Below are 72,089 nucleotides of genomic sequence, written 5' to 3' on the forward strand. Positions count from 1 at the left end.
CCCACTATGTACCCAAAAACTCCCAGCAAGTATTTTAAGGACGTCCAGTAATTATAAAACTGTATGAAGATATTTTTTGCATCAATAATCCTTTATTTTTTTGAGAATTTAAACCAAAAGTCCCCGATTGCCATGAAATTTATTTGTCAGCTACTTCGAGAAAAGTTCAAGGGACGAAAAAACTATCTGAAATATGGTTTTAATCACTTCAATCACAACTCTTTTCATGTTTCCTACAACATATCTTTGCTGATTGCTAGATCTGTTAAGACTTACACGATTGGACAGTAAGAAAGTTTATACACACAGTTTTACATACTTAAGTCACCAAGCCAAGTTATGAAGTGTATACTTCTCAGTAATTACTCAGTTCAAGGAAGAATAGATTAAATGGCTAAAAAAAGAAGAATATAAATTGTGAAGCATTCTTGCTACAACATAATTTAGATGAGGTTATCTTACTAGGAAATGAATATGTGCTTCTAGCTTATGTTTGTTTTTGAAAAGTTGGTTCAAGAAATGATTTTGTAAAGAAATCTTATAAAAAATACTTTATGAAAGTCGGTATTTTACATCATTAATATTTTTTTTCAAAAGAAAAACATTCTACTTGGTGCCATTATTGTAGTGCTATAGATGGTGCACTATCCATGGTAGGTCTTCATCGTTGCTTCGTAAGTTTCTTGAAAAGCTGGACCTGCTGTACTTGTATTACTTTGTGCAATCCATAGGCAGCATCTGGTAGCATAATAATCTTAGTGGTATACTTCCCAAATCAATTAACACTGCTATTGCACCAGTAAATAAGATCGAAGCACATTCCTTCAATTCCAGAGTGTTTAGAGAGCTTGGCATTGATAATGATGTAGAGTTTTAATTTTCATTCCTACACACAGAAATTACATGGCTATCAAAGGGAAACTTCCTGAAACTTTCTTATTCTTTTTTCGTATCTAAAACTGGCCTTAGTGATTATATAAGAAAGATTAAAAAGGGTATTGCTTATTGTCATATATATTCACATAAGTAGATTAAATTAATTTGCAGTTGCAATCATTTCCATGTTAGATCTGTTATCTCCGCCTTCCTGTTTAAGTGTAATTTATTCAAACCAAATTTATCCCACCATGAACTATACTGCTAAGGCGCTATGAATAGCCTAAAGAAAATAATATCTTAGAATGTCACCTTCAAGTGTATTGTGCTCTTCTAGAAAAGTTTCAAGGATACATGTCTGAACGATATCAGGATATTTTATCTCTAAAAGTACCGGCCTGTGTAGTCAATCCCTTCTTAGAAGTCAGCAGTGAAGAAACAAGAGAGGTTGAGAAGGAATTGTTTTTAATCAAGACCAAAAGGTATATTTTATAAGTTTGTCCGCACGTCATACGTTCACTGTTTATCTTGAAATTGGAGACAACGATAATAAATAGTTGAAATACAATTATCATAACCTTTTAATAATTAGGAAATTACTTTGCAAAGCGGAGCATATATTATTGGGTTAGTATAAGAGGGATCTCAACTTTTGCGAGATATTTAGATATTAACACATGGGGCATCGTGAAAGTAAATTGAGAGTCACAGTATTTAGAGGAGATTATTAGTGGACTGAGGAATTAGGCCGCAGGAGATCACATCTAATTAAGTAAAACACTACAACTTTTTTTGTTTCTCCCATGAACTATTATAGGATGAATCTCATTGGAATCATAAAGAGGAACTTCCCTATCATCAAATCCAATAACTCATGTACAAGATAATTAATACTATCAAATAGAAATGTACAGTACAAACTATAATGATTCTTTCATCCTACGTGGAAACTTATTCGAGTAATTATGATTGACTAAGTTGATATCGCTCTCTTCCTGATCCAATAATATATTCATCGTTTCAAAGTTATTTAATTATTATTAGCAGGTTGAAATAATTCATTTTTAGACTATCCGCTGTAGCTGTTTCTAACTTTGTGAAAGAAAGAAAACGTATGAGGCACGGGCAAACTAATACAATGTACCCAAAAACTACATTGAGCTAAGCCCAAAGTTCAAAATATCGTACCAAGATTTTTGGCTACAAAAAAAGTATCTGAACTCTAATCAGTATTATGAAATAAGATAAAAATATTTTTTTTATTGCTTTTCCATCATCATATTTGCCTTAGTTTTTTACAATCAAATTAACAAGCTTGGACCGATTGCCAAACTTGGGGCCTACTTTTTGTTTTTAGTAAGTTTGAGTATGATATGGAGAAACTATGAAGGCAAGGGGGAAATCTTGATCTAGATAGGAATCAAAGGGGTTTGCGTATGGAAAGGAGGGCGGCCACGTGTTGAGGTTGCAAAGGGCCGTAAAGTAGTCTATCGGGAAGACCAGTGTCTTAGTGGTGGAATGACACTAAGCTCCGCCTTGAGTGAAAAAAAGTTGTCCCGGACTTTTCTCTTGCTCAAAGTAGCACTTTCGTATCCGTAGTTTTGTTGTAAGTATCTACATTAAGCCACACCATCATCTCCACAGAAATGGAAAAGCAGATTCTGCAACGGCCAAGACCATGGTTCCAGCTTTTTTTCTTTTGTTCTGAAGACATGTCTCAGTGTAGCTGAGCCATTGTTATGTTCGATTTAGATGTAGCAGATATATTCCCAGTGGCATCAACAGTGAAGAAAAAAATAATCAGAAAAGAGCAAAACTGTGTTCAAATTTTTATCGGTCTTGAAAAAATTAGAATCTTTTTTGCTCCTTCTAACCGGCTAAGCTTGCTTTGTTAAGGGATAAGATGTGTGGTTGTCCTCCATCTTGATTTTGCAATAGTATCATTCCAGATTGGAAATAATAAAATCTGTACCTAATATATATATTCCACAATAACAATGGGAACAGATCTCACGAATTCAGCTCTTGGTAGAAAATTTCTCTGGATTTGGCTGTTGTACAAAGAATCTTCTGGAAATGCAAGCCTTTACATCAAGGAGATTTATCAATAGATATAATATGGCAAATATTAGGGAAAAGTATTTTTTCATTAAACTCACAGACCCTGCATCTATGGAGAAATATGCAATCAATAATGAAATTCTTACCTTTTATAATATTGATAATTTTGTACCATTGAAGGACGGAAGATTCGAATTTCCACACACGAAAGCAGCCAATTCATATATTATATGATGCCCTTTGCATCTTAAAATGAAAATTCCTAATTCATCAAATGTATGGGAACAAATTTGTGATGATCAGATCAAGCTGTAAAGGTTGTCGGAATACTGGAGAAAGAGGATATTAAATTACCGTAGAGAAATAAAGGATGGTAGAAATTTTACTTCTCATTTCAAAATCTCGACTGGACTAATTAAGCTTTTTATGTCTTGCAAGGATTGTGGTAAACTTTTTAATCACACTCTACATGCTTTCTTGAATATGAAATAGAAGTGGTTTCGGTAACAAATGGATACGTAGTTCCTATTTGTATTTTTTCCTTTTCTATTATTTTATTTTTTGATGAGCAAATGAATAATGGTAATGATTTGATTAGTTATTTTTGATAATATATCAATGATAATTTGATAAATTTTAAGATAGGTAATGTTGAGTATCTATATATATTTATAAATATATATATAATATAAATGAATGTTTTGGATGTATACTAAAAAGTGGTGGGGGATATTATTTAGATTCAAAGGAATAAATATGGTGATGTATAATATGAACAATGTACTTATTCGTGATTAATGGGAAAATATATTAATTACTGATATCTTATTGTTCGGATAAGTCATTTCCTTATCTCCTTTTGAGCCATGTGACATCATGACATTGATATAATAATTATTATTGTTATGAATCGCTGTCATCTTAGTTTACTAAATAGTACTAACTATGACATCGATCAATCCTTGAGGTTCTATTTATCTGGGTAGCTCTCTTCCTAGAAAGTAACATGTAATCCACAAAGTATAAGTAATATCATTTCTTTAAGATATTAATAAATGAAAATATATAATAGTGTATCATATATATATATGCTGACCCATAAGTCTTAGGACAGCTTCAATAGTCAAGAAAGAACACAAATATTTACTTTTCAAAATATCTTTTTACATCATTGCATTTAATAAGTAATTTCCTTCCAAATGGGCGTCATTTCATTACAAATTGGTGTCATTTCATTACAAATGGCCTCAATTTGTAGTAACACCTCTCAGACTACTTTACAAGCTATACGGATGATCTCCTACACATCCTGACACTATGGCGGCCTTCCAAGCGTCGAACATACTTCAAAAAGTAACACAAACATCCTCTCCAGAATGGGTAATATAAATAAGTCCATTAATTTGAGATCTGAGGAAGAAAGAGCTGGAAACTGGTTTGGCACCACTTGTCCAGAGATTTTGCAATATGTGAAGGTGCTCCTTCCTACTGAAAGACCCTTCAAAGTGATGTTTCTGGATCCATCGAAGTACTTTATCGGGCAGGAGGTGATGCCCGATAAAAACATTACCAAATTCGGTTTTTGGGCCCCTGAACATGCTGCGCTCGTTGAGGGGAATGTGCTCGATGCTCCAACCCAGCACCTGTAAGCTAGCTCCACAGTCAAGATCTTCTGATCAGTCCAAGATTGAAAAGTGCGTACAAAAATTCAGAAATTTCGGATGCAGCTTTGACGGATCAGCCTCTTGGCCATTGTTTGAACTTTATAATGTGGTACAAAATATATTTAGTAATTTGTATTAATCTAGCCAGAAATTACTCCATTTATATGTACTGATCCTCCATGGGATATTCAATCATTACATTATCCTCATCCCAAGAAGTATTGCAAATCCTTAATTTAAAATTATTCATCTCATTATTTGGTTGCAACTAGTATATAAAATTGTGTAGAAGTACATTCTACACGGTCTACGGTAACTTCGTATAAAACATATTCGTATCAGGACAATTCATATAAAATATTTCCGTATAGGGATATTTCCTATAAAAACAATTTTGTATAAAATCATTTCATATAGATTTATGAGGAAACAGGCATAGATTTTATGAATTTTGATTTTGTACCCCCCCCCCGTGTTGGGTTGTTTTCTGGTACCGCCGGGACTTAAGTAACTACTAGGTGCCCCGTATAACCCCCAATTGTACCCCGAATGTTGGGGGTATTTTTGGGTACCAAAAACGGGATGCAACACACTATTGATTCTTGAAAAAACTATTAAGGTACCTTACAACCCTCCCTCTATAAATAATGGCTTATTTTTAAAGAATATTTGAACCCAACACTCAAATATTAAACAATGCTACTAATGAACAAAGTGTGCCCTGCGAATAAAAATTTGCTAGTTAGTAATTGGTGGTGTTTTCGGGTACCGTCAGGTCCCAAAAGGAGATGCAACTCACTGCCGATACTTGAAGAAACTACTAAGAACCCCTCACAACCCCCAATCGTACCCTAACATATAGTACATTTAATATAGATTTTAAGCCAATAAGAACCCGAAAACCCACCAAACATGCAGGGTACAATTGGGAGGTTGTGAGTGGCTCTTAATTATTTTTTTCAAGTATGTGCGATAAATTGCATCCTCTTTTGGAACCTGATGGTACCTGAAAACACCACCAAACATTCAGGGGTACAATTTGGGGGGTTTGAGGGGCTTTTAATTGTTTTTTAAGTATTAGCGGTAAGTTGCGTCCCGTTTTGGGACCCAGCGGTACCCAAAACCACAACCAACATTCAGGGTACAATTGGGGGGGGTTGTAAGGATCTCTTAATACTTACTTAAGTATCACCGGTTCCCGAAAACACCCCATATATTCGGGGTATGAAATGACGTCTCATAAAGTTTATCCCCCGTTTCCTCATTAATTTATACGAAATTGTTTTATAAGAAATTATTCTTATAAGAAATGTCCTTATACGAAAATATTTTTTAGGAAATTTCCATAAACAAATTTGTTTTATACAAAGTTACCTATTACCCTGCTACACAATCTATAGAGGCTGCATATTTGACGGAAAATTAGTCCCATTCATATTTGAACGGCTCAGTAGTGTTATGTCGGTCCTTATGTGTCCAGCCCAGTCTTAGGATTGGTCCGGGGGACTGTCAGTTCTTGAAAATAGTAGTTCACTCTCAGGCTTTGGAATTTTATTCCTGGTGGCGGAAGAAGAACTGGCATCCGCTACGGGTGTAGTCCACAACTTATGGAGTCCCAGTAATGGCTTCTAGTGGCTTTGATGGCCTCTGTATTTGTATGACTGACACTTCCAGCCTTCCCTTCGACATGCACTCAAATGTTGTATTCGAGCTGGTTGGCATTATGGTTAGAAGGGGGGGGGGCAAAGTGTCAAAATAGAGTTCAAAAAACTCATTAAAAATAGTATTTGGTAGACAAGACAGATAGAAAATATCTATAAAAACATGATCAATACAACTAAAATTGGAGAGATATGGACATTATATTTCTTATTGAAACAGCAAGAAGAAGAATTTGCTTGCACTTTCTTCTTCTCATGATAGCTTGCAGCTGATCTAATAAGACGTCATGATAACCCAGCTGCTCTTCTAAAAAAGATTTTTAAATAACAACATACATTATTTATAGTTGTGGATAATTAATTCATTAAGTAATTACTTAATGGTTATTCTAGAAAGGTTATAAAAATGTTGGGTTGTCCAGAGTAAAGCTGGTTCCAACTACCCTATTTGAATGAACTGTACTATTTTAAAATCCTTGCATAACACTAATGAAAGCACAAATATAAATTATATAGAATAATTATCCGTGGAGTAATTTACATTCAAATAATTTTGCAAATATAAAATTTAATTGAAAAAATGGTTTTTCTCTATTAGAAATCGAAGCAATTAACAGATTATTTATTTAGTTAATGAGGTTGTCATTTTATATGCACAAATTACGTAATAAATAAATGAAGAATCACGTTAAAAAATTACATAAATAAACATTTTAATTTATAATTTTTCCTATCCTAAAAACCTACCTCATCCTTTTACACACATTACAAATCAAAAACAACCGAATAAAATCCGTCAACATACAGAATTCAGAACACACATACGAGCATATAATGAAAACCGAAACAAGGTATATGAGATATATGTAGGAACTCACCGTTAAAAGTACTAACAGTCTCCATTGTTTCTTTTGAAACGCTTTGTTAGAGCATGCAATCTCTTTAAAGAGTCTAAATATTTTGCCCACATCAAAGGGTAATACTTAATAACATCAGCTGCATATTTCCATCTAAATATAGAGGTGTCTAGAACCATCGAAGAGAAGGCAGCATAGCATGTCTTGCAATAGCTAAAATTATAACAGCTTTTATTTTTTCATCAGCTAAGGGTTCATAATTCGTAATTTTGCTGGCAATAAGAGCTTTGGAATTAAATAACGCTAATTCCAGTGTCTTTGTCTTTCCCAGGGATCTTTCCCCCTTTAAAAACTCGAACAAAACCAAATTAACTAATTTTCTTAAAAACTAAAAATTCAAACTCATGAGCTAAATTGCCATTCTATCAAACAATTTTTCGGTAATATTTATTTTCGACGGCAAGCTCACGTTCCTCCCTACTTTAACGCATCATACCCACAAATATTTCCCCAAAAACCTTCCAATCTTGCTTTTAGAATGAAATAACGCCCACCTCGCAAATACGTCAACAGCTTCATTACCATGCATTATTACAAAAAAGTTTGGTCTCCCCATACTAAATACATTTACATATACAGGAGAGTCCGCAAGAAATATTTTTAAATGGATGGGTTAGGTTTTTTGTAACTTTTTTGAAAAAAAATTAAATGAAAATCTCCAGTTTTTCACGAAAAATTACAACATAATAAATTTCAAAAATCTATAGCTATTCTTAAAATTTAATTATTTGGAAAATATTCAAAAACCTACAGCTATTCCTAATAAAATTTCAAATATTAAATTTTTTGGAAAAAATTCAAAATCTGCTACTATTTATAAAAAGTTAATTTTTATGGAAAAAAATATCAAAAATTGAATTTTTTTGAAAAAAATTTCAAATGTTAAATTTATTAAAAAAATTAAAAATCTACAGCTGTTCACAAAAAAAATTGCTAAATAATTTCATATATTAAACTTTTTGAAAAAAAATTTTAATCATTCAACTTTTTGGGAAAAAAATTTCATATATAAAAGTTTAAAAAAAATCATATTTTAAAGTTTTGAAAAAAAACATATATTACATTTTCTGTTAGAAAGTAAAACTTTGTTTATTTGGGAGATGGGGCTATAGCCCTCCCAGCCCACCCCCTGCAGTCACCCCGATATTAAATATAAACAAACATATTTTGTGTTATTATAATTTTTCATGTTACAAATACGAATATTCTATAAATCTTTGTTATGAAGCCATTTTACAATTATTGATACAAGAAGCAAATGGATTTGTCTTCAATTAGAAGGTTTCAACAACGTTTTCTTGTTACACTTATCGTTTATTCAAACTTTAAGAGAAGAAACCATAGATAGACACTAAATAAATGCTGCAAATATCAGGTTTCTTATTCTAATTATCAAATACATCAGAGAATAATTTTAACTTTCGTATAAATTAATGTAATTCGTAATATTGGGACGCCACGACAGAGGATTGCACTCAATGTGGGTATCATGTCTTCCAACTATGTAGACGCTATCATTGCAGTAACTCAATTATTACGCAAAGAGAGATGAATCCTCTAAATGCTCCCTCGTGGACTGTGTGAGCAAACCTATTGTAAACTCGACAAACTATCTCCCTCTCTAGCCACAAAGATAAACCTATACCTACACTTATACAATTATGGCTCCTTCTAGTAAAATTATAAAAAAATAATCCTAAGAAATTCATTATTAAAATCCTCAAAAACTAACAATAAACAAATAAACTTTTTTATCAGAGTAGTTATCATGTGAAAGGAGTATCGCTAAATATAAAGTCAATAAATCAAAATAGTCTAAAGTGTTTAATTTCGGTAAGTTAGAAGGCCAAAAACTCCGCAAGACTCCGTGGACGCTTTTGTAATTGTAATATCTCTATTAAAGAAACAAAAAAAATCTGCGAGCCGGTTGGGAGCCGAAAGAGCCCCCTCTTTTAGTGAGTCTAGCCGAAAGAGCCGGAATTCCCATCACAAATACATATATAAATAAAGAATTTCGATAAAAGTAAAAAAGGGTAAAAGGATGATTTTTTAAGGATTTTCAAGAATGGAAAAAGAAAAAGAAAAGAAAACATTAGATAAATGAATTTACCATATTTTCTTTTACTTCCAATTACTTTTTTTTTAATTCTCCCTTTGTATTAAAAGTAGGAACTCTAAAGAGCCTAAATTATATTTTTTTTAAAAGGTATTTAATTTGATAAGGATCCTCTAATTTATTTTATACAAAATTAAATATAAAACAAAACCTTTTTACTCTGTTTCATTTTAGATTAAAGAGAAAAGGGTATGGTTTTAAGTCAAATAAAGGATTACCTTGTCATTTCACTTATTACATGCAGTGAAGAGTATTAAATAAGAAAGCCCTGGGCGAAAATAAAATGAGTTATTAGCCTTTCTTATATTTATATAAATTAAACATTGCATATGAATCTACGGAATCCCGTAGAAGAATGCTGTTAAGATGAACTCCAACAAAAATAAAATTCTTTGTCAAGAAAAAGCAAGATCAATATTTTTTCTAATACTCTTGAATTAATTTCAATCTCTTAAAGGTCTGAGTTAACAAATATATTGCTCTTGTTCTGCCTTTATCTCAGGTTAAGTTGTGCTATTCACAGGAATATCTTATGGGGGTAAGTTTGTTTCTTTATATAGCTTGTGCATAATGAGATCAGTATATAAAATTATTGCAATTCGTGGCTAATAACACTGGGGAAAACAAAATTTCTACAAATGAAATGAAGTCAATAATATAATTTTTAATTACAGATTCCAAAACTGATCTTATTTTTTAAGTACGTCATGAAGCATAAAAAATCTGAGATTATAGTAATTTATGATTATTAATTAGTTTCTATGCTGAAAAATGATGAAAAACGACACTCTTTATCAGACCCCTAAAACTTTTTCATCATTCATCGTGATAAGGAGTATCAAGCTGATATTATAGAAAAATATTCAATGTATGTAAAAAATATGCACCTTCAAGAATCTTGGTTAATTTTTTTTAGTTATCCTATATTTTATTGAGGTAGCAAATATACTAAATTTTCTTAATAATATTTACTTTTCAATGTAACAATAATGACGTCATACACCAGAATAAATTATTTTTTAAATATTTAAATTCCTTACTCATAGTGAATGGATCTTTTCATTCTTTAGATCTAGGAATATCCTTTAAATGGAAGGAATCCACTTCTCTCTCCTGTGAAACTTGTATGTTTTCCTCTGATGCATTTTCATCCTGTCGTTAGTGGAATACAAAATTCCGAATAAGAGTATCTCTTGAGATGAATTATAGAGTTAGAAGTACATAATATTTTTTTTTAGAAAAATGGCTGTTTGATGACATTTTAGAGTGGTAGTTCAGCAATGTGAATTTTCAGCTATAAGGTCATTTGGCAATGTGTCTGTTCAGCTATATGGTCATTTGGCAAAGTGTTTGTTCGGTTTGGCATTCACCAATTTTGTTTGGTTGTATTAATTTTATCGGACCATTGTATCTTCATCTAAAAAATACATATTTTTTTAAATATGACATTTATAGTTTTTTGTCACTTTATTAAAAATTTCATGAGCTTTTTAATAGGGATAGGATGATTAATTGGAATCTTAGAATTATGAGTTTTTTCTGAAATCAGCATCGGCGACGGGAAAATGATGTTTAATATCCGATTCCAGTTTTTATTTATTGTTAATTATTACTGGTATCTAACTATTTATTACTTTTCAAATGAAACAGAATATATAAAAATCCATCCGTTAAGATACAAAAAATGGGCAAGGAAAACTCATCCTTGGAGAATTTGGATTACTCGCTCCAGACATATTCGCCTTGGAAATATCTTGCCAGACTGAGGAATCGCCTTCCTTTATTGAATCAATATATTATTTATATGAAATAAAGTAAGGCGATTTATTTACTCTTTGTAAGCATAGAAATTTACTGCAAAATTGTATTTTTTAACTATTATTTAAAATATTAAAGAATCGGCATCAAAAACTTTTACAAAAAACTAAGGACGTCTGTAGAGGTGGGTTGGAGAAGCTTTAGTCCCCTTCAAAAAAGTTAGTGATTTTTTTCTTTTTTTAATAAAAAAATAAATACTAAATAAATAATAATTCGAAAAAAAATTTCAATTTTTTTTCGAAAAAATTTAATTTTTGTGCTTATCTATAGATTTTTACAATTTTTCTCCTGAAAATATCTCCATTCTCCATTACATATTTTGAATTTTTTTTTTTTGGAAAAAATTTTATATGAGTTTTTTTTTCCATGAAAATTTTATATTTGGAATTTAAGTTTTGAATTTTTTCCAAAAAAAATAATTTTTGAATGTATTTTTGTTTGTTATATAAATGCAAAATTTGACCAATATCTTTATTTTAGAAAAGACAAACAGTTTTTTCGAAAAAATGCAGATTTAAAGTTTATTTACAAAATTTGAACACGAATAATTTCTGTTCATAAATGACAAATTGAAATTAAGTTTTGAAAATTGCAACATTGAATCCCCCCCTCCCCTTTCTTTTGATAACTACAAAAATACACAAATGTTGGGGGTCAACGCCCCTTATGGTTCATGTGCAACTACATTTACATGGTGTCAGCTGTGTTTAAGCGTAAAATAACTTCAACAAGCTCCTTTTACAATTCGTTTGTACACACCAAATGTGCTCATTTTTCCTTTTCGAATAATAAGTTTTTAAAAAGCTACATTATTCATCAAGATTCTTAGCCAGCTTGGATTAAAAAAAAAGATATGGAAATGTGAAATTTTTTGAATCGGAATAAAAGAATTACAGAGTCGGATTAAAAATGTTGCCTCGTGGAAGTGGACCTACAGTAAAAATAAATATTGAAATATGTAGCTTAATTTTCGTGCAAGTTATTAATGCAAAAATATACAGATGGAATCTGACAAAACGTAGTATTATAATTGAAAAATTTCTCAAAATTTATAGTAGTCTAATAATATTAGACTAATATAAAATACAAAATATGTACGAGTATGCTGACACAGTTTATAATTTTAATAGTTTCTTCATACTTACATTTAAGTGAAAGCACACTACATTTGTCTGTTGTCCTAATAACCAACAATGATTCAAGCACTGGAATATACGATACTAGATAAATTTATAAATAAAGCATCGTTCAGTTTAATCTTGACCATATTTCATTATTGTCTGAACAATAAAGAGGACATTTAATTCGGTTATTTCAATTTTAAAGTGAGATTTTAAGTTAATTGTGCAACTTTTAATTCAAAGCAAGTATTTACGATGGCGGAGACGCGGAAGAATATCATCATGCAATGGGCTTGCGTGGGACACAGCCAGCGTACATAGATAAAAAAGTACTCAGGTATCCAAAGAGCACACGTCTACAACTGCTGGAAGGAGGAGGGATGAATAAAAGACAAGCTCACAAGTTCTGGATTGATACAAATCGCCCTCCCAGATTCATCATATGTCTAAAACGGTTCATGAATGCATCTCGTCAGACTCAGACTAACACTTTTGCCAAAAAGCGCCAAGTAAGCCGTGCAACAGTCTCCAGAGCCATAAACACTAACATGAGGGCATGCTGACATGCTTCAAAAAAAGACATACAGACAAAATGAAGGTCAACCTGTCTGTACACGGAAGAAAACGGGCAAAATCTTTGAAGTCCCATGGTACCTGAATGAATCTTTTATTCGAATGAGAAACAATAGACTATCCATAGATCTCACAACATCCAGAACGACATATGGTTGGCCACTGAGAGAGCCAATATCCCTCAAGTTTCTGGCCAGCATCATGAACTTTGGGGATATTGAGAGCAAAGCCAGTGTCACGTTCCTCATCTTCTTTGAAGCAAAAAAGAAGGTGATTGCCGACAAGAACTGTTAAATCCTGTCTGACCTAGTGCTACCTTGTACGAAAGCTTAGACCAATGGAGTCGAGTTCCTCTTTCAACAATACTTGGTCCCCTCTCACAAGGCCAGCAACCCATTACTTGTTGAAAGAAGATAAGGTTCCATTTTGGTATCCCCAGACTTGGTCCTCTCACTCCCCCCGATATAAATCCTATGGATTACTTCTTTTAGAGGGACTAAGATTATTGATCCGGATACAGTTAAACGTGGTCCAGATTTACCTGAACGATACATAGGCTTATTTTTTAGTGTTTTGAATGACAAATCTTCGCTTTTCGTTGAAATGTTTCAATTAATAAAATTGATTCATTCACTTGCTTTCGATTGTCAGTTTTTAAAAACTTTACGTTGTACAAATAGGTTAATTAATTTTTTTTTCTTTCGATATTTTAGTTTTTACCCTGAGGGATTAATTGTTTTATTGTCAACCATCCTCAATACTGAGCCTCAACGACCCTTAAGTTCTGAACTTGGATCTTTTCATCTTTGGAATAGCTAATTTTTAGAGAGTATGCAACGTAACTAATATCTAATACTCCATATTAAGAACTAGACTCACATCTCTATTTAAAAAAGAAATTCTAAAATAGATCATGAAAAAAAAGGGAAAATTTTTGACAAATTTGGATCATATCTTTTATTAGTTTTATATGCTATAGAAATACACATCTTTAGCTATTAATTTGTCAAAACTATATCTAAAATGAACAATAAACGAGTAATTAATTTTAGTTATATATTGTTGCACAAGCCAAAGGACGCAATAAATAGAAAATATGTTTTGAATATTTCTGCCTCATGGCAAACTCTTTTGAAACGTTTTTCCAATTTTTTATAGTAATTATTTCTCAGAATACGTCTTCTAAAGATTGTGATTAGTTTTTTCAACAAGTTTATATTCTGAGTAATAGTTCGTATGGGATAATATTTTCAAATATATTTTGTTTGGTAGTTGTACTTCTAGAACTTACTTAGTTTGTTTGTATGTTATTATTGGACAAAATCACAAAAAAGACCGTTAATTTGTCTATTTAGATTAATAAACTTTTTCAACTTCTTGTAACCACAATGACATTTAATTTTAACAACTATTCATTTGATTAGAATTTCAATAAGTTTCAAAATGGGTAAAAAAAAATTAATACGTGACGTCATAATTTTATAATTCGGACATCATATATACTCAAATAATCAGATTAAAATTTTCATTTTTAAACTAATTAAATGAAGGTTATTTCAATTTGCCAATTTTATTTAACAACTATATATCTACGAGATGCAATGTAGATATCTGGTCACTAGGTTATTGTCAAACTGAGAGGTTTAAATAAAGTTACATTATGTTAAAAGTTCAGTTGTTTATCTTTTTTTTTATCTATAAAAAAAATAGCAGCTGAACGTGACACTCAAGTGAAGATCCCCATGCTTCTTAAAATCCAATCTGGATGCTTACTTCCTTCCATGGTTTCGGGGTTACACCGTGGATGATACTAAGGTGACACAATCAGATGTTGATCCTGCTCACACCGTCAATGCTGCTCAAAGAAGGTTGAACAATATAATCAATTTATGCCCAAAAAAAATAAGGCCTCGTATTCAACCGACGCCAATCCTTTATACTACACCTTAAGGTCGCTTTTAGAGTCTAGGGCCTTTATCCTTAGACACTAAAACATCATGGAAATGAAGATCACCGTAAACGAATATATTTGTCCAAAGAATTCAAAAGTAAGACGGACCAAACGTTTAGAAGACGTCTTGATACCATCATGGACTAGAAATGAATCGGGCTAAGAAATATCAGGCCAGGGGCTAAGTTGGGCTATGAAGTGTCTGTTTTGATCCAGTCGACGGGCTTTTTATGGCCTAAATATGACAATCTATTCAATAAAGGTAATCAAACATATACTTATGAGAGCTAAATTTCATCAGCATGTAATATCAAATTCATGAAGTTAAATAGCACAAAATGAAATATTATAAAAATACATTATTTTTGATTAGATTAGAATTGGATTGAAAGCATTTTCTAATATTTAAAATGTATTTTAGTGTAGATTTACTCTATTTTCCCTTAGATCTCTCCAGCTCTTTTGTTTATTCTATTTTGACATATCTCCATAGCATGGAAGTATTTCCCTTTTTGATTGGATATTTCTTGGAGAATATTTTACTTTTACACTGTTTCATTGATTCTGGCAGTTCCAATTTCCACAAAAAAAATAATATACAGATAGAAAGAGAGGTTTTGATAATGATAAGGGTCACAAATATTTTGAGCTCCAACCATTTCCATATAATTCCAAAAAAATTTACAATTAGTTGAAAATTCTAAATAGTTGGTGTTGTTCAAGACAGAAAATGTGTCCTCGAGTTCCATTGTAATACAATTTAAATATGAAAATACTGAATCACCGTTTTATTTCTTCATAAATTTTAGTCGTATTTGAGGACAGTAATGAATGTATGTATGCTATGATTTATATTTGTAAGTGTAACACTAACAAATAATCCATTGATGGCATCGTAACCTTATTTTCATAAGTTATCGAATTGAGATTGACATTTTGATTAGTTGTAAGTGAAATATTTTACATCAGAAATGAATGTTGTGCAGGAAGGTTCAGGCCACGGGATTTTCGGGCTTGGCAAAATGAGGTTCGTACAGTCGTATTTCGGGCTCGGGTCAAGACCAAATCTGCCTCTATTATTGTGCCTGGAGAGGGACAACATAGATGATTAGAGGATACATTGTAGTGTAATAGCTGGTCTTCAAATATTTTTTGCACATGGCTAGTGGCTACAGAAATATGTTTCGGTAAAGTTATATGTATTGATTCAACATATTTCAACGTCGCACTCCATACAGCATGGCATTGTTTTGGTTTATTTTGCAATCTGTGGCGTCAGTGAAAGTGCTCTGTAGAGCATTAGAAAAATATAAACACGCCCAAAATAGCTATTCCCCTTGACAACATATACTGTGTTTTTATTAAACAAAATAATCCTAGAGACATCCTATCGTCTGATATTACGGCTCGTTTTTGGAATACACACATAAATAGTGCATTTTACTTTAGACTGTTTCAATTCATTTTTATAAATTGACTCTTGTATGATATAAAGCATATAATTATGTATATTAATTAGTATAAGTCAAGGACTTTCGTTAAGAATTTGTGTCATTCCATATTGTGTCATTGATAGGATTATCAATATACAATGTAACTAATAATTAAAAACAAATATCTAACTAATAATTAACAGTTGGCAATAACAATTTTCCTATCCCTTTTGACAATTGGGGTTAAGAATGGATACCAAAGCTGGACATACATATTAGTGTGTCTTAAATAATTATTGTCATTTCCATTATAATGGAAGGAATGAAAAAACTATTATTATTTTGCTGTTTGTATGATGAAGCAGATTTATCTAACTGTTTTGAAGGAAATAAAAATGCATTCCCTCACAAAATGTGAATTTGGTATTATTGTTCACTGCTAAGAAATGATTTTAACTTAAATATAATGTCAAATTATATTTATTTTATATTATTATATGTGTTTCCTCAACCATACTTAAGAAAAAAAGATGGTAGCTTTAAATGAATAAATACTTATATGATGAGATTTTAACTCCGGAGTATTTCACAATTTATTTCCCAAAATGTATTCTGCTATTCAAAAATCGTTTGCTCTTACATGATGAGGTCCATCATGAAGTCATTTACTCAAATCAACCACCTCCAGCTTCAGCCACTGACTCCAACCTAGTAACGTCCTAGATGAGGAACTTCTCACCCATTGCCTCGAGAATGGAAGCCCGCAAGAAGTCAGGAGTGTTATGTGCACGTTTATTGGGCATTATCTTTAAGGCATTCCACACATATTGGTCGAAGATATTCAGGTCCGATGAGCTAGAAGCCAATTTTACTGTGCCGAATCATGAAGGTCTGCAAAATGTTGTTTTTGCGGAATAAATCCAGGTCCAAATAATTGTTTTGGACAAACAACACCGATTTAAAATTATATCATGGCACCAGATCTCTTAACATCAATTGAAACTATCTAGCACAATTATCTATAGAGTTATTTCAACCCTTGCCGTGCGTCTGGTATGGAGGTACATAATAATGGCTGCACGACGTTTCTATTGAGAGTACATCTGATGGATTTTGTATTTTTCTTTATACAGTTTTGTCAATTGAATCTGAAGAGCACCCTTTCATAAGGATGTATTTCGGGGTTCCAAGATGTAGAAGTTTTAACTTGTTCATATTAAAAATACCCACCTTGTATATATTGCATACAGTTTGCAAACTAACACGGTTTGGAAAGTATATAAACTCACTGAGAAGAGCTCTTTTTTTCAAATCTCTAAGTAAGTAAATAGTTTGTCAAAAAAGAGCTTCCAAGGAGTTTAATTATTCAACTTATTTTTTTATTATGTAATGGAGTATGGTTGTATATAGGCATATTAAAAATCATATCCTCAGAAACGAAATAATGTATGCATGTTCTGCTACTTGGAAATGAAAAAAACATTAACTCTGTAATCGAACATTACTTTGATTTTATTCAAGAGGATATATTCTATTTTATATCTGCATGAATATATGTAGAGTACTTTATCCTCTGATACGATTTTCAACTTATAAAACAAAATAACAGTTTCTTACCCAAACTTTATAATTATTTAATAATAAGTTCAAGTAGAAGTAGCCATAAAATTAAAATGTATATTTTTTATAATTACTGATATGTAATATTCCTTGTTATTTAATAATTATAAAAATAATTTATTCATAAAAAAATATAGGAAACTATATTTTTTAATAAATTAGAATTGGTTTATTGAGTTTTAAGTGGTATTCAAAGTTATTTTGCTTATGAAGAGAAGATACGCATATTTTTCAGTCATTTAAGGGATATACTCTCGACTACTTAATTATTGGTATGTATTACTGATGATAATTATAATTATTAGTCTCAACACTTCACCATATTTATTTCTAGGAACATTACTCATTTCTCTCCTGCCATCTCTGGAACAATCCGTATACGCTTTAATACGTCAAATTATATATTTAGTTACATCAATTACTCAAATAAAGTTTTCAAAATATTCAAACCCGTATGGATAAAGGTACCACATATCTAACAAACTGCTCGCAAAATAAGACTAGATCAGTGATATGGTCTAACATTTTATTTTAATATGGTGAATTTCATTACAAGAAGGGTCTTGTAATAAAAATCCGTATTATACATGACACCCACAATAATCAAATCAGGATTGAATCACGTATTGTTATAAGAATTATTATCTATTTTAAGATCTCAAAAGTATTCTTTGATATCGTTTAGGACATGTTGGTGTCGACGGGAATCAATTTCTTTATCAAAGGACATGGGACTTGAATTCAATTTTTTTAAAGGATTTGAGAATCGACTTGGATTTTAACAAATTTCCTATGTAGACTTACAAGTGTAAATTGTGATTTGGGTTGATACTTGCTTATGATTTCTTGGACTAGAAATTTAATGAGGTGTGACTTGAATTGGAGTCAAGGATTTGAGAGTTGTCTTGGATATAGCAATAACTCTGTTGTCTACTAAAACTTGTGTCATACAAATACTATAAAGTGAAGTATATCCCTTTAATTTCTTAGATGGCCCATTTTTTCTGTTTTTGAATTGGTGATATGAAGAATAAATTTTATTTTTTCTTAGCAGGTATCATTACTATATAATTCCTGAGTGGTAAACAACCTTTCCTACATAGATTTAATTATACTCAAACCCTGATTGAACATTCCTGTGTGGTCATAAAAGATGGAGAGTAACCCTGAGGGTTTGTTGCAGAGTTTAAATTGTAAGTTCTTGTTGGGGTCGGGAGTATAATTGGGGATGGATATCGAATTAATTCTTGTAAATGTCCTTGTATATATTTTTTTCTCCTTCCTGTGGGGCACAGCTGATTTAATGAAACGTCATGAGCATTATTATTTCCCTCCTTCAAAGCATTTTTCAAATGGTTAGGATTTCCATGTTGATTTTCAGTGTCATTTTGTTAACATGTCCATTGTACAAAAACGCCGGATTGTATTCGAAAGTAGGGAAGGGTATAAATTAAAAATCATATAAGGGTACACTGTATAAGTTTGCCCGAAGTCAATACTTTCTCTTTCTATTTTGAAATTGGAAATGGCATAAGCTCAATTATAAAAACCTTTTAATAATAATAAATATTATTTGCCTTTCCCAATTGTCTGAATATCTCAAAAGAGTCACCTCACGAATACATCTCATTCTATTCTAATATTATATTCTGCGTGTCGCTTGTCTACGCTACTCTTCACCTGACGTATATGACCTGAGTTACTTTATTACTATTAAAAAGTTGCAATAATTTAATTTCAACTTTTCATTTATCCCTTCGCTAGTTAACTGGGATTTTCTATATCCCAGATTTTATAAGCCTATCCTTAATTCCTTTTAAATAATATTTTATCACCCTGAAACACTTTTAAGTACATTACTAATAGGTCTAGTACCTTACAAGAAAAAATAAATGGTGATTTTATAGTTATTTCGAATGACTGCAAATGTAAAATAATTGGTTATGTTATTAATCACACAAACCCCATTCAAATTCATAAGTCTTTATTTTGAACTAAAAATTAAAAAATAATGAGTGTGTAATGTGTATAAAAAAAACTTATTTATTTTCGGGGTTATATTTTATTTCAGTAAACAAATTGTGTTAAAAAAAGAATGTTCACTAAGTGGTCTCCAATTTCAAGATAGAAAGATAACGTATGACGTGCAGGCAAACTTATACAATGTAACTTTATATAAAGATGACGTCATCAAGGTGCCCATGTAGGAGGAGGGGGTGTCAATTCTAAGGGCTTAGTATTTTTATAAAAAACTTTTTGTGGAAATTTTTTATCATAATTCTATCGAATCACCTCTTTTTTATAAAACACATATGATACTTATTTTTTTTTAAATTTTGACATTGAGAAATCTATACTATCAAAATTATTACTATTAATTTAAAAATGGCTCAAAAATGGGTGACCGATAGCCCTATAGTTCCAGCGCAAATAAAATATATGGATTCGTTGTACTCTATTCGTATCTTCTTAATCGTGCTTGAACTAAGTTCTTGCACTTTTGGAAAGGATATGAAGTAAATGGGCAGGTATTAGTAAATTTCTTGCCTTATTTTTTCTTTTTTTTAGTAAAAAGGTTTCAAGAGACGGAGGAGAGTCTATAATTATAAGGATCTAGTATCATCCTTGAGGAATAGATGAATGGATACGATCAAACAGAGTTTCAAAATATCCACAAATAAAGGTTTTTTTACATTTTCAAACCAGGGTTCATCATCCTCTATAAATTATAAGTACCTTCATACATCCAAAATACTTGTTACAAACATGTTGCTCTTAACATTCATAAGTACATAAACACATTTATAAGTTATATAACTTTCCTTTCTATTTTCTTTTCTTTTTTCTTAATTCACATAAAATGAAATAAATTTAGTTAAATAATATTAGGGCATAACAAGGAGAGAAATGCCCATATTCATCATTTGTATTCTTCTATGTACAATGTGAATGCTTTTTTAAGAAAAAAAATCTTTTTTAGAATGGGGAGGAAAGCTCACTCACACAGGGGTACAAAATATAAAACAAGGACATGCCTCTCACTCTGCTTCTTCTTCTTCTCTTAGAGAATAGTGAAATAACAATAACAAGAACAACAAAGTCAAATTTTTCCTTCTTTTTACCCGAAAAAGGCGCTCAGAATACACCAACCACCACCACCACTGTCTACTTCCCCTCCTTTTACAGTAGCATATAGATTCTTACCTCCATTCAACTTACACTCAAAGTACCCCTTTGATCATTTTGGGTCTGAAAGGAGAGTGATTCCTTCCTTTCCATACTATTATACCTTTATATACATAGATATGAGACCCCCCCCATACTATGATGTATGTATCTACTAACTCACTAGCTTGAAATATTTATAACTAAGGGAAAAACTCAATTATGATAATGCAATTGTGGGTGCATTTGCCAAGGGGCCGTCTTTTTATTGCTCCTCTAGAAGATTTTTTTAGCCCTAGCCATATCCCCCCCCCCTTTGAAATTTTGTGCGGCATCTTCCCTCCTGTATGTATGTATGTATCTTAGTAGGAGTGAGAAGAAAAAAGAGTTTGGGGAGGTGGGGAGGGGGGAATCTCTTTCCTTCCTTCCTTCCTCCCTTCTCTTAGTTTCTCTTTTTTTTTTCTCTCACTTACTTCATTCTCTTTCAAATTTTGCGCGTTTCTTTTTCTTTTCATATTTTACCCTTGAAATGAGATAAAAAGGGCATTCGTGAGAAGAGAGTGGTCGGGGAAGGAAGTGTGTCTTGATTGTCTCACTTTTTTTTCATTCTATAGATTAGCATGGGAGAGAGAATACTCCTCTTCTTCTTCTCCTCATCATCATCGTTTTAAGTTGTCCCTTCTTTTGTCATTTGGCAGATTGACTTTTGAGATTACCTTTCGTCATATTTGAGGATTTAAAGTTCTTACAATCACATTTATTTTTTACTGTATGGATCTTCACAAAGGATGTAAGGACGGATTCGTCAAGTCTTCGAGACTCATTCGAAGGCTTAGTTGGTCCGTCGACCCCGGTATGGGATTCATAGATGAGAATTGCTAATTCTGCTAAAGAAGTCAAATCTCCATTTTTATACTACTACTCAACGACAGCTTCAGTACATCTACTTTCCCTTTACAAACTACTCCTATAATAAATAAATATTCCCTTCACACATCTTTTGACTCGTCCCTCCTCATCTTAATGTGAAATCTATTTTTATCAATATTTTAAACGGGTATTTTTAGAACAGAATTTAAATATGCGCAACATTGATCTCAGTTGCTGGTCCTGCTACTTGCTCTTTTTTCTCTCAACGACACTTCCAATAAGTAAGTCCAATCACAATCATACCTATAAGTTGTAAATATCCCTGTAAATTCTTCAAAATATATTAAAATTAAGTCACTTTGCAGGGACGTCCACTGGATTATATATATATATTTTTTTTTTTTGGAGGGGGCTAAATTTTTTTTTTTTTTTTTGAATAGCTGTGAATTTATCGAAAAATTTAAATTTTGTGAACAGCTGTGGATTTTTAAGTTTTTGTTTGAAAAAAAAAAGATTTTTTTGGGGAATAGAGTTGAATTTTCCAATTTTTTCCGCAAAATATATATATTTTCGTGTGAAAAGTAGTGGATTTTTCAAAAATTTCCTGAATATCTGTTTATTTAACTTTCTAGTAAAAAGTACTAAATCCTTAATTTGGGTGGGGCTACAGCACACCCCCTGCGGACGCCCCTGCATTGTTAGTGTTTCTGCATTCTCGAAATCAATGGAAAAGTCAGCTAGAAAGAGGTTGCTGTTAATTCTTATGTAAGGGAAAAGAGACAAAGGATGTGGGGATGTCTCTGTGAAAGCAGTTTCCCCCTCCAGTAAAATGTTAATAATAATAAATTAGTTAATAAACATGTTGAAATGTATGTTCATCAGCATTAAAGTCTTTTTACTCATACTTTGACTGTTACATACATACCTACATGCGAGCGCCTATTAAAACAATTATATTTATTGAGGTGATCATGCATTATGTATTTCTCCAAGGGGTTCTCCCTTTGAGTCAGTCATAAAAAAAGTTAATTTTAATTATATTATTTTTATTACATTTATTAAACAAAATATGGTATTTTGTACGAAAAAAAAATAAAAGAAACCTTTTACTAACCCAGTTGTCTCTGGGGAATATTTTCATAGATATTAACATTGAGTGATAGTCATTATGTCTTATTATGGAAATAGGTGTTTATGGAGGCCCTCATGAACGTAGATTGCTCAATGATCTTCTAGCCATATATAATAACCTTGAACGTCCTGTATTCAATGAGTCAGAACCTCTAAAACTTTCATTTGGGTTGACTCTTCAGCAAATCATTGATGTGGTAAGTCATTTTTATATGTTCTTTTAGTTTTTTATATTTATTCTATATAAATTAATCATGTTCCATTCTGTTGATACAATAAAGGCTCATTAGAGGGGCGGTGTTCTTACAACTTTATTTTTCTTTTCTCTTTGAAATTCCTAGTGAATCATCGTAAGAGATTGAAATAATAAATCAATTGATTTGATTTTCTTGAATTATAATTTATTTCATTAGTATGGCTCATTTATTGAATCACTCCAATATCATACATACTTATGTACCTGTCTATATATGTTGTTATATAAAAATAGAAAGAAGTAATGAAATCTTCCTTCTAGAGACACAATTAATATTTTCAATAGCATCAGTAGTATAGAGATATATGTATGTAAAGTTGATTATGAGTCTACATAAAAAGCTATTCGAGTTGATTAATGACTCTGGTATTGTTACTATTTGTATATTATAAATGGGTCGAAAGCAGCATTTGTAATTCCTGTTTTTTCTACCAGAATGCTCAAAAATCACCAAATATTATTATCCAAGTTATTTCCTATAGTGGGTTTTCTTTCAAATGTGTTTGTTTGAATATAAAAAAGTAAGCAATACATTGTTCAAACTTATAAATGTTACTAGATTGCTATTGGAGAATCAATTTGTTTTATATTTGCTTCTGTAAGTTGGGTTGTATTTTTGTACATACATACCGAGTTGTCCATTAAAATCTGCACTCTTTGAATTTTAAACTTCAATAAAATATAAGTTATAAGTTAACAATTTAATTTCAACAAAATTAATACTGTAAATGGATGTGTGTGCGTCTTAGCTCTCCTAATCATTTCCCTTAACATGCACTCAAAACGTGTAGTTGAGAGGGGTCGCATAAGGACTGTAGAGGGACCAAAAGTGTTAAAAAAAGAGTTCAAAAGAGTATTGCAAAGGAGTTTTCCACCAACTTTTTTAAAGCATTCTGGACAGTCTGGTGCAAAACCCTGAGATCTCTTGCAATGGCCTTCATGGACTTCAGAAGATTGGCCTGGCCTGTTTTCTTTAACTCTTCCAGTTTGGCCTTTTTGAGAGAGCCTTTCTTCATAACAAACGTTTGTGACTTACTGACGACATAGACGGGGGTCCTGGAAACGCAGAATTTCTTGTAGTGTACGAATGGAAATTCGTCGATCACATTGAAGTGTCATTTTCTCGACTTGTGCGTAATCCAGAGAGCTCAAGTTAGTTTTGTTTTGTAACAAAAATTTTATGCTTTAATATATGGAAATATGATTTAATTTCAATCATTTTACCTTCATTAATTATTTAATTAGTAAGTATTCAGATTTTAATGTACGACCCGGTATAAATACCTACATATGTGTGATATTGTAGGTATGTAAATACTAATACTTATTTACATTAACAGATGAAAATCAAAAGTGCAAAACATTTGAAATATTATCAGACCCCTGTTTTTGTTTTTTTTTCTTTACCAATTCTTAATAGGATGAGAAAAATCAAATCCTCACAACAAATATTTGGTTAAATTTGGTAAGTGCGCCAATTAGAGGAATATTTGAATTCTTAAAATAAGGAGCTTGTAATCTGGATTGACGTTTTCTTTATATATTTATCTTTTGTTTTTCATTCTTTTTTGTTTGTTTGTTATTTTGTAGTCAAAAGTGAAGAATTTAAAATACAAATTAATTAAAACAATTAAAATTGTTAAATCATCATAACAATAATAATTCAATAAACATAATAATAATAATCCTCTGCCTAAAAATTCAAACTTTGCATGACACTTCACAGGGGCGTCCCCAGGAATATATTTTTTTGTCAGGGGAGAGGGGATTTTTAGAAAAAAATCCAAAAACTAAAAAATTTTGTAAAACAATTTCAAAAGTTCACAGGTGTTCACATAAAAATTTAGTTTCATTTAAAAGTTCTAAAAATTTCAAAAAGGAAATGTGAAATAATATTTTTTTTTAGAAAAAAATCTCAAAAAATAATATTTTAGGGAAAATAGTTTCATAAATAAAAATTTAATTCAAAATTTTTTCCTCAAAATACTTTCAGAAATCAACAGCTATTCAAAAATAATTTCAAAAATTCACACTTGTTTACAAATATATATTTTTTTGAAAGCAAATTCAAATTATAAATGTTAAATTTTTTGGGGAAAAATTCCAATATCTATAGCTATTCATAAAAAATTAAGTTCTTTTTAAGGTATTAATTTTTTAGATATTCTGAGGGGCTACAGCCCCTCCAGCCATATCTTGCAGACGCCCCTGCTTTATTATTTTCCTTTTTTTACTCCAAAAATTGTTTTCTACAATTCAATTTGTAGAATTTTAAATGAATTTTTAAAAAGTCTTAAACATTTCCTTTAAAATCAGATTTAATCGTATGTTTCAATGGATATATTTTGAGGCATGTTCTTTTTATTTTTGTTTTAGTTTAATTGATATGTATGTATAATATACATCGTACACATATCTCTGTAAATGTATAGGAACCTGGCAAAATAAAGTTTCAAAAAATATGTCGAGATATAGAAAAAAACAAGCATAAACACATACAAAAGGTCAATTGGATTTCCATTCTTTATAATTTAGAAAGTGTTAAATAATATGTCATTTGTAATTCTGTACACAGACTATTTTAAAAGTAAAAATAAATAAATTGCAGAGTCCATTGCGTGTAGTATCAACATTTGATCAAAAACACCTTTTGTACTCCATAAACGACTTTTTAACAGCAAATTATAAATGACCAAGTATATCTAAATGAAAATTCAGCAAATTAACACCTTTAAATACTTTAATAAAGGGTTTTTCATTCAAAGCGCTTCAACATTTTATTATAAATCAAACAGAAACAGTTAAAGATTTTGCCAAATTTATTTTTTCAGTATAAATTATAAACATATGCACTTATGTATAAAAATTGTTTTTTTATATGACGACCACGAGAACGTATATAGAAGTCCAATTGCTGAACCCAATGTTCCACTACTTTTCCCAAGAATTTGACCGATATTGCATCAATTTTGTGTTCGATATTTTATCTGAGCTCTTTTAACGTTGCCAGCTTTTTGGTTTAGACAAATGTCTTAACTTGACCCCACAGTTAAACTGCACAATCGAGGTAGCCTATCAACTGGTCCATTTCTCGAAATAACCCACTCACAAAATTTTGTTTGCGCTAAATCGATTGTAACGTTTGCTGTGTGGCAAGTGGCACCATTTTGTTGAAACTGCAAGTTTGCCAAGTCTATACCTTGCAATTAGTGCCAAAAAAATCAGTTATCATGCTGTGCTAGCGATTTCCAATTACAATAACTTGGCAATTATAAATAATCAATGAAAACATATGGCCCAATGATCCCTCCAACATGAAAACCACACCAAACAGTATTTTTTTCCGGATAGAATAATGCTTTGTGAACCACGTGTGGATTGTTGCCTGAACAATAACTCATATTTGACTTATTTACCATTGAGCAAAAATAAGCTTCATAACGGAAGATGGTTTCGTAATGAAAATCAGCATCAGCATTGAATGGTTATTTTGATAATAAATTTGGATAATTTATAATCGCTGTATATCCCTTGATGATGAAATGAATAATAATAAAGTTTCTGAATGTCAAAGGAAGACACGGAATATGGCGTCGTTTTTTCCTGAACAGAAAAAAAAAATTGAAGCGTCCACAATATAAAACCCTCTACATATACATATCTATGCTCTATAAGAGCTGATAGAGTATTTTTCTTTCATGGCATTTTTATCATATATGGTTATTAAAGGTAATATGTACATCACTTTAATGTTCAGAGAAATGTATTGAATATTGAATATGCCTGAAATACAATTTCATTCTATCTAAGTAAGTATGAAGTAATTTATGAAAAAGTGTTGCTTGTATCCGAATTTGACTGTTTATTTATGAACTTTATTTCATAGGTTTTTTATCAGTCTTTAACTACGTTGCATTAGCATTTATTAAACACCATCTAGTCCATTGTAACATGCGAAGAACCAAAACTACAATCAAATTTCCAAATTTTTCAGATACAGACCTACATACAAAATAGATATTTATTAAATACTTGTTTAAATCTGTGGATTATATACTATTATATTTTACTAACTTAGAATGCGTCTTCAAACAATTTAACGAACATGCATCATAAATATATATATATATATATTTGTATCCTGTTACGGGTTTCAACTCTCTCGGTTCATACATAATGCTAGATAGTTGAAAAGAATAAGTAATTATAATGCAAGCACGATTTTTTTTTTTTTGAAGAAGTGCTCATACATATAGAACATACAACATACATACATGCTCAAGTATGAGGTAAATCTCTCAAACAAGAGTGATACCTACATCATAATAACGCATATACATGCATACATTTTACTTGTTAAATAGATTTATGTTACGTACGTACATACTAGTGATCCATTAATATCTGAACGCTTTAAATTTGAAACTTTAACGAGGTATAATATATTAGTTAACAATATAATTTCAGCAAAATTGATACTATAAAGATATGTGTGTCTGAGCTCCCTTAATCATTAATGCAGTATCCTTTAGCAAAAGAGATATCTTCCAGGCGGCGGCAGAAGATCCGGCACCTGTTATAGGTGTAGTTCTCTATCATACCGTCAAGGGATGGCTGACAGTGGATTTGAGGGCCTCGGTGTTTGGATAACGGACACTGCAGGCCTTCCACTAAATATGTACTCAGTTGCCATCAGGGCTGTAGGGGGCCAAAAGTGTCAAAAAAGAGTTTATAAGCCTCATTTAAAAGAGTCTTGCAACGGAAGAGATGGGATTCTTTCATTACTGGTGTTAAAAATGGCCTCTACACCCACATAAGGCTATTTCCACGCACTTTTTTGATACCTCTTTGGACAGTCTGGTGTAAACCCCGATATCTCTTGCATAGGCCCTCAGGGATTTGAGGGATTGGCCTGGGCTGTTTTCTTTAACTCCTCCGGGTCCCGCTGGGTCTTTTTGACAGAGCCCTTTTTCCACTCCCAACATTTCAGATTAGCTGACGGTATAGACGGTGGTCCTAAAGACGCCCAACTTATCGGAAAGTGCGAATGAAAGTTCGTCGTTCACATCCAAGTGTCATTTTCTCGACTTGATCGTAATCTAGAGAGCTCAAGTTTGTTTTGTAACTAATTGTTTATGCTTTAATATATTGAAATATGAATTAAGTATAACCATTCAGCCTTAATTAATTATTGAATTAATCAGTGTTCAGATTTCAATGGACCACACAGTACATGCAAGGGTAGGTAGTCAAGCTAATTTGCATCGATTTTTGTAGAGTTAGGGTTGATAATTATGTCCTCTTGAATTTGCATTGTTTATGCTTTCCATCAATATACATACATCATCTATTATAAAAAAATCACTACTCTTAATACGGAATTTCTCTAAATGCTTGTTTCTATTTGTAGCAATGTTACATGTGTTTTCAGTCAGTCATACATATATTTATTTTATTCATACAAAGATATACATATTCACATATTTGAATATGTGAATATGTATATTTGTACCATACTAATACACTTCTTAACAATTTGTTAATATACCTTTTTTCAAAAATAAATAAGAAATGGGCTTATGATGCACTCACTAAGTAATTTGAAACGTAATCTCTCCAAAAATACCTAATACTACTTGCTTCATTGCATTATACGATGATGAGGCTATGAATCAACTCATTTCCTTAATTCTACAAATTCATCATTTGGAGAGGTCATTTTTAGTCGTTTTACTTATTGGGTTGTAATTCAGAAAAGGAAATGAGAAATAAATGATTGTACAAATTAATAAATTAAAAAAACCAAACACAATATATTTTAAATTGCTTGGCTTGTTTATTATTTTTGGGTTTCTTCGGTTTTTTCTTTTATCAATTAACACGTAACATAGGATGAAAAAAATCAGCTCTTAACTACTAATGTGTGGTTAAATTTGGTAAGTACATAGATTTGGAGTTGATGTTTTCCTTTTTATATAAATAATGTTGTTGTCTTGCCTTTGCATGCTTTTAAATCACTTTTTTATTTTTTTATTATACTATTTCATTAAACCTTTTTATGTTTTATGTTTTTGGTGAAGTATATATTTATTTATCTAGGTTATTACATATAAGTAAATTATTTCATTCTAATCAAGGATATATTATTGAAGTAACCAGAGTAACTCCAAATGAAATCCTCCTTCTAAATAACTGTATTTATACCATCAGGTAGTTAACTTTAATTTGATAAAAAAAGTAAGTACATTGAGTAGGTTCATTTATAGCTGATTTAAAAAAGTCAAAAATAGGTTATTTAAAAAACCTTACAATTAATAAATTTTAATACTTAGCTTGTAAGGTTCTATTAAATTTTTCCTTCTATAATCCATTAGAAGACAATAATTCATTAAAAAAAAAACATTTAAATTAATGCTGGAGAATATTATTGTCAATAAATTTATTCGTCATTATTTTTTTCTTTCTAAAATTATATCTATTGCACACTGTTATTTTAGCTCGTTGGACAAAACCTAATTTATATATATATTTTTTTACTAACAATTAATTAAGAGCCAGGACTCTTAATCTTGACTTTGAAATTAGTATATTCATTCATACAAGACATGTGATTTAACTGAAATACTTTTTTTTCTTTTCTTTGTATAACCGTCTTGGCTTACAGACATTTTGAAAAATATAGTTACTCTTAAGACAATTTCTATCTTTAATAAATGGTATATAAATACATATTTTACAAATAAAGACTGTTGAATTATTGTTCTCTAATACACATAAATTAAACTCATTGGTAATATTTGAGTCAATAAGTAGGGCTATTTATTGTCCCGACTAATATTTACCAAACCTTTTTTTTCTCCCCTCATCAGATAGATGTGCATATTTACCACATATATCCATATTCACCTCTTATTTTTATCACTTATACATACACAAGCATATGATATAAATTGTCCATGATCAACAATTAATTTTTTGTCTTTATTCCATCTGTTGATGTGTAGCAATGGGAGGATGTGAATATGAGATGGAACAAGTCCGAATATGGTGGAGTTGAAGACATTCGAATACCTCCTGCAAAGCTTTGGAAACCTGATGTACTCATGTACAACAGTGCTGATGAAGCATTTGATGGTACCTACCCAACAAATGTTGTCGTATCCCATACAGGGAGTTGTACCTACATTCCTCCTGGGATCTTTAAGTCAACCTGTAAAATCGATATTACTTGGTTTCCATTTGATGACCAGGATTGCGAAATGAAGTTTGGTAGTTGGACTTATAACGGGTTTAAGGTATGTGTTGTACATAGACCTCCCAGCCCCCGGCCCCCCTTCCCTCTTTTGTTTTGGAACCTATCATGCAACTAGCCATTTCCCTTATTTCCAGTTGGATCTGCAAACTCAAAATGATGAAGGGGTTACCTCCACCTATGTTCTTAATGGTGAATGGGCTCTTTTAGGTATGTTTATGAGAGTGATCTCATTCTCAAAATTTTTTCTCGTTTGACCCTGATGAATGCGTCCTTAATTCATTCGCTTTTAATGATTTTTACTCTTTATTTTCAAAAACAATAAACTACTCATACATATTCATGAATAAATACGAAACTTTGTTTTTCTTTTGTTAGATATATGTATGTACATATATGACCGGCATGCTAGCATATATATATATTTATGTTAATAATATTATGTTGTCACTCACAATGTCCTACATAAGTTTGCATTCTAAGTCCAAAGAAGGATGAATGAAAATATGTATATTCAACAACTTATACCTATATTTTAATTTTTCTCAAGTTCAAAACAATGAAAACTTTTGGCTGGTTGCATCTCTCAGTAGCCTTCAAAGATCCTTTCTTAAAATCATTTTATTTTATTCATCAGCTAAACTTAGGCCTCAATAAGCCTGAAGGAGAAACAAACACATTTATACCCAATGGCGAATGGCTGCTTCTAGGTAAAATCTTGATGAATAAAGCACTAAAGTTATTCAATTCAAACAGTAGAATATAGCATTTACCCCTGTAAGACAATTATTTTATACTTAGTTCTATTCCATTTTTTTCACCCCTTGATATGGAGAGTTTGTATGGTGTGAGAGTTTAAAATTATTATTATTACTTTTTTTTCCTTTCATTTCTTTTTATTTAGTTTCTATTATGTATGTAGAATTATAATTGTTTAATTCACGATTATCTTTATTTTTATTATTTTATTTATTAGTACTATTTTCTATCTCCAATAATTTCAAAACTCAAGCTACATTTTGCTTCTTTTTTTCAAAATATAATTTCCTTTCTCTTATAATTTTCAATACTGACTTTTCCTATTACATACATATATTCACATGTCCCTTTTTTGTATTTTTGATTAAATTACTACCTACATAATAAGTTGCTAGCTGACCCAAAGTTGCCACTAATTGTATAATATGACCTGGTCTTTTGATGATCGATGCATTCCAAAACAATCATGCATTTCCTTTCCATTTTCATTCCTGTTGAAATAGTTTTATTCAAACTTCTTTGGATTATTCTTTACATATATACTGAGGGAACCGTTATTACTTACTCATCTCTATTATGCGAATTTCAAGAGATTAAGTGTCATTTTTTTACAATTTTCCTATAAACAATATTGTGGAACACATAATTGGCTGTCGATTCCTTAAAAAACAAAGCAATGTCCTTGTCTCCACCATGAGCACACTGTACGATAATATGATTGAGATAGCAGCGCTCTTCCACAAGGAATTGTCCCAATCTTCCATGCATGGATGCATAATTTATGGCTTAGGGACTAGGACCATGTTTTTTCTTAGCAATCGATATTCTACAATATTGCTTATAGACAAAATGTAAAAAAAAAAACAAAAAAAAAAAAAAACTCTTAAAATTTGCCATGTATAACTTGTAAAAAATGATTCTCTCTATGTGAATGTACATATGTCGTTAAATATTATTCCTTATTCTCTTACTCTATTTCATTTAGCCTATCTATAATCGTCATAATAATTTATTCCTGCAATTTGCCAACTAGTTACACAAAAGCTCTTCAATTACATATATTCTGTAAGAAATACTTATACAAATTATTTGGCCAAATTATATTACTAATAATAGGTGAAGAAAAATGTTCTAAGATTTTTTTGTTATATTTTGACAATAAAGTTAAAATAGTTAGGATTTATGTGGTTTGAAAACAATGTTTTAGCTAATTTTCAGTTCCCAGATAATATAATTAGTGCTCACATGTCCTTCCAACTACATGAATTAAATTATTTCATTCACATTTTCGACGTCCGTATTACCAGAACAGGGTCGTTGTAACTAGCGTTTTGCTGTTGCATTTGAGTCCATTACTACCCAATTTTTTTCGACCGCCTGTTTCACCTTTTTTACTTGGTTGTTGTGTTACTCAATAATGTATCGAATTTTTTACTTCCATTTCGAAACTCTGACACACACAACTGGCTTCAGCAAAAGCAAAACTGTAAATGAACTTTGTTGACTTTACGTTTAAGCTTTAAGAATACTGTTATTTTTTTTTGATGCTATGTATTAATCGTGAGATGAAGCTAGCAAAAGACATCTAGTGAAAAAGGTTTATAACTTTTTATTTAACCTATTATAGACATGTATAAGTATACCATCCATCGCGTATGACAATTAATGATTTACATTATATACTTACCAACTTTTTAATCATTGATTAAAATAGTCGATACATTTTTGACCTTAGTTTAAGATGTTGTCTTTTTCAATAATTTTTTCCTTTTATTTAGATATTTCCACGGGAATTATATAAATGTTACAAAATTTTTTTTTTCAGAATACAGTACTCTTATTGGTCACAAAACTTATAAATTCGGAAGGGCATTTTTATATTTATTGAGGTAAAAGCAATAAGAAAATTATCATTTCCATCCATTAGCATAAATATATTTTTTGACTAGTGATATTTGATCATGTAAACGGGTCTAACAATTGTCTTATATCTACATCTTTGTTATGTCATAAAGTAGATATATTTTGTGAAAATATCCCAAATTCAGTTTTAACCCTCCTCCATAAGTCAATATCCTTTTTATAAAGCTAACTAAGTAAAAAAAATAACAACTTAAGAAATGTAGTATGTAATTACATGATTAACAGTTGAACTAGTATAATAATTATGTCATTTCTCCAAGTATTCAGTCCATTTATCGCTCATAAATATCAATTAAGATGCTAAGAAAAACAAATTCTTATTTTATAATAATCTTAACAAAATGATTTTAGGGGTTTCCACAAGACATAATTTGTATTGCTTCTACTTTAACAGCTAAATTTTTATATTTGAAATAAATATCTATAAAATATAATGGTGAACTAATTAGTGTTGTTTCAGGCCTTATTTATTTGGTCTAGTCCATTCCAGCCTTAAGAACGGTTCTTAGGACTGGGAATAATGATATTGAGGGTATATATAACCAAATAAGATATATGAAATATGCGTTACAGTTAATGCACATATCTTGCAAATAATAATATTTTTTTCATTATAATACAATATAATACGAACATATTATATTGTTACTTAGTTATATAAAAAGGAAAATCACTCATTGTTACCTTTTTTAAGGACCAACACAACACTAACAATAATACATTAACTCACATTGTAAAAAAGAAGAATCCAAGTTATCAAAAATAATAACAAAGGAATGAATTTTAAGCAATACAGTACATATAATTAACTGAATCTCGATTTCAAATTGATAAGTATACGAATAAGTCCTTAGCAAGCTATTATTAAGAACAATAAAGAATATGCATGAATTAATTTTTAAGATTTAAAAAAAGTAAGTTTGTCATAAAAGAATACTATACGGTTTTTCATTTCCCAGGAAATTGTCTTTGAGCGATATTTTGGCTTTAGATAATAAATACTGTGAAATTTGAGTTTTTCATTTTATATTATAAGAAAACTAAATGATTATAGATTTGTTAAAAATCCTAAATGGATTTATGTTTTCTACGTTAAAAGATAAAGTTACTAACGTAAATATTCATTTGCTGTTTTGTCATAAGTGCTTCGTGAGGCATCAATATTTGTCAAAGAACAAAAAATCATTAGCATAGCATAAATCTTTAAAAACTTTATTTAAAGTGAATCTTCAATGGTTATTCATTTTTTATTGAATAAATTACATACAGGAAGCTTTCATGATGTAATAATTCAATGCAAGATTTCTTTTGAATTTTTTTTCTCGAAAATTTGTGGTATTCGTAAAACCCTAAGAAATCCTGGAAAGGCGGTATTTCAAGATCATCAGAGAAAAACCCATGTACATAACCTAAAAATAAGTTATTTTGATCTTTTTATTTCCACTCTTTTATAAGAAGAGAAGAACTTCGTTTAAGAGTCCCCTGAACCAAAAGCTGATTACAATTCCAACAATCAGCGCTTATAATTATAATTAGTGGAAATGAAGTCAAATTACAGACAGTTGAAAACAAAATACAATGTATATTCAGGGATGTCGGCAGGATTATATTTGGGGGGATATTAAGTTTTTTGAAAATATTTCAAAATCTATCGCTATTTACAAAAAAAAAAAAAAATTAATTTCAGATATTAAATCTGTTACTTAAAAAATTGAAAAATTCATAGTAATTCACAAGAATTAATTAAGAATCAAAATTTCACAGCTTTCTGGAAAAAATTTAAAATATTCAATCAATGCGAAAAAAAAATCAAGAATTCACAGTATTTTAAACAAAATTTAATTTAATAAAAATAGGCAAACGAATTATCCAGAGGCAAGAGAGTGAGTGTTGTGAATTTATATGACTTTGATATTATCTACACATGAATGAATAATAACTCGTTGCAAAATAGAAATATTTTATAAATGCAAAAGTAGTTATCTTTTATCGAAATAATTTGTATAATTAAATCACTAAAAATACCTGCATGCTACCATCACACGCTTTCAAACAAACAAACATTTTGAAATAAAAGTAAAATTTGACTACTTCCCTTTTTATCAACTCTATCTACTAACTTTTCTATTTAAATTGAAATCATATGTACATACAATATACATACGCATTTATCTATATTTAAATGATATATCCATATGAATGTTATATGTGTAGGCATAAAATTATATAAAACAAGACTTATATTTATAAAAACCTATTTTATTAGTAAAATCAACCGAGAAAAAGTTTATTATCCATTTAAGTAGAATCCCATACTCTTAGTTCTATTATCCTAATATTTAATACTTTTCATAATGTTTATAGGTGTTCCTGGGAAAAGGAATGAAGTATTCTATGATTGCTGCCCGGAGCCTTACCTGGACGTGACCTTTGTGATCAAAATTCGCCGGCGAACTTTGTATTATTTTTTTAATCTAATAGTACCCTGCGTGTTGATCGCGTCTATGGCTGTACTCGGGTTTACATTGCCCCCGGACTCGGGAGAAAAGCTTTCATTAGGTAAGGTCTTATTTTTATTTTATTTTACTCTTATTATTATATTTTTACCTATAATCATTTTTTCTTTTTGGGGAAAAATACATATTCTAGGGATTTATCCGTATTTAGGTATATATACATATATAATTCTATGATGTGTAGACATTGCTCAACGTCTCTGTTGGTCTAAAACGCTTGAGTATTCGAGTAGGAGAGAATAAATTTTAAAAGTACATGCTATACCCATAGCAATTTATCCGTTAACCTCTTATTTTACTTTCAATTGGCGCAAACTATATAATATCATCTTATAACGAATGATAATATAACGTCAAACAATATCCTAAAACTCAAATTCATTGAAAATGAAATATTGAATTAAGTAAATCAGATTTAATTCAATGGAGAAAGTTATATAGAGAGTACAGCTCTTGATTGAGTCCTGTATACAGGTCGAACTACAAACATACATATTAACTTTTTAATTCAATTTTAAAATAAATAATGTATAATGCATGTCCAAAAATATATAGTTTATTATTTTTTTTTTTAATTATTGTTAAAAACAATTCATGAGTCAGATTCTTTTTTTAAAAGATACATATTTTTTTATTAATTATTTAATTAATTTCATATTCGTCGTTTTGTACACAATACCGCTTATGACTCGTAATTTTTTTCTCTCTCTATAAATTATTACATATTTAATTTACATTATTATAATTCTTACTTTCTATTTGCTACATTAGGAACTTTTCTTAAGATTTGATACTATTCGTAATTTCAGTCTTTAAATCTTTAAAATTATTTTTCTTTTTCAACTCTTTTATAATTATTTATTTTTCTCCAAGAGTGAGAGGCGTCTATTATAACTATAATAAAATTCATGTGTTGTTCTAAGGAACAAAAATATGCAATGTGCAAATTATTTTCAAAAGTGTCGATTGCAACAACTTTTGGAATACAATTTGGTGATAGAATGAAGAAAAATTATACATAATTCTTTGCAAATCTTTTTCTTTACATACATACATACATAGTCTTTTTTTATTCATTCTACATTTGTATTTGAAAGAAATGGAGCAATGGAAGGCTTCTAAAGTGCTACTACCAACTTTTTCCTTGAACAAAAAACAAACACAAATTAGTCTTATCATTAATTATTATTATTATTTATTTTATAACTGTAATAATAATAATTTAGCCCTCAACAGGTTCTGGTACACTTAAACCATCCATCAAATGTACTTTTTAGTTTACTTTTGTAATTATGTACCATATACATCACACCAATAATCACTTGCTTCTAGCTGTATGACTAATTATAATAAGTCTTAGTCATTACACTAATGCACATCATTGGAGAGATTGCTTTAAAACTCAGGCAACCTGCATTTTTGAAGTACATATGTATATTATAAGTAGAGGGTATAGATTAATACTGCAGTATTTCTGTCTTAAGTTGGGTCTTGGAAGGTTGTTTGTCACCCCTGGAACTTCTACATATATATATATATTCTCTTTCTTTCCTCTTCAGCTAGTGCACCCAACTATTGGTGTTGTGTTTCAAAACCTAGTGGTGCCGGAAATACTATTTCTCAGCATACCTATTCATTTTAAAATGCTCATTCATAGTTTATTAATTTAAAAAAAATATATCAATTAACAAATAGAACCAAAAACAAAGACATCTATCTGATACGTCATACATATTCGACCATCATCTGTTTACCTCTCATTTATTTTGTTATTCTTATTTTTACTTAGTCATTGATTTTATTATTTGTTTATGGTTTTTTCTCACTCTCTTTCTTCTTAAACAAAGGAACACAGAATATATCTACATAAATATTTCTCAATAACATTTACTAGGACAATATTATCTTACTTTTATCAAATTATTCTTTCATAAATTAGTTATTAAGACCACATCACATAATCAGGAGGCTTCATTCTCATCGTCATCCTTCTCATCTATGCCACTATTCATAGAGCAGCAAGACTGCCAGTTGCTTAATGATATTCTTGAATGCTATTTACATAATACACAGGTTACATTAAAAATGATCATTAAATTAGATATACCTATTTAGATTTGAAGGCTTTAAAATCTCAAACGCGGGAGCATGCTCGAAAAAAAAAATCAAAATTTTTATAAAGGATTACAAACATATTATGTATTATATATTTAATGGAACAAAAACTTAAAAGTCTCATTTTTTTTTTTTTTGATTATTGTTATTTTTGATTTCCTATTTGTCAAAAACTCTTTTTTTACCTATTTTTTGGGACACTTAATTTCTTTTTGTGACGTTATTTTTTCTTTATAATTTAAGTTGAAAGTATGTCTACTATCACAGTCTTGCAAGTACATACAAGAAAGTTATTCGAAAGAATCATTTACATACATAAACGGAGTGATGAGCCTTGTTTTAATTTTTATACTTTTGGGAGAAATAATTCTTACTTTCATTGAGGTTGAAATTTTGATATTTTCTGCATTGCTCATCACAGTTATTTATATTCAAAATAAATTTACATTTTTTATTAAAAAAAAAAAAAAAAAAAAAAAAAAAAAAAAAAAAAAAAAAATGATTGAGGTATTTTATCTTTATTACTACATATATTCATGCATACACTTTGTTGATTCAACATTTTTTATAAACAAATAAATAAAACATCTTTCAGGTGTCACCGTCTTGCTTTCATTAACAGTATTTCAACAAAATGTGAGCGAGGCGATGCCTGTCACATCACTACAAGTGCCATTGTTAGGTAATTTTCATTCGTACCAACGTAATATAAACTCAATTATATTATTATCTTTTTTTTACATTCTTTTATATATACATATCATACATTTTTATATATTTTTTTTTTTTTGAAGGCAGCAATTCATACAACCATTTGAAATTATAGTTATATACAAACATACATTTACATATTATATACATATGAGTATATGAGCAGTGGTCATAATAGTATCATTTCCTTATTAGTACATACATACATATAATAATCTGTTAGGCAAGAACCCTGAGTCGTCTTCCCTCTTATTTTTGCTCTTCATTCATTCACTCCCTCTATCAAGTTGGTATACTCAATACATACAAATATCGTTTATTTTTGGTATACTATGCCTCCATTTAATACACATGTCTGTACACTTTCCCAGAACTGTACATATGTATACTTTTGTCCCCTTCCTCATATTGTAAGAGGGAGGAAGGAAGAATCACAGCAACAAGACGTCTAAGTGAATTATAAACATTCATAGAATTCATCATCATTCTATAGGTACATTGATACTAGATAAGAAGTACATACATCGGGAATCATTAGGTATATTGTATAAATAAATATTTCCCCTTCTCCTCAAAATATGCTCTAATTTTATAGTAAAGTGTACTTTAATTGTTTTACTATTTTTATCTCTAATAAAAGGCCTTACTAATAGGACAAATATATGACCATACAATTTTTTTTCAGGACCTTCTTCGTATACATTCATATTCTTTATGCAGTTTGCTTACTTCTACCCTCTAAGTATTTTACGGTGATAACGCATTCCTACCTCATTGCGACATTGGGTGACTCATGATCATTACTTGTCTTCAACCACTTTTTATGACGTGTTCCTTCTTCTTAACCCTTAAGAGTATCCATACACACTACACATACCTTTTATATTAAGAGTCTAAAAAGTAAATTTTGAAAGCAAAATATGTAAATTAATGTTCTTAGTCTTGCGTTTCCTCCTACCCTTTTCTTTAAAAAATATTATTTTCAAACACATTATTATGATAAATATAATAAGTAGAATCATATTATTCGAGTCCTTTATATTAATTGAAAAAAATTGATAGCAGCACTTTAAAGTCTGACTTTTGTAATATAACACCCCTCTTGATGTAACTTGAAGCAAGTAAAAAAATACAGCATACTATTTTCAGGTGTAACAATTCTACTCTCATTGACTGTGTTTCTTAATATGGTGTCTGCCACTATGCCAGTGACTTCAGATAATCCTCTACTAGGTAATTCTTGCTGTGATTATGTTCGAGTTTTCCCATCATTTGTACATTCTCTCACAAACATTTTCATTGCAACCATTTGAAATCAAAAAAAAACCCACATTCTTATAACTAAACAAAACTAATAGTATTAAAGTGGTAAAGTAGATGCTTCATATATATACATATATATTTAGTTTGAGTGTGCCTCATTATAAATGAATGAATATAACAGTTATTAATAATATTACAGATATCATTTTATTAATACATACATTATACAAACTTGGGGTTTTTTATGTGTGCTCATGTGCGTAGTATTTGAAGGCAATTCCTACTACATAAAATATATAAATAGTAACTTACTTACATACATACATATGAGGGTGTACTGTAATCACAAAAATTGTGAACTATGGTATTGCCGGATATATTTTATTTTGGATGGTATTCCTTTAAACAGGAAAATAACTATCAAACGTCAAAAAAATGGTATGAGTATATTAGTTCCAACTTGCAGCCAAAAAAATATTATTCGTCTTTTGGTACTGCCCTTATTTTGACGTTTTTCTATATTTTTATTACTCAAATTTCGTTTTTGATACCAAGTGTTAGTTTTAAATAATATACTTTCATTATTTTTTTATGCCAAATAAGACAGCCAATTTTACTTTTTTATAATTTTAATTAAATTAATTTAAACCTCAATTGAATATCACTAATTATATTATTACAAAAAGATAGTATACATTAATCAACAGTATGTATGAAACTGAAATACTCATACCATGCGGCAAGTTAGAGAAACATTGTTAAAAGTATTGTTACAAAATATATGTTTCATCGATAATACTTCCTCAAATAAAAGTCCTGTAACTTGATTCAAATCGATTTTTTTTTTTTGAAAAAACAGCATCAAAATTCTTTTTTTTTTGTTATTTACAGATTTCCAAATCAAAACTCTTCCATAAAGGACTTTTTTTTTGAAATTTTGATGGTTATTTTATTATTTAGAGGAAGGAAATAAAAAGTAAAAAATATCTCATGATATCAAATTCTAACCTTTTGTCATATCGGTATAGTCTAATACAATTATGGACACTTGATTTCTCTCTGTATCTTTTCATGGAGGGTATGGATTTAATGAATAATAATAAGGGTCCCATTTTTCTAGGTTTTACTATTCTCTTATCATTGACTGTTTTTTCACAAGTGGTATCTGAATCAATGCCTGCTACGTCAGATGCACTACCACTTTTAGGTAATTGAACCTATTCCCCAAACTCTCTTGCATTCAAACATTCAAAGTATCATTAATATTATAATAAATATATATTCTCTACCAATTCCAACTCATTTAATAATCAATATTTTATTATACATAACTAACACTTTAAAACATGTTTTGCTCTATATTACGCATACATAATAATATTTTTATTCAGTTCGATGTTGTATTTAAAATAGTAACTCTTTGTTTATTTATCATAACTATTATAATATATATATATTTATTTTTTTAAAAAGGCATAAATAGCTGCACTTGATCGTCCTCTTAACTAAAACAAATATATCAGTCATTATTATTTCTCTATTAATCTAAAAATAATCATATTTATTTTCATTATCGTTCTTATTTATAATTTTTATTATTATTTATTTGATTAAATAGAATTAAAGTATATTTTGGGGCTTAGGTATTCTTATTATTCTCTAAATTTGAATGCATTTACGAAACATATAAACGTTTATATATACATATTCTAATACCTTTTGGTCTATACCTACATGGGTATATAATCGTTAAAAATTACCTGACATTTGGTATTTACTTGCCACTAACTCCCCTACTACTTACATATTAATCAATATATTACATGCTTATATATATCTACATAATTGTATGAACCAAACAACTTTACATTTCAGGAGTGACAGTTTTGTTGTCCCTAACTGTTTTCAGTATTATGGTAAATGAGATGTTGCCAAAGGTATCTGACGCTGTTCCTATACTAGGTGTGTGTGTTATCTAATAACAAATGTATCAAAAAGGAAATCACAGATGTATATCCCGTCTGTCTGTAATGATCAAATACCATCCGATCATATGTAGTACATATTTTTATTATTATTACATATTTGTCCATGAGAGGCTAGCATCGAAACCGCTTATGAAACTAAATTGGGAATTAACTCTAGTTACATACATATATATGCAAGATGTGTTCAACAAGCAAGTTACTTATCAAATTTCGCAAGGAACGTATATTCGGTATGCTAGTTTTTTTTTTGATTTTTTTAAATATTAGCAGATTCGAAAAAGAACATCTATTCATTATTTAAAGCTATATAATCTGTTTAGTTTGTTACTGAGAGGCATAATGGCATAACATATTTTGTGTTTCCGGCGATTTTTGCTCTACGTCCTTTCATCGGTCTCTTCAGTTTTGGGACTTTGGTTTCGATTTCATAACCTTATATATATATGATTCGTCATCAGTGGAAACCTTTTTTAGCAAATCAGGATCATCATTAATGTGCGCTCAGACGACGATTCTTCTTTCTAAAATTAAGTAGTTTTGGAAATAAACTTTTTTGACACTCGGTACATGCCCATAATATATAAAAGTTATCATAGCACGTGCCAATCGATATGTTAATATCCTCAGAAAGTGATATTAAAGTCATTCGACTCTACTCAAAAACAATTTTCTTGACTGATTTAACGTGTTCAACGTGTTTGGGCATCCAGGCTTGTCATTGGCATCTTAATTGTCATTTTGGAGGAGATTGTACCATTTATAACATTTATTTACTCAAAAACAGTGTCACCGATTGCCACCATCAACATTTCCAGTATTTTGAACCACTTAATTTTAATTTTTATACACAATTTAATGCAGATTTTTGATCCATGTATTTTTTTTCGATAAATTATTTTGAAAATATAAAAATACTTTGAATAATCATACCTCTCACAACCAAACTAAATATATTAAATAGTTATAAACAATAAGTATACGGTCTTTTTCGAATGTACTAAAATAATAAAAAAATCTAGCATAGCAAATATATATATCCCCCGAAATTTGAAAAGTCACCTTACTGTTTGAACACACCTCATATATATATAACTCTCTGCTCTAGCATAGTAATATGATAAATCCTTTTGTCTGATTATGATCCAGCTATTATTTAGATTCATATACCATACAATGATTGGCACTCTGCATTGCTTATATTCTTATTCATTCTACTAACAAATTATGTTTACATATTAAATAGTAATATTTATTTGAACTTCACATCCATCATTCGTTCATCTGAGAGAAAATGTATGTCTAGGAATCTGCTCTTTTCTAGTGTATTGTGCATCCTTCTTCCTACAAGTCTCTATATTTCTTTTACAGATCATTTGGTTATTACTTACTTATTAACATATCATAATTACATATTCTCATAATTAGTATCTCTTTCTTTCTCCCCCTTGTTTTACTTAAATATTAATACAAGGAATGGCAGATACATATTTACGTATGTAATACCTCCAATGTGAATAATTACACATAAACCTATTATGTACATAAATGGAATGTGAATTTTATTTATCTTGCATTTGTTTGTTTTATTTATCTCAGCAGAGTTTGAAGTTATGAAATGATTCATTTTTGTTTTTATCCACTTTTACTTTTTTACAAGTTTTATTTGTTTAAGGAGAGTGTTATGTTTTATTTCATCTTAATTAATCCATACATATAGCACTATGGTCTTTATGTTTTCCTTGCATTTTCTTAACTATTTCGGGCCTACATACATACATATACTATAGAATGAAGCACCACAAGGTATAATATTAAATATAATGCTCTCACCCTCTAATCCCCATATGATCTTTGCTATATTTTAATTTTATTTTTTTTAAACTTGAGCTAACCCCTTTTTTACACAACCTCAGAATAATTTTTCAGGGACTTTACCATATGTATTCAGTCATTTAACTCAGAATCACCCAAATTTCTTCCAGGTGTTACAATTATGTTGTCTATAACAATATTTGCAACTATAGTTGGGGAAATGCTTCCTGTATCGGACGCTACTCCACTCATAGGTTAGCTAACTAGAAATATGAAAAAATTATATACATATATATTCTTTTAATTTTTGTTATTCCTAAAAATCCTATATCATTATTATATTTTTTTATTAATTTATTTTTTTAATAGAAAAAAGTATTTTTTTAGTTGTTTTTTTTTCTTAATAAATACATTATGCCAACAATAAAGCTTGTCTCTCCTAGCATTACATATATCACTGTGTTGTAAATCTTTTTTCGTTCTTTTTTTACTAAACAAATTATTTTGTAGTACAACATACAGGTCATTCATTCATTATTCATCTATCTATCTACAATAAATTAACTTATTTTTTTTCTATTAATCATTATTATTATATAAAGAAAGCAAAACCAAATGAGACTTCTTTTTCATTGTCGCATAGTGTACAAGTTTTGTAGGCGTTTAAATAGATATTTTCTTAAATAAGTTGTCATACTATCATTGCGCTAAAAAAATTACTATATCTTATAAATTAAACAAAGAAACACAAAAATTCACAAAATTGACATTTTTTGAAGGGCCCCTACAAGTTTATAGAATTATTCAAAGTTTTCGTCTTCCATCCTCCCTTCACTTTTCCCTCTCTAAATTCCTCATTCACAAAAAATACAATCCCCAGCCTACTACCCAAATAAATAAAACAGCAAAGAAATTAAATAAATGAGTTTTTCTTCCTCCTTCAAGGTATGTATATGTATTGAAGCACAAATACAAAAATAATCATCCATTAAGTAGCCTTTTCTTCTTCTATCCACCACCTTCCCAAGTCCCATATGCTTCTTCTTTGCTGTTGTCTTTTCTTCGCACAAGGCTACAACTTTCTTTTTTTTTTAAATCTAGAATAAATATTAATAATTATATTTACCAATTTCTTAATTCTACATAAAAATCAATTTATATCATCAAGAATTTCTTTCTCTTATACCTAATTCCTTTAAATCAATACCTATATGGGACACATTTTATCATCTTTTACCTCCTTGACTTATTTTTAAATATACAAATTTCTATATATCATCTATTCGACAACTCTCTTTTGTATGGATATATATATGTATCCGTACATGCACAGTTATCCACTTATATGAGTTTGTTTGGAAAATGTTGTCACTCATTTTTTTAAAATACATGAGTACCCCATCTACATACAAAAATAGTCAAAAATTAGCTATAAGATAGTATTGTTGATTGTTATTTTTTATTTTTTTCCTATTTTATTTAAGGGTACTTTTTGTCTCTCACTTTAAAGAGTTTAATTGTAGATTATCTTTTAGTTTTACTTATTTTTTTTTTTAAAGTTTGTCTCCTTTTTAAAAAAAATGGAAACTCCTAGGGTCTTTTTTTTTCTTTTCAGTAAAAAAAAAATTACTTGCATGGATCAGACACACACACACACACAAAACGTTTACAAAAGCAAACAAACTATTCTTAGATTGAAAAAAAAAACGACATTAAAAAACTTTATTATTATTTTATTTTGAGTTTTTTTCCGTTAATTAAGTTATATGTTCTTCTTTATCAATTGTCGTCAAGATTGTATTCATATTTTTTAACTACTACTCTTAATGATATTAAAAAAACCTCTTAATAATAATTAATAAAACAAAATTATTGAACCTTGTTGGTTATTTACGATATTTATTGTAATTTTATTATTCATACTACATACATTGACTGGCAGTGTTAGGTGAAAAGAATTTCTCTATGCATTCAGATAACACATATCGTTTTGGCCCACCATAATAATTGTTACAATTGATTTACAGGTGTAGCCATTATGTTGTCCATAACAATTTTTGCAACAATTGTTGGGGAAATGCTACCAGTCTCAGATGCAACTCCTCTTATAGGTTAGAATATAAGAAATATCACACTCTACTACTACACAATCAATAATTACATTATTTAAATTTATATCTATATATATTCATTTTCCTCTATTTGTTTTTATCTTTACTTGTGTCAAAAAGATCAAAACACACCAAAAATTAAATTTTTGAAAACCGTCATCGTTATTTAAACTTATTAATAAAAAAAAACCCAGATGATTTTACAACAAACTTGCAACATATTACATAATATCCCCCCTTATTGCTCTTCCTCTCATGTGACACTTCAAACAAGACGTCAACTGAGATCCATGTTTTTTTAAGCCTTTAAAAATAGTCATTACTAAAAATTCAAAATAACTCCCGTATATGTTGAGATATATATACCCACGGCACGTCGCGGTTGTGTTTAAAATAAAGAAAAAAAATATATATATTTGAAAAAACTTGGATTCATTTACTGAATGATTCTTAATTTATACAATTAAATCAATGTGAACTCTTTTTTTTAGTGTATCAAATACCTTCTCCTGATAAATAAAAACAACAACATGTTTTTAAGGCCTTTTTCCTGTATTTTTCATAAACATACATATATAAAATTTTTGAGAGATAGGATGATAGTACATTTGTACTCATTATAGTTACAAAAAAAAAAAAAAAAAAACTACTTAATATAATTACATTTCTAATGTACATTCACAAAGATCAGATGGGGACACATTTAACTCAAATATTTTATATAATCCAAAGGAATGAGATTATTCAAATCCATCGTCATTACTATCACTAGAGATGTGAAAATATCCGATATCCTCGCGAGTGTACATTAAAAGAAATATATATATATTTGTGGTAATCTGCAAGATATTTAAGTTTTCTATAATTACGTCAAAATTATAGCGTATTAGAGAGTAATCCTAACTATAGTTTATTTAGTGATCTCTTTCAGCTTGTCGTCTCTCAAAGTAATTACACTTTTTTTGTGTCAGGCTTTGTTTTGTATACTTAGAGAGATTTCGACAATTTTCAAATCTCTAGCCATGACTATTCCCCTACCAAAATATCATCTATCTCTTTATTTTATTATCATTGCTATTCGTTTCAGTTTAGTTATTATTTATAATTTATTAGTAGTGTTATTATTTCTTTTCTTTTTTGTCTAAGAATCTAGAAAAAGTAATATTCAATTATTATTTTTACATTTTAAATAGCATGGACATGCTTGTAATTATTTTTGTATTATTCTGTTTGTTTCTTATTTTTCACTTTTATCGCCAGTAAAGTGAGTCGTTTGGAATTTTTTAAATATTCGTCTGTAACTAAAAGAAACCGTGAAATAATTTTCAATTTTTTTAAAAAAAGGAAAGCACTTACCTACATACAACAAGAATAAATGAGAGTCATAATATCCTAAATAAATAAAACTATTATTTAATATTGATAAATTGAGCAGTGACTTTTGCGATATGAAATCAACTAAATACATCTTCAAAACTCATTGCTCAAATAAAATACATAACTACATATAAAAAAAATCCAGTTCCTTTGCTCCAAAAAATAGGTTGTGCATGATTCATAGCTACATAATTAAGAAAAATCCACCTATTTCTTGGTCTTTGGAGTGTAACTCTTTAAAACATTTTAACTATAAACAAAGTGTACGTTTCCTAATAATGATGAAAATTTAACAAATCCACCACTAATATTCTTTTATATTTCAGATAATAATAATAATAATAAAAATATTGAACACATATTTGTAGCTCTTCTTCTGCCTCTTCTACTACTCCTTGGATATAATATGTAGTACATACATATATGTGTATTTCTTTATAAATTTGTTGTTTAAAAAAGGTTATTAAAAAATAATAGGAGTCCCAAAAAGCCATCCATCTAATATATTCTGATTATTAAACAGTGTTCATTTTTTAATAAATATATGTAAACAGGTGTGATCAACGTTTCCTTTTTAAAAAACAAGCTAGCTCCAGCTTTGTTTGCTTGTACTTACTTACACACAAACATATTTCTTCACAAGAGTTTCAGATATAATATTACATGATTGTATATAGTCAATTTTTAGGATGATTCACTTTGTTTTTTATTAGATGAGTTCCTCACTAACAAACTAAATACTTAGTTCTTTATTTATTTATTTTGTGATGTGCTAATGATTGAAAATTGAAATAGTATGGTATATACAGCCTGATTGAATACCATTACAACTATCATCACAATTATCTCTCTCTCTCTCTCTTCAAATACCCCTCTACTTTCAAGTGTGAATGTTGACAGAAACCCCCCCTCCCCTCATCGTTATCCTTACTATCAAACTTATACTATTCCACTACTACTAACAACATCCATTTCCTCTTGCACCGCATTGAATAAAACAGTTTGATATACTAAGATTGTATTTTATTTACTAACAAAGTCATCTATACAACAAAAAAAGTTAAAAACAAATAAAAAAAAAGCCTATCAAATTAATAAAACAATAATAATAATTAAAAAAATATTTTTTAAAAATTGTGAAGAAAAGTGTTATATCCATTTGAAGAAACACAAAACACAAACAAATATATAGCTAAGACCACTAAAATATACTAAAATTACATTCATTAAATTTTGTTTTTGTTTTTATAAACTAACGTCAAAAATTAAACAAAAAACTAATCTGAAGAAAAAAATATAATTAACAACAAGGTTCAAATGGTTGTAGTCTGCTAATACAAATACCTAAAAAAATAATCATAAATAAATTACGTCCGTTGTTATTAGATTTTGGAATATGAAAAATACAAAAACAAAAAAAAAACCAATATATATTCCAGGGTCTAATCCAAGGGATCCTAAATAAAACTCAATTAAATAAAATATACAATGCCAAAAGGATTTACTAAATTAAAAAAAATAAATCTTCAACTATATCCTAGTTAAATTATTTAAAAAAAATTAAATAATACATACTTATATAATTAATAACTAAAAATCTTTAAAACCATATCTAATAAATACATGTTCTTAATAGTTGATTAACTTTGTTAGTAGTTTTTTGATTAGTGAGTCTTATTATTTTTCTCTCTTTATTTTATATATGTCCTTTACTAAACCTTTTATGATTCATTGCATGCCTATATATTATTAAAGAATTGTTGATTCCGTCTCCTTTTTTATCTCCACATACTATTTTCTGTTTGCTACTCTATACATACACATATGTACCTACTCTTTTCGTTTCTAATGTTCCTTACATATACATATTGTGTGTGTGTTTGCTATAAAAACATTCTCTAAAATATCATTATTATTTCCTTATGGCATTGACGTTTCAGTTAATTTAAGGATGGTTTATAATGTGTGGGAGTAGACGTGCCAGAGTTCCGTACAAGCTGCAGTGGGATACCCTTTCAATAATAATTGTTTCTGTGATTCATGGATGTAAAATTTGTACCAGAGATGAGACGACTCCAAAATAATAAAATAATAATCCTGATGTCGAGGCGATTCTAGTAAAAACTCCTTATGGCAATTCCTTAATATTTAGAAATAGCATATTTTTCTATGAATTGCAATCACCTGGTGAGCTATTTCCATGGCAAATTCTCACAGGGTGAGTAATCCCACCACAAACTTTCCCCAGGCTAATTTTCCAAAGGTGAGAATTAATAGATCCCTCCCTCCAAAATTGTGAAACAAACAGCTGATATTAACAAAAATCTTAGTTCATCTGTACCAAATGGATTGCCCTTCGCCTTTTACAAAAAAAAATGCAAAAACAATTCTACCTATGAGACAACTTGCATTACATTTACAAAGCTTATTTTCTTAAAATAACAACATCTGCACCACCCGCATGTGTTTTGTACACTTTAGTTCACATTTGGTCTGTGTTCAATTTGTTTCTTCTCAGTTTTTGAGCATTTTTATTTAAAAATTATTTTGTTATGATATTTTATAAAATTATAAGACTTAAGTCATAAATTAACATGATCATTTTTTGTATCTAGACGGATTTTTTTCATTACTTAAAAAGTAATAAATAATAGTACACCAGAATCGGAGTCGAAAATAAAACACTGTTTTATCTCTGCCAATTCCATAAAAAGCACCCAGTTGTCCCATCACTAATGTGTGCATAGACAGGTACTAGAATACAGGTACAGAAATCCCTCCTCCACAAGATATTTCTGTACATTTAGTAAGACCCAGAGCAAAGCAACTCTTGACATCAACACTACAATTGATTACATCCTTCATGCATATTCTTATAATCCATAACCCAGGTGCAACGTCTCTCATCAAAAGAAAGCTTCCATTTGTTGAATCTACTTAACGGCCGACACCCTTTCATTTTGACATTTATCACTCTTTCTTTACAAATTTCTTCTCTTTTACATCGTACATACATACAAATAGTAAATACTATTAAAATATCGATGTATATATGTACATACATGATTGAGTACCCAAGTATATTTCTTGGCCTACTCATGTTACAAAATCCACCTTGTATCGTTGTATGACAGGAAAAGTTTGTGGAATGCATAAATCTATGCAACTCAAATAATATACTTACTATTCGAGTGTATCATTTATTGCTGTTTGGATTTTTAAACCACATAATACAGTCACTCCTGAAATATCTTTCATAATAAATTCAACTTTTTCTGTTGCAAAAACGTATTTTTGGATTTATTTGCAAAGTCGAGCGATTTTCAATCAAGATTTGATGAATTTGAATAGTGGGTTCCATTTTAAGTCGTTCTTTTGCTTTGTCTATATTCCCTTTCTTTTTTTCATTTAAGCCATATACATTGCAACAAATGCAAAACCGCTGTTATCACACATATCACATCACAATTAATCTCATCAAAGTTAATGAGTACATTTTTAGTAACAAAAGTTCGTATAAAGTAATTTCCGTGGTTCAGAGTCCATCAAAAAATAAAATTTGCTTAAAATTTGGGCTAAAAAAAAAGCATATTCACAAACAGAGTGTTAAATATTCTTTGTTTGCCCTCATTTTTTCTTAACACTCCTTTTCTCAAAGATTGGAGTAAATGCTATTCCCATCCTTTTGTTTATACTTGATGCCATATGCATTTATATTTAAATATTCATTCATATATGTAATTTTACATATATGGGTCGTTATTTGAGTCAATATTTGATTGAGGTACATTGTTACTACAATGAATTGATGACTTTTCAGTATCTCCATTCCATGTTTTTGAGGGATTTTATTATTTACTTAAATCATCATTATAATAATGTTTTCTTCCATCACTTAGATACATACATCAAATCAAAAATTTATTGTTATGACTAAATAGGATTACAATGGATTTATGAAGGAGAGCATTGTTTTTTTATATGTTGCTATTGACATCATCGTCTTCTTCTGATGTAAAACTATAATAATTTATTTTTTATTTATTTCAAAAAAAAAAAAAAAACCTATTTGAGGAATATCTGATGTATTTTCCTTTGATTTATTGATTCTTCTTTTATTATTTTATTTAGTATAAATATTTAGGAGGCCCTGGCTATACATTATGCTACTTTTTCTATTTATTTATTGAATATAAATATATATTAATTTTTTTTTCTTTACAAAAAAAAAAATCATCCATCACAAAAATCAATAAATATTGTTAGAGGTAATCCCATTTTTCATATTTCTTTCTCAATATTATGATTTCTTTTAAATAAAGTTAAAAGTAGAAAAATATATAATATTATTATTAGATATTGTATTATTCTACATGGTCTCTACTTGCATAGAATGTTCTTCACTATCTTATGTTGTACATATCATGTAATTGCTTACATAATATCATAAGTAAGTAGAAACTTTATTTCATCATGTTTATACTCTGCGTCTCATCCCAATACATGTAAAAAAAAAAGTCAAATATTAAAACAATGCAAATCCCTTTTCCTTCTTATTTACTATTAATTCTTTTCAATTATAATTGACCAGTACTCAACTTTCTTTTTACTTTTTTTTTACATCATTATCATCCTTAGATTAAAAAAAACTAAAAAAAAAAAACCCACACATGAGCAATTAAACTAATGATGCAATGATTGTATTTTATTTAGCTTCTTTGGCCATGTGTAACCACTTACAAATACGATATTAAAAATGGAATAAAGTGTTGTCTGTCGTCATATTTCTACAAGTTGTTGGAATAAAAATATACATGATAGACAATCCACATTTATTTCACAATATTTTCTTAAAGTTAATAAATCTACTACTTCTCAATCTAATTCAGTGACTTTTTTTCTTTTCCATGCCTACATCTCTAAAGGAACCTATTTCAACTGCATCATGTTTATGGTAGCCTCCTCCGTGGTGACAACCATTATGATATTAAATTATCATCATCGCCTTGCTGACACTCATGAAATGCCAAACTGGGTAAGTATTCACAACCCAATAATATAGTGGTTTGGTTGACTTATATCCACATATATTTAGGTACGTTGCGTGTTTTTGCAATGGATCCCTTGGGTGCTCCGAATGGGTCGACCAGGTGAGAAGATCACTCGAAAGACGATTTTAATGCAAAATAAAATGAAGGAGTTGGACTTGAAAGAGAGGTCTTCCAAGAGTTTATTGGCAAATGTCCTTGACATGGATGATGACTTTCGTCCAGCTTCAACTCTGCCGCACATCCACCCCCATCATCCGTCTCATTCTCTTGCGGGTGGAAGTGGTACAGGCTCTACTGCTAATTCATCGACAAAAAGTGGGTTTCGAGTCACGCCAGGGTTACATCAGCCTCCGCCTCCACCACCACCGCCGCCTTTAGGGAATTCAACTGGTGATGTGACGTTGGGTGATGGAATGACGTCGGGTATTCCTCCTGGGATCCATCGAGAACTCAGTCTCATTCTCAAGGAAATCCGAGTCATCACAGATAAAATACGGGAAGACGAAGATACTGCTGCAATCGAAAATGATTGGAAATTTGCCGCCATGGTGCTAGATAGACTCTGTTTAATTACATTCACTATGTTTACGATAATAGCCACTGTTGCAGTTTTGTTCTCAGCCCCTCATATTATTGTCACATAATTACAACAACAATTACCCCATTTTTTTTTCCTTTTTTTTATTCCATTGATAATAATTTTGAGAAAATAGACACACTGACCTACCGACCGACATACAGACAAACAGACAGAAAAAAAGCACCACATCATCAAATAAATTTTATTTGTATAAGCCTTTTAGACCCCTTGACTCTCTCATACTGATATATGTATAAAGTAAGTAAGTATATTCTATCATACTCAATAAATGTACTTATTTACCCACGTATTTATAAATTTGCTACATTTATTCATATATACTTATAAATGAATGGAGTGAATAGAGAAAGAACTCAAGGCAATAGCGTGAAAAAGTAGTACCATTTAATATTTTTATCAATAAATATTACTTCAACATACAGGCGTATTACTATAGTTATGTATATGGGTTCCATGTCTGATGTGTATGACCTAAATATATTAGCAGGGGCGTCTGCAGGAATATATACATATTCTTATGAATTGATTTTTTTTAGAGGGAGGGAGACTGTTCACAAAAAAAATTTCAAAAATGATCATTATTCTTTTTTTAATTTAAAAAATGAATAGCTATTTACAAATTATTAAATTTGAAAAAAAAGTTTTAAATCCACAGTTCTTCACGAGAATTAAATTTAAAGAACAAACAAAATTAAAATATCCATAGTCAATCACAGAAATTATTTTTTTTGTCCAAAATTTCAAAAAAGACATTTATAATATAAAATTTTTTCCTTGCTTGCATAATTTGTCAAATTAAAAATATAAATCTTTTAAAACCAAATTTATTCCTGTGGTTTTGCATTAAAATTTTTCATCCTGGTCCAAAAAAATTTTAGTAAAAAGAAAAATTCCTTACTTTGAGGAGGAAGGAGCCCCCCTCCCGCGGACGTCCCTGGTAAATGTTTAAACAAAGAGAGAAAAGAAAGAAAATCCAAATTGGAGAGAGAGGTGGGAGTTTTTCACATGATTACCTAATACATTTTTTCTTCACGTTATTTTATGTAGCTCAAGACAAGGTATATAAAAATAATAATAATTAACATATATATCCTCCCAGTATAAAAAAATAATAATCCTCTCATTCCTTTTTTTTAATATACAAATGTAATTGTTGCTCAAAAATTATCTACTTTTTTACATACATACAATGTACGGCAAAGAGAAGACACACGTGTGAATGACAAGGGTTTTTTTTTTTTGTAATTTTCTAAAGAATTCTTTGATTCTACAACCACTACTAAACAAAAAAAATTAATATGAATAAGAATAATAAGTAAATCCAAACAAGAATAAATTTGTTATATATGTATGACAACCACAGGATGTAAAGTATTCAGCGAATATACTTCATAATACGTACTATTTTACACGTTACACACCTAAAAACTACTTACAATAACAAAATCAGGGGCGTCTGCAGGATTACATTTTTTTTTATATCAAAAAATTTTAATGTTTGGAAAAAACTTCCAAAATCCAGGACTATCTCGAAAAAATTCCAAAAGTTAAAGTATTTACAAAATAATGAATTTTTGGGAAAAAAAAATATCAATATTATATTCCTTGAAAAAATATTTATAACATTAAATTATTTGCTTCAATGACCTTTTTTAAGAAAATTAATCTTTAAAACAAATTTACCCTAATTTCCACGTTAAATTTTTTCATCTTTACCAAAAAAAGGACAAGAAAAAAGCAAAAAATCCTTACAGCCCCTCCAGCCCACCCTTTGGGGACGTCCCTGAAAATGTGTTTTTTTTTAAATTGATCTTCTTCATTGCTATTTTACCTACAAACTACTACTACTGAATACTTCTGTAAGGTTCTCCTTCTTCTATTCATGAGACAAAAATGGAGCTCAAACGGAGAAATACTTTAAAATAAAAAGCATGAGAAAATAAATAAATAAATATCGCTCAATGTTTTTAATAATATTTTTTTTTACAAATTATACAACTCTAGGCTGATATTACTACATGTAATAATACGAAAAAGCAAAAAAATCATAACTATTATAATATTTTACGAATCAGATACCCACGCGCATCACGTCTAATAATATTTTTTTTCTATCAAAAGTAGCTTTTTGTATATTTCTCTATTTCGTCATATATATATAATAGGTGAGGTAAAAGGTTCTGAGCGTTTTTTCGCTTTATTTTGACAATAAAATTAACATAGTCAGGATTATTTGTGTAATAGTTCCAAAGGCATAATTTTCAGTTCCTGGACAATGGAATAAGTGCTCAAATGCCCATCCATCATGTCGATTTCCATTATTTTATCGACATCCATATTACCAAAACATAATTGTTGGAACCACCACTTTGTTGTTGCGTTTGATACTCTATTGGATCTATAAATAGCACAATTTTTTTTTGCCGCCAACTTGGTTGTAATGATACTCAAGAATGGTTCGAATTTTCTCTTTTTATACTTCCATTTTGGATGTCTAACACACAATACTGGCTTCGCCAAATTAAAAAAAAACTGTAAATGAATTTTTCAATTGCACGCTTAACATTTAAGCATACTTTTAGTTTTGTTTGATACAATGTATTACTCGTGAGATATAGTACATTATTGACATCTAACAAAAAACGCTCAAGAACTTTTTACATAACCAAATATATATATAATCAACGCATGAAAAGTCGTAGATTTTTAATAATATTCATACAAAGTCATTTTTAATAACATATAATAACATTAATAACGAAGATTTTCAGCTCAGAGTTGATCAAACTAACTATATAACAAACAACCCAAAAAGAAAGCATATTGAATTAATTCATCTCTATACTTGTATTATTAATATTATTTTCGATTGATGATTTTTTTACAAATTTAACTATTGATAAAAAAAAACCAACAAAAAAAAATGATATGTTGTTAATTTATATACTTACTTAATCATAATAATAAAATTTACACTAATAAATAAAATGTATTTTCTAAAGACAGAATATAAATAATAATAATTAATACAACTTAAACGTCAACCTTCTTTATTTAACATCAACCCTAACTAACATACCTAAAATCATGATACATAATACTAAATAGTCAAAAACCTAATCCCTACAAATAAAACATAATTATTTCATTAATAACTCATACGGATATTCATATGTACATAGATAAATTAATAATAGTCTTTAAACCTTATTTATAATGGTGAAGATTGTTTTTTTGCAACTGATAAATCTACTAATTTACAGATGATTAATAAATGTAATATATCTAACAATAAGTAAACAACAAATTCGTTTCATTAAATAAATATCCCCCCTCACCCACACAAACAAATTTATTTTTAGAGAGAAGAGAAACAAGAGGATGATGAAGGAGGGTAAAAGAGGACAAGTGAAGTGAGAAAGCTGCTATATATATACAATATGTACCAACCCTTCTATTCTTGCTGCCTCGTCTTTTATACTTCTTCCTCTCTCCCTATTCCCCCCACTTTTTCTATCGATTAGTCAAAGATTAAAATTTTGAAAAAGCAAAGTTTTTTAGGCGTTTTTTTTCAATAATATATACTTTTTAAATGCTAGAAATACAAGGCAAATTTAAAACAAATTATATTGTTCACATATCCACTCAAACCCCGAGTCCCCTACGAACCACAGATCCGACCTCTTCAACTAATGCTCCTTCATATTTCTTATATAGCGAGTGGCCCCATTAAAATCTGAACACTGAATTTTAAAATTCAACAAGATATAATTTATAAATTAGGGTAGAATTTCTAATAAATTAATACTGTCAATTGATGGAAGGCCTGGCACCTTCTGCAGATGTAGTCCACTGCCATAGCTTCCCAGTACTGGTTGACAGAGGCATTGAGGGACTCGGTATTGGGATGATGGACACTGTAGGCCTTCTACTCGACATGTATCCAAAAGATGTAGTAGATGAGATTGGCATCAGAGCTGGAGTGGGAGGGGGGGCAAAAACATCGAAAATAGTTACAAAGATTTCATTAAAAGAGTCTTGTACGGTAGGAGATGGGTCTCTTTTATTTTCGGTCTCAAAAATACCCTCACAAGGCTCTGTCCACCCACTCTTTTCTGAACAGTCTGGTTTCAAACCTCGAGATATATTTTGTAAGGGCCCACATGGACTTGAGGGGATTGCCCTGTGCTATTTTCTTTATCCCCTCCTAGTCCAGTTTGGCTTTTTGAGAGTGCCATTCTTCCTCTCCGACGTTTTAGATTTGCTGACAGGGTAGAGATGCCCAACTGCTTGGAGTACGCGAATGAAAATTTGTCAATCACGTTCAAGTGTAAGCTAGAGAGCTCAGATTTGTTTTGTTTTGTAAATAATTTTTCATGTTTCAATTTATATCGAAACATGAATTAATTTCAATCACCGAACCTTCACAACCTAAGTCTCCAGATTTCAATGGACTACGCCGTTCATACAAATGCTTTTCGATCTTATTAAGGAAAAGAGTGATTAAGTGAGGAAAAAAATATAGTAATTAAAAATGTATTGTCAGTCATATTGAAAGTCATACTTCATATGTGGTTTAAAATTAAGTTATTTTTATAATGTTGGCATGTTTAATTTTAATTTGATGTAATTATTAGAGCTTAATCTTGTATTTCAATATTCCTCTTTTTTTTTAATTAAAATAATAAATTTAGCAAAAAAATCCATTATTTTCCCAAAAGATGGATTTAGTAATGTGTATCTTGCGTTGTTTTTGTGGGACGGGATAGTGTTAAAAGATAACAGCTCGTAGTAAAATTACTTTTCAGGTAGTTTTGTGATTGATTGACTCAGGATTGTTTTTGTGTGCGTCAAAGATGGGCAACAGGAAAAAGAAAATAGGATATATTTTATAGCTTTTCTTAGATAAAGGCGGGAAAATAACTTGGGTAGGTGAAAATGGGAATTTTGTTTATGGTCCTGATACTGTAATAGCCAATCTCGCACAATTTTGGTTTGATTGATTCTGTGCCGATAATTTTAATGTCAAAGATGCAAGGGTAATTGTCGAAAATGTAGTAGAGACAATAATAAAAATCGTTGAGTCGGATCGCCATATAACTGAGCACTATTTAGATTTATAAGTAGATAATCATGTAGGGAAAAGAGAAAAAATGAAAAGAAAAAATCCATTAAAAATAAGGGATTCCGTTTATCTACACATATATAAATATAAGAGGCTTATTAGTTTAATAAATTTGATATCTTTTTCTTAAATCCGAAGGATGTTGTCTAATTGGACGAAAAAACTGCGATATACATAGGATAGATTTATTAAGATTGTGACGTCATTATATATCTGGTTAGGATCTCACATAAACATCCAAAGCTTATAAAAATAAACATAAACTAAGCCTTAGTTATGTAAGGTTAATTGTAAAATACATCATATTTCTCATCAGCATAGCTTTTTTAATGGTCAAGAACAAGGACAAACATTACTTCAGTTTTACAGAATCAATTGAATAGAGTATGAGTGTTTTTTGTTTGTAAATACGGCGAGAGTAATTATTACCACATGTTGGGAAAATGATACTAGGTAGAGAAGGATTTCAGACGACGTTCAGTCACCTGTTGACTAAACTCCTTTAATTTTAATACTCATTAATATTTAACAAGTTATGAAGTGATTTTATTATGTGATAATTAAATTAAAAGTATTCCTTCATTTAATGTGGTTCTTTCCAAGATGTGTTGGACAGCCCAAGAAGTTACTTTCAAGTATCTACTATTTTGAAGAAATAAGAAACACACGAAAGCCTACTTGCTAGTAGTCCTTCAATGCCAATTTGGATTGCAATCCATCTATTTGTCTCCTAGCCTTAGCTTTCAAAGTTTTTTTTCGGAAAGAGTTTCTAGATGAGTATGAACTTGCTCTCCTCATCCTCATTAAGACACTAATATTAAGGAAGTTCAATCCTTGGAATAAGTTTCTTTAGTGACCAAAAGCTAACTCACCAAGATAACGAAGAGCTATCATCCTTTTGGATCAGGATCTCTCAAGATAGTACGAATATACCTAGTCCATTCATGAATTACTCAGACGTTTTTGATGAAAGTGACCAACATTTTTTTCATGAAAGTTAAGATATATTTGTTTGATGAATGATTACTTTCTAGCTCCTAAATAAATAAAAAAAACGATACAAGTCAGCATTTATAAAGAATTTTTCTTCATACAATTTAAAGAAGTCTAAATACTATGTTTTATCAGAACCCTCTGATCTCTTGTGCAACCGAAAGTAATATCTTTGTTTAAATATATTTTTGTAACTTTTGTACCAGTTTTGAATTATATACTCAGGACTCATACTCATCAATTTTATTTTTATTTTTTAATGTAAATATTTAATACATCATGATGATATCCAGATTTTCCTTTTAAATATATTTTTGTATCCTGAAATCCATTTCAATTTATTTATTTAGTATTTACGTTATATTTTTTTGATTAAGTAAGGAGTATAAATGCAATTGTTTATTTTAGAATCCTTTGGTTGTGGGTAATATCAAATTAGTTGGTTAAAGTTTATTTGATCTTGTGATTGATTATTATAATAATATTGAAAAAAAGTCATTAATAGTGACTTTCACAACATTTGATATAATCTTAGTACACTCCAGCATTCAATTCTTATACTAGCCCAAGCGACAGTGAGTCAGACTACTTTGCAGATAATATATATTATCTAGATTTCTCGTGCCTCTATTGGTAAGGTATATTATTGATTGTTGTCTAAATAAAAATGTGCTTCATAGAAGGCAATTTAGACAAACTTAATTGATCGATGATGAGGAGCGGGAACGATATAAGACCTGTAATAATGACCAAATCATCAGCCATTAGAAACTCATTACTATTTTTCCATTCATAATGTCTTTATGTATTTGTTTTGTAAATTGTCCACTCACCAATATAGAGATTTAGCCTTTATATTTACATACTTACAGAGATAAATTCCCTGTTTATAAACATATATACATAATTTGCGTATCATTACAGCATCTTCTCCAATTATTATCCTTTTTAATAAAAAAAAATGTCAAAAAAGCCTCTTTTAACACACCTTTGCTTCTTAAATCTTCTGTATGGCATACAACATATGTAATTTTACGGACTCTTTCTTTCAACATCTGAGTATAAGGATCTGTTACACTCCAGCCATGTCACTGACATCTCCAATTATATAATAGACCAAAAATGGCACCATGTTGGAGGCGTAGTTGTTGGTTCGTATAGGCGCCATAATTATTTACGCAAGCTTTGTTTTACCTGTAAATCCTTAACGCAATCTATTTTCAACTTACTGCTGTGTTTTCTTGTTCTCTTAAAATCAGTTATTCACAAAGTTTTGCTTCCAGTGATCCAAATGAATGTCCTGGGGCAATGACGCAAATTGATTTGTACTCGGGCGGAAATACCACGAAGGATATCATCCGTGTCACAAAGTTTTAGTGAAAATACGCTGTACAACACTGTGGAAAGGCTGCAGGAGGACAGGGTATCAGTCATTCTACACGTAGTCTAACAAGGTCAAAAAGAGTACCGCAAAAATGGTCACCCTGGTCGTTTCTCGCCTTTCATAGTGTTTTCATTAACCTTTCTAAATTGTGAAAAAAATGTTGCTCCACAAATTAAGAATTTTTTATTTTGACTAACAAATTTAATTTAATTTGCCATAATTTGTTATCAAAAAATTTATTTTATCAAATTTTTTTGCTAAAAATTTATTTTGTCCAATTTTTTTCCATTTTTTTTTAGTGAATAACTATGAGTTTTTGAATTTTTTTTTTAAAAAACTCCATATTTGAATTTGTTTTTCCTAAAAATTTATTTTTTTGAGAACAACTGAAGTTTTTTGAAATATTTAAAATATGAAGTTGTATATTTGATTTCTTTTTTCAAAATATTTGAAATTTTTACGGAAATAATTTAATTTTCCAAAATAAAAAATAGTTTTTGGATTTTTTTTCGAAAATATATAATTAAGGGGTTGCCCCTAATAGTAAAATTGTATTTAACTATTATTTAAAATATTAAAGAATTGGAATTGGAATCACATAGGGAATTTTTATTAGAATTGCATCAAAATGGGCATTGGGTTTTTTAAAAAATCATCCCATCACTATTTTTGGCTACTAAGTGAAACGTTTGTATGTATGTTTGACCACAAAAAATGCTTTGCACAATTTTGTCATCATATAAGCCGGAAAATCTCAAAATGTGCAGGCCGGATTTAGTTATCACACTTACTGTATAGGTATAAACTTAATGAATCCCAGACTGCTAACTACTATATAACCTTTTCATTAAATCGATATATCTATAATGTGTATTAATTAAAACATCAAAGTAAAAATGAAAAAAAAACTGATAACTGTTTACTCGGGAATAATTTTTCTCTTCTGTTAAGATAGAATAAAAACAATAATTATTTATGTAGGTAGTACCAAAGAGCTCGTTTGAGCAATAACCGAATTAAAAATTCAAGTTTGCTCCTATAAAAATCACATTAGACAATTAAAGACTATTGTTCTAACTAAGACATATTATGTTTTATTTTACATTCCTTGCAATTGAATTATTTATCTCTAGTGGGAATATAAAGGAAGGAATAGAATATCCTTCAAAAATATGTATGTAAAGGGGGAGGACTCGAAAATTAGAATATTTTTCGAGGCCGTCTAGCCTCAGTTGTCTAAGAATAATTTACTTGGCACCATTCAAAAGAGCTGACAAAAAGCTAAAATTTGATGTTTCTTTTGTTTGTGTGCGATCAAAAATGCCCGAGCATCATACAAAATAGCAAAGGGTGTGGGATCTCCTCCGTGCACGAGTCGATCTCCGACAAGAAGTTATTCAGAGTGGAGGAGTGCTGTTCTGAACAGGATAAATGATCACTTCTTGGCTGAATCAAGAGCTCAGACTGAGGGAACCTTTAGGACCACATATCCAGCTCTCGTCATGTTCCTCAACGTTGTAGCGTCTGGCGGCACCAAGATGCCTATCTACTTCATTCAGGGCAACACAGATGTCTAATACGAGGTCCTCAAGTACTATGTCTTGCCATGGTTGAACAGTATGTCCCTAGGGACAACTATGTGCTTACCCAAGACGAGCCCCCCACATTCGTCAAAAAGAAGGTGCAGCATTTCTGCAGAAAATGGCTGCCTTCTTGCCTTCGTCCTCAGACAACATAAACCCCATGGACTATGCTGTTTTGGTTCTTGGAGGGCAAGACGAACATGACTTTTCATGCGAGTTTCGACGCCCTGAAGGCCGTGATCACGGAAAAGTGGAACAACCTATTCTCGAACTTCAACAAGGCCAGCTGTGTTTCTGTTTGTCCCCGTATTGAAGCCATAATGCAGAGTGGAGGGGGGGGGGGCTACTGAATAGAACGTGCAGAAAATTGTTGAAGTATCAATTTTTGCTTCAAAAGTTTGCATAAAAATGACATAAAATAAAAATATGTAGAAATGAAAAGGGATTTTAATATTTTCCTTCTTTTTTTTTAATCCTACCTCTGTATATTTACCAAGATATGGATGATGATAAGATATTAAAAGGATAAAAAGAAACGAAATGTTGAATAAACATTAAGTTAAAACTAATCAGGGACTTAACCAAGTGTATTACAGTATGTAGTGATACAAGTCAGCTTATTTTGGGCATGTGAAAAAAATAAAATATAGCTCCACATTTGATATAAAATCTTTCCTTTAATTAATTAATAAACAATATGAAAAAATAAAATTGAAATTATACAAAAATAGAAAAATATTTTGCTCATGTTGGGCAATATATATGAATACTATTGTTGGATCTATAATTTTTTAAATGAAGAACTTATTTACAAGCAATTTTGGGGATGCAAAACCTAATATAATTGAGTATGGCAAAAGTCTACTCAAGCTATTTAAAAAAAAAAAAAATGATATACCAACATATCATAAGTGGCGCTAGGTAATTTGATCATAAACCATTTTGCCTATGAACATAAAGCCATTTGCCTCATGGATATTTCACCTTAATTTACAAATAAATTAGATTTATGCATCGTTTTTGATATTTTTTTGGTTCAAATTGATGTTCCCTTTGATTTTTAAATCAAAATATATAATTTGTATTACTATAAAACTCATTAAGTATAAATGCCAATTATAGCATGAAATATCCTGAAAATAATTTGATGTATATGATAACTGATGACAAAAGCCAAATCCGCAGTTGGGGATGTAAGGAAGAGTATTATTTCAGACACGGTTAGAAAGTTTAGAATTCTAATGACTTAATTTCTTGCAGAATATTATTATAAAATCATAGTATTGGAAGAAAATGTTAGAGAACAGGCAATGATAATTCACTTGACAAACAAATATATATAAGAAATACTAATACTAATAAGAAAATATGAAAACTTCTTGGATTTACCATGCCACACCCAGGGGGTAGAGCGTGTGTTAAATGAGTTACTGTTACTTTATTTACTTGTATATAACTAATGTATCTATATTTTTCCATATACCTTTTCATATTATACTATAATCATTTACACATACACTATACAACATGGCACAGCGACAGAAAATAATGTATTTCCAAGGATTTCAGGATTGAAAGAGTATACCATTGATACATCACAACTACCAACTTTCTACGAACACTTTTACAATTAAATTTAGTGGAGTAATATTAAATTACTAAGACGTCATGATTAAAGAAAAGATCCAAGGATCCCCTACTTCAATTACTCTTTACATACAACAAGATCTATATTGAAATCCTTCTTTTGACATACACTTTCACATGTGAACTTTACTTTACACTCTTCTATTACATTCTTTGCATTTATTGCATATATAATTAATTGGAGTTAATTATATATATATTTGAAATTCCTGCTGATATCTTGCCTTATGTCTACAAAAGTATTTCTTCGCGTTCCTTCCTTTATTTCTCCACGAAAAATATTTCTCCCTCCCTTATTTTCTTAAGAAAGAGGTTTATTAATATTTAATTACCATTTATTACAATGGCTGAGAGTATAGATTAAAAAAAAGAGCTTTAATGCACACAAGAGCTCTTTAACTAGAGGAATTGCAAAGCTTAAAAAGTTAATTTATTTTGTGAATAAATGTCCTAACCATTAAAGTACCGAACGAATTACATATGAAATAAAAAAATCCCAAAGATATTTGGAATCTTTAGAGGATATATTAGTTGAACAATCTGCTACAGATAAAATTCTAATGAAAGAAGTGACTGATGTCTTGACTACATCCTCTTGTAATTTAATAGATATAATTGGAGATGCTCTGAATAAAATTAGTTTGGGAAATGTTGTCTTGGTTAAGTCTACGGTAGAGTCTAGGTCTAGTGGAGTAAACAAAGAACTAACAAGATTTATAAGTTTTTGAGATACTGCAAATCTTCTGCACCTGGATTTAGAAGATGGTATACGATTTATTAATTCATGAATGAATGAGAACTAAGAAATGCAATATTGGGAGCGAAAGAATGCTCTCTTGATAGTATTTTCGAAATTATTGAGAGATCCAAATCTATTGAAGCAAACAAAACTTCAATATACAGCCGGAAAACTTATCAATATCAGAAGAATTTTGATTAAACTAAAAGGACACCACCAACGCAGAAACCACCAGATAAAAGGATAATTTATTTTAGATGTTGATCGAATTATCACAAATCCAACAAGTGCAATACTGACAGTGAAATTAAATGAAAAGAATGTAAAAAATGGTCCAAATTTGCCAAAGCTCCACTCAAAGGAAATCATGACTCAGTACCATCTGGACTAACTTCATTTCATCAAAACCTACACCCAGAGTAGAAATCAGCATTCATAATCCAGATAGTTGTGTAAATTTTAAGCTTGATATTTTACCCGATTCAAAAACCACTGCACCTTTGATATCATATGACTTAGTAAAAAAATATTGCCCTCTTTTATATAGATCTTATATTACTACAGTTTATAATGCATCTAAACAGCAAATGCATTGCGTTGGTGTTACGAAAATGAGCCTTCCCTACTTTAAAAATCATTTACACATCAAAGCAGCTATAATGAACGATATACAAAGTGAAATAATACTTGATTGGGATACTTCAGTAAAATTAGACATTCTTCATAAAAAATTTCCTCACCCAATTCCCTCCAGAAATACAAATAAAAAATTTACATATTCCAATAAAAATCCATATCAACTTTTATATCATATTGCCTACATAATTATTAGGATGTATTTTCAGATGATTTTAAAGCAATGAAGGGATTTCCGATGAAAATAAAACTCAAGGATGGACCAATCGTATCTTTCAAAAGATTAACTGTTTGCGAGATTCCGAACACTATGACGACATTGCAACTAAGAAGTTGGGCAATTATGTAAACATTGGAATTATCAAAAAATGTGAACAAGTAACATAATTGATATCACCAGCGTTTTTTGTTCCCTAGCAAGGTAAAAAGAGATTGCGACTAGTTCAGGACTACACAAAATTAAACAAAGTCGTGGAACGTCCTGTACACCCATTCCCCTCTGCTTATGATATCATATCTTCAATTACTGCAGGATTGAAGGTATTTGCCAAATATGACGCAAGTTATTTTCAGATTCCTGTTGATGAAGACAGTAAATATCTTACACTTAAGGGAAAATTCAGATATCTCTGAGCCCCAATGGGGTTTTGCTCATCAAGTGATGAATATTGCTCTCGAACTGATCAAGTTCTTTATGGAATTGATGGTACGTTTCAAATCTTTGACGATATTTTAGATGTTACCACTAATTACAATAACATATTACAACGAATATGTAACCTTCTTGAGCGTTCTCGTGACCATGGTATTGCATTATCCAAAGACAAGATTGCCATAGGACTTACAATGAAATTCGCCGTATTCATCATCTGCAATGAGGGAGTGAACCAGACCTTTTTTAAAGTCGATTCATTTTCAAATTTTCCTACCACTTACAACATTTCATAATTACGAGGATTCTTAGGATTAGTCAATCAACTGGTAGTTTAGCATACTGATATTGCTCATACCATTTTGGAAAAGAGACAATTACTAAAATTTGGTTTTTAATTGGCTTTAGGAACACAAAAATTATTTTAATAATACCAACAAATTCTTACTCCTGATGCAATCGTTCCACATTTTGATACTAAAAAGAAACTATGTTGCTTAGAGATTCTTCACGCCTATATGGAATTGGATATGCTTTGGTTCAATTTGAAGACAATATAAATTACGTATTAATTCAATGTGGCTCTAGATCTTTACCGGAGACTAAACAATGATATGCCACATTTGGATTAGAAGCCCTTGCAATCATTTGGGCTTATCAAAAATCCCAATTTTTTTTAATATGGTCGTGAATTTATGGGTTATACTGATAATTTACCACTTCTGTGAATTTTGATAAATGTGATATCCCTAATCAACGCTTACACAGATTAAAAGAAAAAATCTCTGACTACAAATTCAAATTTGAGTGTTTTAAAGGAAAAACCCATATCATAGCAGATTTTATATTTCTTTCATCAATTTTCTCTCTATCAGAAGAAGAAGAAATACTCTTATTATGTATTAAAGTTACGGATCCTTAATTTCAACCTCTCGTAGATGCTGCTAAACATGATGTTGATTAAAAATCAATGATTTATGTATATTTAAAAGGGAGAAGTGTTCATCAATTACTTCAAAAATATCCTGGACAAAAACTATCATCAATTTGGGGAAATATAACTTATTTAAATTGCCTACTCTTATACGACGACACAATTATTGTCCCTAAGAAATATAAAAAATCAATTCTTCAAAAATTACATCCTGGACATACATGTATTAGTTGCACAAGAAAACTTGCCAATCAATGTTCTTTTTACCAGGCATGTCTAATGAGATACAAATGATGGTGAAAAACTCTGATGAATGTCAACAACTTCGTTCATCAAAATCAACCTCAAATGAAGAGAAATGCATTGCTTGTTATCCTGTGGAACGTGTACTTATGAATGTTTTTAATTATGGAGGAAATAATTACTTAGTTATGGCTGATATATCTTCCGGGTTTCTTTTTGCTGAAAAATTACGTTCAACAACTTTAAGGATCATCAATAATATTATCAACGAATAGTTTATGGACTTTGGTTACTCGATGTACATTCGTTCAGATAAAGGGCCTCAATTTCATCAGGAATTCACAAACTTCTGTAAATATAATTCAATTGTACACGAGACATATCATCCCGAGAGCAACAGCCACGCCGAGGTTGTAGTAAAAATACAAAATATTTACTCCAGAAATGTCATGGATGTTGGGCATTATTTCGAAAGGAATAAAAGGAATTGCAAAATGTACCTACAGAAAAGGAGACTTCAGCTTCGGACCTAATGTTCAGAAGACACACGAGAGGTAGCTTACCAAATATACCAATATATCCAAATCGACGAAATTCAATATTGGAGATCACGTGCACATTCAAAATACACAAACCAAGTGATATGAAAGGGAAGGAGTGATAACTTCTAGTCTCCACTCCTACGAAATGATTATGAATGGAAAACTTACATAAGAAATGATAAATTTCTTAAGTTAAAAACTAATGTAAAGACCAAGGCATAATGTTTACTATTTTGGTAATTATTGTGGTTTGTAAATATATATTACGGGTGTGACCCCAAAACCGACTGTTATGTTTATTGACATGACAACTGAAAAATGGGATTCATCACTCATTATCAATTTAGACAAAATCTTCAATATCACCAGACACCCTTAGGAGTGTATTACTGTACTCAACTCGTTGATCATGATCTCTCAATAGCAATTTATGAACTAATTGAATTATGTAGGGGGAACATTTTCAAATCAGTTTTCAATATTCACCCTAGACTGCGTGCAGAAATGTGTAACTGGAAGCACGTCGATGAAAAGATGTTTTTGGAGACTCTGCAACACTATCGCACATCAGAGCCACATTTTCAGGGTTATGAGACGTCCGTTGTCTTCGTCGAGAACGAGGTATGTCTGCTGTCGTGCCATACTGTCAAAAATTCGCATATTAACGATAAATTGTGGTTTTGTAGCCACAAGACGATTAGGATATTTTAAACCAAATTTCTACTGATTGGCAATAAGGGAACGATTATTTTCAATAAATATTGTCACTATTTCTGCTCGTTCTTGTAGCGTATATTTATCCATTATATCCTTTGTGCATCTACGCAACACAATGTTTAAAGCGAAACTGAGCTAATCATCACATAAACAAGATGGCGCGCAATCAAAATGGTAGCGGGACTTTTGCCCCACCTTGTTATATATGTTATTAATATATCTTGAGGGGCCTGTTACCATATTTACTTGTGTATTGCTATTATATTTTTATATTTATTTTCCATTTATCTTCTCATATTATAATATAATCAATTACTATATAACAGTTACAAAATTATTGGAAAGCGTATATGTAAAAAGTAATAGAAATGGATTTGTAATAGCAACTTTAGCATCAAGGAAAAAAAATGCCTGTGTTTAAAACTAGAGCTAAAAATAAATTTTTAAAATTATGTAAGACTAACTTTATATGCATGTTTTTTACTTTTTTTTTTGTTTAAAAGTTTATAAGAATATATTTAAGAATATTAAATATATCATTTGTCATCTGTTATTGTAAATGAGTCAATTTTTTAGGTAATTGAAGATATAATGATAAAAACGCATATTTATATGAAATTTATTACATATTATGTGCAAGTCCTTAAATATATATTTTCCAAAACTATATATTTTGCTATCTTTTTAAACGAATTTCAAGAGTGAATGTAAGGATATAGGTAAAAATTTTTAATAAACTAATATTTAAATTATTTCATAACATGTATCAAAACAGTTGGGTATAACACGCAAGTCATCAAAAAATTAGTGTGCATCTTCTTTGTTAGGAAACAGTTTAGTAAATATTATTTTGTAAACTATACTAACATCTAAAAATGGTATATTAAATTGAAGAGATCCATTTTTTTTCAAAAACTTTGACCTGAAGATGAAATCGTACAGCGATTGATTTTTGAACACCTTATTTTCATACCCCAGTGTAACTTTTCTGCCCTATGTGTAATCAAAATTTGAAAAAAGTTTAAATCAAACCGTTCTTACAAGCTATTAAAAAATTAGGTAGAAAGAGAATTGTCAGGCCACTTTTTACGCCAGCAATAAAAAAACTTATATCCTCCGTATCAAGACTCTTTTGAATGAGTTTTTGAGTTCTTTAAACTCTTTCTTGACACGTTTGTCCCCTCTCCCCCCTAATTGTGTCCTACAAATTCCCTCGATAATCATTTTTAGGTATATGCAGAGGGTCTTTCCCTCTGCATATACTTGAAAATTTGCCTGCAGTGTCTTTCATCCAAATACCGAGGCCCTCAAAGGCATTAACAATCAGCAATAGGACGCCATGAGAGACAACTACATCTACAGTAATAAACAGCCCTATTCCCGCCGCCTAAAAGCCATCCTTGTGGCTATGGGAGGCTACATTAATGATTAAGAGAGCTCGAGTCATATTCATATTATTCAAATTTTGTTGAAATTTTATTGTTGAATAATAAATTATATTTTGTTGAAGTTTGAAATTCAAAGTGTTCAGATTTTAACTGATTACTCAGTACATAAGCTGTTATTTCCAATCCCCTAACTCCTTCCCCCCTACAAAAAGAAAGATTCAAGGAATACAGGAAGAGGACTTTTTATTGCTTGTATCACAGAGTAATAATAACGAAACGTTGCTGTTTGTCATTATTGCAAAAAAATAAAAAATATTGTTATATTAATTTTGCTCAGTCTATTATATGTATAAATATTTGGCCACAATGGAGTATTACATGGAGAAGAGAAAGAAGGAAATACCTCTTTTCCCCCTTCTCATTTTTTATATATTAAAGTGAAAGCCGAACACGAACCAACACACAAAGAACAATAAGAAAAATCTCGAGTTATTTATATATATTATTATATTTTTAGTATATGAGAAGACAGAAAATTTATGTTCAAGTCTTAAGCTCAGACTTGTTGATATTATTAGGGAAGTCTCTTTTAAAAAAAATAAATAATATAAAAAGTCCCCCCCCCCCTCTCTTTATGAATCTAATGCTCAATATTTTGAAGTAAAATATGGGTTTATTAGGATTTTTCTCGCTGGATTCCGTTTTCACGGGATTTATGGGCATTCTACACATACAAGAAATTTTTGACAGATAAAAATCCACCATTTCATTATTTTATATGATACGTTTCACTAACTTATATCCAATCTACCCAAAAAAAAAAAACACTTTTTAATAACGTAGTATTTTTTGGGGGAGTTGGATTGGGTTACGGTATTCAATGCAGAATTTACGGGCCCTTAAAAACAAACGCACTAATTTAATTTTTATAACATATATACATACCCATATAGTTTTCTTTTTACTATGTAAAATGCAACTTTTTGATACCACAGATGCTATATGCAACCTTTTCTTCATTTCGAAGAATTATCCAGTAATTCAGTTATAAGGGTAATTTCATGGAGGCAGAATAATGAGTTATGGATTAATATTCATCTCTCCTAGCGGACAAAATGAGTGTCGTATTACATTCACGTCGTCCCTATTTTATTCTTTGTTGTAAAAAATGGCAACCCATTTTTATTTGTGATAGTGATACCAGCTAAAAACATGAGAATACAACATCAGCCAACTAAATAGTAAATATATATATAATCCGTAAGGTGATGTCAGAGTCGGAAGCTGGAAAGTGTAATATTCATTTTTCATAGCACTCTCTATGTGAGTAACAAAAACAAATTTTTAATTATGTTATCATTTAGGGAGTTGTAATATTGTACTCTATCGTTTTGCTTAAAAATTATTATATGCAAACAACACTTTTGATCCATTAAGAGGTTATGCGGATTTAAGATTATATTCAAATGTGTTAGTTCTATTGTCGTGTCAATCCGTATTTATTCAGTCCAGTCCAGTTTTAGAACCGGTCTTATCAGTCCCTATGCCCGGATTTTAAGACCGTTGGCCTTTCCTCACGTCAGTAGTAGAACTGATTGAAAAAAAAAAAAAGTTGAGTGACGTCATAAAAGACATAACATTATAAGTTTTAGAACGGATATGCCGGACAAAATTGGGTCAAGAAATATAAGGACCGGAACAACACTAGTTATGTCCTCTAAAACATAGATATAATAAAACATAAATATCATATCTTTTATTATTAGCACAAATGACCCTTATATTTCCCAGGATCCCGGGAAAAGATAATATTCTGGGAAATGAGAAACCTTATAACATAAAAAAAGAGGTATACCCTACGAAAAGTAGGCTAACTTACACATACATATATATGGATGAATGGAAAATGGGGGGGGGGATATGCTTTTTTTTCTTAAAGAAAATGTATTTTTACTCGATTTGCAAAAATATTGAAATGCCTTTTATTTTCAAACAAAACTTATTGGATAAAAGTCCAATATTAGATAATATTTACAATACTCATTTGACCATCTTAAAGTGCAAAAAAATGAAATATGTATATACAAGTATGCACATAATTATTATTATTTTAAATCACATGGGCAAAATAATTAAAATACATTTTTATACAAATAAGCTTATTTTATTTTAAGATAAGTGCGTAATATTTGAATAAAGTGTCTTCTAATATTAAATCAAAAATAGATTTTAGAACTTTGGAAATTGCGCATTCCATGGATATTAAATGAAAATGAACTCATAAATAGACTTTACAAAGAAACTATTTATTCAATAGTTTTACATAAATGGGACCCGCATTATTCTTGCTTTATGAACAGTTTTTCCATCTTTTAAATTCGTCTCAATTTAGAATACAAAATTATTCGTACCATTTCATATTACATCATGTTTTTCTTGTGTTTAGTTATTTTTGTTTATTGATATTAACAAGCCGAGGTTTATCAATCCCAAACATAACAAATTTTATTTGTTAAGCAAAAATTTCAACTTGTTAGGCATTTCATTCCCAAGGTAGAGAGACATCGCCCGAGCCATTGATAATACTGAAAGTTTAAACAGTTACTAAATCAATAATTAATAAAGGTCAAGCTATTAAAATTAATTTATACGTTATATGAAAGCATAAAATATTATTTAAAAAACAAAACAAACCTGAACTCCAGAGAATGATACTTATTTTCTCGACTTGTACATAAGCTACAGAGCTCAGCTTTATTTTGTTTTGTGACTAGTTGATTATGCTTTGATCTAT

The 72,089-nt window shown here is 30.0% G+C and overlaps 1 protein-coding gene across 34 annotated transcripts; it reads left to right on the plus strand.

The window, feature by feature from the left end:
• Positions 1 to 18,687: 18,687 nt before the first annotated feature.
• On the plus strand, positions 18,688 to 55,750 carry LOC121116681 (neuronal acetylcholine receptor subunit alpha-7). 34 transcript variants are annotated; one of them, XM_040710960.2, is made up of 11 exons: positions 18,688 to 18,779; positions 18,863 to 19,004; positions 23,035 to 23,174; positions 29,125 to 29,169; positions 30,238 to 30,528; positions 30,623 to 30,695; positions 35,532 to 35,726; positions 39,659 to 39,742; positions 43,743 to 43,826; positions 51,986 to 52,095; positions 52,156 to 55,750. In XM_040710960.2, the coding sequence occupies exons 2-11, from the start codon at positions 18,965 to 18,967 to the stop codon at positions 52,753 to 52,755; spliced, it is 1,662 nt and encodes a 553-aa protein (XP_040566894.1). In that variant the 5' UTR covers positions 18,688 to 18,779; positions 18,863 to 18,964; the 3' UTR covers positions 52,756 to 55,750. The 34 variants fall into 34 exon arrangements, with proteins under 34 accessions (XP_040566894.1, XP_040566900.1, XP_040566898.1 ...); XM_040710958.2 differs by lacking the exons at positions 18,688 to 18,779; positions 18,863 to 19,004; positions 30,623 to 30,695 and adding exons at positions 21,510 to 22,127; positions 31,123 to 31,195; XM_040710956.2 differs by lacking the exons at positions 18,688 to 18,779; positions 18,863 to 19,004; positions 29,125 to 29,169 and adding exons at positions 21,518 to 22,127; positions 24,654 to 24,698.
• The last annotated feature ends 16,339 nt before the right edge of the window (positions 55,751 to 72,089 follow it).

This window comes from Lepeophtheirus salmonis, chromosome 4 (assembly GCF_016086655.4).
Source record: "Lepeophtheirus salmonis chromosome 4, UVic_Lsal_1.4, whole genome shotgun sequence".
NCBI classification, from domain to species: Eukaryota; Metazoa; Arthropoda; class Copepoda; order Siphonostomatoida; family Caligidae; genus Lepeophtheirus; species Lepeophtheirus salmonis.

Bases quoted from the DNA above. Each gene is read 5' to 3' on its own strand.
- LOC121116681 (XM_040710958.2), top strand. From the start codon at position 22,058: ATGCGCAACATTGATCTCAGTTGCTGGTCCTGCTACTTGCTCTTTTTT. The intron at 31,196-35,531 runs GTAAAATCTTGA...TAATGTTTATAG, and splicing joins TGGCGAATGGCTGCTTCTAG to GTGTTCCTGGGAAAAGGAAT. The intron at 35,727-39,658 runs GTAAGGTCTTAT...TACTATTTTCAG, and splicing joins GGGAGAAAAGCTTTCATTAG to GTGTAACAATTCTACTCTCA.